Source organism: Polypterus senegalus, chromosome 6, assembly GCF_016835505.1.
Source record: "Polypterus senegalus isolate Bchr_013 chromosome 6, ASM1683550v1, whole genome shotgun sequence".
NCBI lineage: Eukaryota > Metazoa > Chordata > Cladistia > Polypteriformes > Polypteridae > Polypterus > Polypterus senegalus.
Window position 1 is genome coordinate 42173435 of NC_053159.1, and position 72089 is coordinate 42245523.

The following is a 72089-nucleotide window of genomic DNA, read 5'->3' on the forward strand; positions in this document are numbered from 1 at the left end:
CTCTTAACTGGTCCAACTTTCTGACACTCTGCACATGCTTTTATATAATTTGCTACATCTTTAGACCATCCCGGCCAATAGAAATGTTTTGTTAGCCTATCAGATGTCTTTACTTGCCCCAAATGGCCTGACCAGGAAATGCTATGGCTAATATGTAGCACTTTCTCTCTCAGACTATACTAACACTAGTCTCTGCTCATAGTCATATTGGTGATACAGGAGGTCATCTTTAAGGATAAACGTCTCTCCAGTCTTAGACTGCAAACACTTTGTGGTCTTGTCAAAGCAGCCAGGCAGACTAGGGTTGTCCTGCTGAGTGGAAGCCACATCGCTCAGTAAGTCACAAATGTTTCCTGTGAGATCCAAGGGCAAAGTGGGCTCGTCCTGTTCCTGGGGAATGCCCCAGAGTTTCTCACGCCATCTCTTACTATGGGTTTTGCAGACCGTGCCTCTTGTGTCAGCCTCCCCAAACTGCAATGCATCCCAGTCATCCTGGGTATTTTGCTTTTGTCTTGCTGCTTGGGCTCTTGTGACCATCAGAGTCTTTGCCTGCAGAGTACTCTATAAGAGTGTTACGATCCCCGGGTACATCCTACTAGAATTGGATGAGGCATGTTTTCTAATACACCCATGGCTCGTAACCCAAGCCTTGGATCTCCAGGTTCACATGGACCAGAGGATAGGTGACTTCTTCACCGTGGACATACCTCAATAATACCTGCTGACCTTTCCTCACTGAAGACTGGGTGCGTCTGTTGTCTATTAATGCAGGGTACAGTTTACCTGCCATAGAAGCCATTACAATCTTCTCCCTGTTCTTAACACTAGAATTACCAAAGCCTACGAAAAAACTTGTACTTGTGCAGTTTTATTCAAGACTATAAACGAAGAAAAAGAAATTGGGTTTGTGTACTTTGCTGTCACGACTGCTTTGGTAGTACTGCAGTAAGAACTGCTGACTCATAATCAAGAGGTCGTGGGTTAGAGTCTTTTATTGTTACTATTATACAACAAAAACATACATTTAATTTGAGTCCGTAACAGCCTGTGTAAATGTATTGTACTTGTAAAGGTTCGTGTTTTTCTTTTTTTTTAATTCAGTTTTATTCTCTCAGTCACGTTCATGCTCCCCGTGATCTGACACTGCTGTTTTCAAATAAAGATGTGCTATAACAGAGGTGAATTCAGATAAGGATGAGGGTTCTACAAAATATATGCAAGAAAAAATATTTACAGCAATCGAGGCACAAGCCGCAGTGCTTGGTACACTTACGAGAATGCTCTACCAAGTACTTCACTCAGCACGGTCTAGCTAGAAGACCTCCTCTAGAGACGGGAAATTCCCTTTTGTATTGACCAATTATGCTTTTGAACGTCATCCTTCTATGGGTACACGATGAGTCACATGAATGGGAGACAGACAATGCCACCCCGGCCAGACAATGGCAGAGCCGTCTTTCCACTCCTACACGAGACCAACGGCAACGCTCTCCAGATGCCATTCATATAGTCAGCAAAGACTTTCCCCTGCACTTTCTAAATGGATAAAAAGGCAACATCTATTTCTTTATACCCATTTGTCATTTTTTTTCCAAACTAATGCCTCTCTCTTAACGCTGCCAAGGACACAAAACTAACTTTATTGAATTGCTGGTAAAGCCAATAAGGCACATTACCACAATAACTTGGTTCTTTTTTTTCATTCATATTACTGCTGCTACTATCAAGGGGCTATTTACCAATCTATACATCATTACTATTATTATTAATTGCAATACTACATTACTTCTAATAAAATTTGATCTGGAGTAAATATGCACAAAAAGCACTAGATTAAAATGTAAATAGTTGTATACCTAGCATCCTTCAGGAATACCAGTCCTAATTAAAAAGAGTTTAAAAATTGCAGTTATGCAATATATTTCCAGAAATGTATGATTATAGCATTTATTTTGGGTTGGATATACTTGGAGAGACTATATGTATTTAAATTTTTCTTTCAAAGGAATTGAACAAGGCATAAAAAAATGTAATGTATGAAAATAAATTTTTTCTTTTTCCAAAACATAATGAAGAGTATGTTCCACCTCTCTCAGAACTTTCACATCTTACATGAAATGGGTTACATTTGTACTAGTCATGTAAGCAGTACTTACATATAATCTTGTCAGGTTTATTCATAAACTCATTCCCCAGCTCTTTTACTTTTAAACTTCTTAATTTTATGATCTATTTGCATAATCCTGTAAAACAAATATTTAGCAAAAAAAGCATACCTAGACATGAGTTTAATGTTTGGAAAACTAAATATATGACAATCTATATATATATATAATTCACTAAGGGCACAAAAGACAGTGATCGCAAGCAAGACAGACAGCCACACCCGCCAACTCACAGAGCCCTGCCCACCAATTAGGGAATCCATTCCCGGACGGGTTTATCCATTCCTGGGAATTCGGGAATCCCACATGTCATTCCTGGGAATCCCGGGCTTCCCGGAATGACACAGTGCACGGGCATCTCACATATGAACGGTTTTAGAATGACCGACACTTATTTTTAATAAAACTACTGCAGTATGTTGACACCAATAAAAGACTAACCTTATCTACAAGCAGTTCATGCTGTCATATAAGTAAATTTATCTAGTTCAGGGGTGCCCAATGTGTCGATCGCGATCGACCGATAGATCGCAAAGGTACTGCAGGTAGATCGCGTTGCATTCATATACCCTCCCTATGGCATTTGCCACTTGATTGACATACAAGGCAGCCAGTCTGAGATCTCCTTTCTTCTAAGACACTGGTCATTCCGCACACACAATCAAACGCGCAAGCTACTGCAAAACTCCGGCTGTGATCTAGTTAGCCTGCCAATTTATATCGACTAAAGAAGGGATTTTAAAAAAATTGTTTGGGGAGAGTATGGGCTTTATGTGTAATTAGAAGAGGAGTTTTTTTCTCTCACAATGTCACAATCGAAGTGCGTTTGTCTGATCTGTCAATCTATCATTGCTATTCCAAAGAAGGAAAATGTGGAAAGGCACTTTCGAGCTGTTCATAAAAACTACGAAACTGACTTCCTTCCGAAAAGCGATCTGACAAAGAGAAAAGAGAGGGAACTAAAATCGCAATTAATCGGCCAGCCGTCATTTTTCACTCAGCTGAATTCAAAAGCTCCTTGACTGCATTATTCGGCTCTACTTATATATGTGAATCAGCCTTTTCCTACACGAAGATTATTAGATCCAAATACTGTAGTGACCATAAATGTATTGAATTGTTATTGTGCCATAAAGGTTATTAAGTTATGCAAGTGTGTGTGTATATATATATATATATATATATATATATATATACAGTGGAGCATAATTCGTTCGGAAGCGTGCTCGCAATCCAAAGCACTCATTATATCAAAGCGAATTTCCCCATAAAAATAATGGAAACTCAGATGATTCGTTCCACAACCCAAAACTATTCATATAAAAATGATTAATGCAAAATATAAAGTAAAATACATAATACAAATTAACCTGCACTTTACCTTTAAAAAGAATCATGGCTGGTGTGAGTTTCTAAATTTATGTGGGATTCCACCCAACGGGATGACACGCGGAAGAGCGTCCCAAAGCAATCGCAGTCCCCCAGCACTGTAGCAGTTCGCTGTATAAGTGCATCCAAAAAGATCGCAGACATGCTATAAGCGCCTGACGTCAATGGGTCATACAAGGAACATTATAAAGATCCGCTACAATAAATAACAAGCTGTTGCTGTTTCAAGCTGAATAAAGCTGGTGTTAAAGTACTGAGACTCAGCTTCATGTTTTGGGGAGCAAGATGGGGACTCGCACTTCACAGCGCACACACACACAGTCACAATGCTGTAGTAAACAGTATACGCTCGTACGGCTGTTGACTATATGAGTGAGGCACACAGACTCAGACGGAGAATAGGAGACGATTGCTAGAGAGAGAGAGAGAGAGATGGGCAAGCGAGCGTGCGAGATAGAGAGAGAGAGAGAGAGATGCACTGGGCGAGACCGAGCGAGATAAGGAGAGAGAGAGAGAGAGATCGCTGGGCGGAGAGAAGGAGAGAGAGAGAGATGCGCTGGGCGAGCGAGATAAGAAGAGAGAGAGAAGAACCATCAGCTCAGTTGTGATCACATGATGCTCAGCAGACAAAGTGTATCCATACTACTCGTATTGCAAGACATCGCTCGTTTATCAAGTCAAAATTTCTTAAAAATTTTTGCTCATGTTGCAAAACATTCGTAAACCAAGTTACTCCTAAACCGAGGTTCTACTGTATATATATATATATATATATATATATATATATATATATATATATATATATATATATATATATATACTAACAAAATACCCGCGCCACTTGGAGAAGTAGTGTGTTAAAGAAGTTTTGAAAAGAAAAGGAAATATTTTAAAAATAACGTAACATGATTGTCAATGTAATTGTTTTGTCACTGTTATAGTGTTGCCGTCATATATATATATATATATAGACACACACACTTACAGATAAACATATATACATATAAACATATCTGTATATATATATATACATATACACATCTACATATATATACATAGATATAGACGTATCAACATATATATATATATACACATACATACATACAGATAAATATACATATATATACACTACTGTAGTGCTGTGTGGGTATCATGAACTATCGTATCTGTTCAAGTTCTATTTAAATTTTAAATAAAGGTAATTTTTATTTAGTCGACAGAAATATGTTTGGTTGGAATGTAAGTTAAATTTAGTCATCATTGCATTAATTTTTCTTCACCATAGAAATTTAAAGACTAAATTCAACTTACATTCCTACCAAAGATATTTCTGTTGACTAAATAGAACCTACTTATATCCAAATTCGAGCTATTGAGCTGTCGCCTGCCTGCCTGGATAAGTCACCCTCGCTTCATTCTGACTTTTTTACCGTTCATTTAATCATGGCTAGTCGCGAAAAAATTAGAACATGGAAGGAGGATTACACTGAGTATGGCTTTACCAAAACAATTATTGATGGCGAATAAAGTATCCATTATTCATAAAGCTTCAATTGGTGATCTGTTTTTCTGCGTTAACCTCATATTTTTTCATAGTTCTTCTCAAGCCAAGGGGGTGCGAGGGTAAAATGAATCGGGAAGCACTGATATATATATATATATTGAATATATTGAAATAGTTTTACTGTCAAATAATACAAACAGTACGCGGCACATGTTTCGCCCTAATTCTGGGCTCATCAGGCATACATACGCACTGCACCCCCTCTCGGGAATCGAACCTCGAATGTCAGCGCTAGAGGCGAAGCCTCTTGTGTTGCGCCACGGTGTGTGGTTCGTTTATTTGACAGTATGTAGATCGGGGTGTGTGTGTATATATATATATACTAGCAAAATACCCCGCTTCGCAGCGGAGAAGTAGTGTGTTAAAGAAGCAATGAAAAAGAAAAGGAAACATTTTGAAAATAACGTAACATGATTGTCAATGTAATTGTTTTGTCACTGTTGTGAGTGATGAGTGTTGTTGTCATATATATATATATATATATATATATATTGTCACAAAACGAGACAAAGACAGAAAAAGGTTTGGGGCAGCCACCCATGTAATTCGGTATCCTGGCTGCAACGTCGTTTTCTTTCAAATACCAGCACTGAAGTGCTTACAACAGAGTCCAAAACAAGACTGTCAGAGAAGGGAAAAGGGAAGGCTTTTAAAGGGGGAGGCAGGAAGTGAGGTCATAAGGATCGGGCACGTGTTCATCTTTCATTGGTTTAGTCCCGGATGTGACATCAGGGGGGCCGGAGCTGGCAAGGTCTGTCTCCATTGGCTCGGTCCCAGAAGTGACGTCCAGAGAGACAGGTGGAACCTCCCGGGTTAGGTCTACAGGGAAGTGAGAAAGAGAGTTAGTGCGCTCTGCCACATCCCGGCATGGCTCAGAACTGCCTTCACCCGAGCCCTTTAGCTGCCTCCCATGCGCGCGTGTGACAAATATATATATATATATATATATATATATGTGACAAGGCCCCCTCAGCCCAGACATATATACACACATATATATACACACAAATACATTTATATATATACGTACACGGGTACATATACATACATATCTACATATATACACACACAGCTATTTCCGAGCTGTCGTTGAACCCGAGCAAGAGCATCAGCGTTGGCATGGAGAGCACCCGGCGATGAGCGACCTTAAGCGAAAACATCAGCTGCAGGTCAAGAAACCACCGGGTGACCCGGATTCGACTCCTTGTGCAGGGCCATCCACTGTAGAGGTGCATGGTCCGTGACAAGGGTGAACTCACGGCCCAACAGGTAGTACCTCAGCTGAGTGATCGCCCATTTAATCGCCAGAGCCTCCCTCTCCACCGCCGCATACCTGGTCTCCCGGTCCAACAGTTTCCGGCTCAGGAACATGACGGGTGTTCGACACCGTCGACACTTTAGCTCAGCACGGCTCCCAGGCCTGTGTCCGGCGTCCGTCTGGAGGATGAAAGGCAAAGAAAAGTTAGGTGCCATCAAAATAGGTGCGGACGTAAGGGCCTTCTTCAAGTCACCAAATGCAGTGTCTGTTTTTGCAGTCCATACCACAATGTTCGGGGCCCTCTTCTTTGTTAAATCGGACAAGGGCGCCGCTTTCTCCGAAAACCGGGGTACAAACCGGCGGTAGTACCCGGCTAACCCGAGAAAGGCTTGGACCTGCCGCTTGTTGTGGACGGGCCATTTCAGAATGGCATCAATTTTGGAGCACTGTGGCCTTACGGTACCCCGACCCACCAGGTAGCCTAAATATTTGGCCTCGCTTAATCCAAAGAAACATTTCTTGGGATTAATCCGGAGCCCGGCCTCACCAAGTGTCCGTAATACCGCTTGGACATGCTGTAGGTGTTCCTTCCATGTGCTGGAATAGATGACCACGTCATCTAGGTAGGCAACACTGTATGAGTTATGAGGCCGAAGCACTTTGTCCACCAGACGCTGAAAGGTTGCTGGAGCCCCGTGTAACCCAAATGGAAGGACACGATACTGCCAGTGTCCGCTAGGGTACTAAACGCGGTTTTTCCTTCGGAGTCCGTTAAAGGAACCTGCCAGTACCCTTTGTCATGTCAAGTGTGGTCAGGTATTGAGCCTGTCCAAGCCTCTCGAGGAGGTCGCCACGCGTGGCATTGGATAGGCATCAAATTGGGAGACCTGGTTAAGCCGACGGAAGTCATTGCAGAACCTCCAACTCCCGTCAGGCTTACCGACGAGCACAATGGGGCTGGACCAGGGACTATAACTTTCCTCAATTACACCTAGTTCCTGCCGTTGCCTGGGTCTCAAGTCTGTGCCAAAGTTAAGGTCGTGTGTGTGAGCGAAGAGTGAGAGGGGCTGGCCGGAGGAGGGATCGGGGTCCCTGTCCTTCCACGGTTTCAGCAGGTTCACATGATAAACCCGCTCCTTTGGCCGACGATTGGGTTGACTCACCAAATAGTCGACCAGTCCCTTCCTCTCCTTAACTTCGTAGGGGCCCTGCCAGTGGGCAAGCAACTTAGAGTGGGAGGTAGGCACTAGGACCATGACCCGATCTCCCGGGTGGAACTCCCGAAGAGACGTGCCGCGGTTGTAGTAGCGAACCTGTGCTGCTTGAGCCTCCTCCATGTGACTTTTAAGGACAGGCCGAATCTTTCCAAATCTATCGCGTAACTGCGCGATATACTCCAGTATGTTAGTGGTGGGAAGAGCCTCTTCTTCCCAGCCTTCTTTCAAAATATCCAATATGCCCGAGGTTGTCGCCCATACAGTAGTTCAAAGGGGAGAACCCGTGGAGGCTTGTGGGACTTCCGATAGGCAAAAAGGACGAGGGGGAGGAGCTGATCCCAGTTCCTTCCATCCTCGCTGACCACCTTACGCAGCATTTGCTTGAGAGTTTGATTAAACCTCTCTACTAATCCGTCGGTTTGAGGATGATACACCGAGGTTTTTAAATGCTTTATTTTCAGTAACCTGGCAGTCTCCTTGAACGTCTCCGAGGTGAAGGGGGTCCCCTGGTCTGTCAAGACTTCTTTGGGGATCCCCACGCGCGAATACCCCTAGTAATTCCCGTGCGATGGCTTTAGAGGTAGCTGAGCGCAACGGAACAGCTTCGGGGTATCGTGTAGCATAATCCACGAGGACTAAAATGTACTTGTGTCCTCGGGCTGAGGGCTCTAGAGGTCCCACCAGGTCGACCCGATTCTGTGGAAGGGGCGTCAATCAATGGAATAGGAACAAGAGGAGCACGGTCCCTCCTAGGAATCTGTCGCAGTTGACACTCCGGGCAGGAAGCGCAAAGCGACGAACCTCCTCATTAATTCCTGGCCAGTAAAACCGGAGCTTGATCCGCTCCAGAGTTTTTTCGGTGCCCAGGTGGCCACCTAGGAGGTGGGCGTGTGCTAGCTCGCAGACCTGCCGCCGGAAGGTACGCGGCACTAGCAGCAGCCTCGTCTCCTGCCCGTCATGCATTGCTACGGTAAAGGAGGTCATTATCTAGCACAAAGTAGGGGCCCTGTGGCATCGACTGACTAGTGCGCTGGCCATTGACAAGGACCACTGCATTTTTTACAAACTTCAGGGAGTCGTCATTCCATTGCTCCCTTTGAAAGAAGCCGGCGTCTTTTAAATTGAAACCGCAACACGGAGAGAGGGTCAGCGCCGACCTCAATGGGCGTGGTTTCCTCCGCTCCGCCGGCGTTGGTGGATGACGTGTCAGCCTGCGACGGCCCGGGAGTTGCCACGTCACCCAGGACGGCTGCTTCACCTCTCTCTGCCGGCTGATTACACGGCGTGGAGGCAGCTTGAGACGGTTCATCTCCGTCCATAACGAGGCCCAACTTAACCCCGGGAGTGGTATGTGTCTCACCGCTTTTAATTTCAGACCAGTCCCGCCCCAGTATCACCGGGTGTGGAGGATCAGGAAGGATTGCCACGGTTACTTTCTGGACTGACCCTCCGTAGCTAATGACACAAGCGGCGGTCCTGTACCAGCGGGTTTCCCCGTGGACACAGGTTATACTGGTCTTGAATTTTAGCCATTGTCGCGGTAGCACAAAACGGCGGGCAACAATGGAAATGTTGCTGCGGAATCGAGCAGAGCGGAAGTTTTAAACCCGTTAACGATCACCACGTCTGTATGCGGGACCGCCAACGCGGGTTTGTCAGAGCACACCAAGCCCTCCTCCCCTCCACCTGCATTCCTCCTCGCCTCCAAGCGGTTTTGCGTGCCAGCGCCGGACGCCGATACAAGCTCCGGGCTGTACAGGGAGGGGCTAGGTCTTGGGACATACCCCGGCTGAGTTTGACAGAAGGACGGTTCTGCTCTCCCAGAGTGTGAGGCCGCCCTCTGTGTTTCCAGAAGCTCTATGAGCCCTGACATGTTAGTAAACTGCACGCCCCAGACCGGCTGGGTGAAGCCCTGGGGAAGTGCTTTCAGGAGCAGATAGCAAGCTACCTGCTCAATTACCTGGTAGGGCTTGTTTTCCAAGGGCCGTAGCCACTGCCATACCTTTGCCCATAAGGACCAGGCTTGTTTACTGGTCGGCCTCTCAGGGTCCAACCTCCACTTTGTTATTTTACTCACCTGCCAGTCTGGGGCACCCCTAGGTGGTAAATGGGGCTGTGGTTTCACTGGGGGGCAGGCACTCTCCCCCAAGAGAGCATACTGAGTCCCTCTCGTCTCCCCCCTCCAGGGCAGCCCAATTCGGTGAGCCCCACCCGCACACTCCCTGGCCTCTCTAGAGCCTAGTTCTGCGTGCTGGGAGCGGAGCCCGCACGGTCTCGCCAACCACGGGCACCCTCCCGCCTGAATACTCGGCCCGATGCGCTCCCACCTGGGTGTTTTGCAGGTCCTGTCCCCTTCTCTTCTGGGACTTCTCCATCCTGCCGACTACGCCACTGTCACAAAACGAGACAAAGACAGAAAAAGGTTTGGGGCAGCCACCCATGTAATTCGGTATCCTGGCTGCAACGTCGTTTTCTTTCAAATACCAGCACTGAAGTGCTTACAACAGAGTCCAAAACAAGACTGTCAGAGAAGGGAAAAGGGAAGGCTTTTAAAGGGGGAGGCAGGAAGTGAGGTCATAAGGATCGGGCACATGTTCATCTTTCATTGGTTTAGTCACGGATGTGACATCAGGGGGGCCGGAGCTGGCAAGGTCTGTCTCCATTGGCTCGGTCCCAGAAGTGACGTCCAGAGAGACAGGTGGAACCTCCGGGTTAGGTCTACAGGGAAGTGAGAAAGAGAGTTAGTGCGCTCTGCCACATCCCGGCATGGCTCAGAACTGCCTTCACTCGAGCCCTTTAGCTGCCTCCCATGCTGCGCGTGTGACAATATATATATATATATATATATATATATACACATATATATATATCTACATATATACACACATATATACACACAAATACATTTATATATATACATACATACATATACACACACATATATAAACATATATATACATATACATACATATCTACATATATACACACACAGCTATTTCGTATCAGTGCAATACGCTGTTTGTTAAAACGGTTGACTCCGCTCTTACGTGCAATAACAAATCAAATCATTCAGTTGTCTTTGCTCATATGTCATTTTAGAGCTGGACGCCTGGCATCTTTTTTTGGCCACAAGTTCGTTTCAGTTTGGTGTGAGGTTCTGTGTTGTGGAGATTCTCAGGATGGATTGCAGGTGCTCATCAGTGAGGCGACTCCTGTGTGCTGTTTTGTTAGTCTTTATCACTGAGAAGAGCTTCTCACACAGATATGTGCTACCAAACATGCACAAGGTTCGAGCCGCATGTAGACGGACTTTTTTTGTTCTTCAAAGTCACCAAAGCGCCGTGCAAACTCAGTGCGCAATAACTCTAGCTTCGCAATAACTTGCAGCATCATAAGGTAGACTTGATTAACGGTAAGTGTTACGGCAAGGCAGCTGAAGCGCTGCATTATGGGATCTGTAGTTTATTGTGTTACCAGCGCTTCATATACCGGGCCATTAATAACAATAATACAGTATATAAAATGATCTCGCGGGCGGATATAATTACGCCGGGCGGATGTGGCCGCGCCCTTGAGTTTGACACATATGGACTAAATAGAACTTGAAAAGATATATTTTTTCAAATGTGATCGCGCAATTCAGATAGAGTTGAGCGCACTACAGCCTGCATGCCTCAATGAGTCATCCCTCGCTCTTACTTTTTTACCGTTCATCTAATGAATACACTGAGTATGGCTTTACCAAAACAATCATTGATGGCGAATAAAGTATCCATTATTCGATTATGTATACATATATATATACCCGCGTATCGCAGCGGAGAAGTAGTGTGTTAAAAAAGCTAGAAAAAGAAAAGGGAACATTTTAAAAATAACGTAACATGACTGTCAATATACAGTATTTGTTTTGTGAGTGTTACTGAGTGTTGCTGTCATCAAGGATTTGATTATCATTATTTCTTTCAATCAGGTTCGTATTTGTAGGATGTGTTGTGTTCAAGTTACATTCCGTGTTTGTCAATCGTTGTAAAGATAACAGGTTTCATTCATCGATTCGTTTCTTACTGCATCAATAAACAGCTCGTCTTCTTCTTTATCTGAGACCTGACACACTGCATGCACGGGTTTTTTATACACTGTCTTCCTTTAGCGGGACATTGACTTTTTCCACCGTGTGCTTTGTTTCCGCAGTAGCTGGATTTATGAATATGCTTATCAGGCGCTTCATATTTTTGCTGCCTTTTCAATTGTGTAATTCGGTTTTTGTTCAGCGCTCTTTGGAACCGTTGCCTTTTATCTGTGCACTGCGTCAGTTCACGTGAGCCGCTCGGTGTACCAGCTGTGCTGGTGCCATCTCGTGCTATGTCCATAGCTGTATTTAATGTTACCTTAGTCCTGGCACTTAAAACTTTCTCTCGCAGTTTCGCTGAGTTTGTGTCAAACACCACCCTGACCATCTCATCTTCCTCTCCATAAGCACAGTCCTTCACCCGTGAATATTTACCCGTGGCAGCAGTTTGCTATTGGATTGCCGCTGACGGACGGACTTATATGGGCAGGCACTAAATTACAAGCGCCAGCGCAGCCTGTCTATGAACTTAATTTAAAGTGTAGGTTTACATCGTGCTTTGTTTCCGAAATTGCAGAACTCATGAATATGGTTGTATATGTCACTCGCTCGCTTCTTATTGTTTCGCTGCCTTCTCAATTATATAATGCATGTTTTCTTCAGCGCTTTTTGAGGTCTTCCTGGTTTTCTATGTACTGCGTGATTACGTGGGAGGCGTGATGATGTCACACGAAACTCCGCCCCACGGCGTTGAAGCTCATCTCCATTACAGTAAATGGAGAAAACTGCTTCCAGTTATGACCATTATGCGTAGAATTTCGATATAAAACCTGCCCAACTTTTGTAAGGAAGCTGTAAGGAATGAACCTGCCAAATTTCAGCCTTCCACCCACACGGGAAGTTGGAGAATTAGTGATGAGTCAGTGAGTGAGTGAGTGAGTGAGTGAGTGAGGGCTTTGCCTTTTATTAGTATATATATATATATATATATATATATATATATATATATATATATATATATATATATACACTCCTGTAGCCACAATAAATGCCTTTATTTTATAGACAAACCAGGGATGGGCAAGTTCCTTTCTACTGCAGCCACAGCCGCGACACACATAAAAAACATCAATAAAATCATAAACTTACAAAATTATTTAGGAAAATCGCAAGATTTTACTCACCAAAAATTTGGATTATTTATAAACAAAATCCATCGTCCTCTCTTTCCTCAAAAACAGTTCAATTACTCTGTCGTACGGATTATCCGTGTGCTTCAGTTCCATCAAAACCTCACTTTCTATTGCCATCGAAGCTAATGCTGAAAGGCGAACCCGCCCCATGGTATTTCTGGCATAAGTTTCATTTCGCTTTATGGCTGAAAATGTACGCTCGACAGAAGCAGTGTACCCAGGAATGCTCACCGCCAAATACAGCAATGTGAACAGCTGCCCCATGCTCTCATTCAGATTTTTCTGATAAAGGAAGTCAAGGAGATCAGTGGGAAATTCTCCTGCAAAATCATCACTGGCATACATTACAGTCAGTTCTGTTTTTAGCCGAGACAGATCAAAAAACGCTCCGTGGCTGTTGTGTTAAAGTTGAGAAGGCCGCATGCGTGAAATGTTTCTTGTATTCCCGAAACTTCTGGGGCTCGAGGAGCGTGACAAACATCAGGTTTTCATGGTCTTGAAATCTGGTTTGTGTCTGGCAAATAATATTGTCCAGAATCCTGCCATGGAGTTGGCCGTAGTGCATGCGACGATCTTTTGCTTGGAGCGTTTGCGGTGCGTTCAATGGCCTCGTAGAGTTCCTCATATCAGCTTCTATCCAATCAATGGGTCTGAATACGGTGACGTTGCCGTACGCCTACTAAAGGGCCCTACTAACACCAACTCAAAATCTGATTGGTTGAAGCAACCGGTTAATTGACATTTATTCTGTGTTAGAGTGCCTCCATAACAGATTGTGAAAGCCTCTCTGCCTGGCAACAAATGATGGCTGAAATGTGATTGGTTAAATGCTTTAATACGAAATTCCGCCTCCCACGGCTATCGAGCTGCATTCTATTACAGTATATATGGATGAAAATACGTTCCAGTTATGACCATTACACGTAGAATTTCGAAATGAAACCTACCCAACTTTTGTAAGTAAGCTGTAAGGAATGAGCCTGCCAAATTTCAGCCTTCTACCTACACGGGAAGTTGGAGAATTAGTGATGAGTGAGTCAGTGAGGACTTTGCCTTTTATTAGTATAGATATATATATATATTTATACTTTTTAATGTAGGTAGATCATTTCGACTTGGTTATTTTAAAAGTAGCTCGCAAGCCGAAAAACTGTGGGCACCCCGATTTAGTTAGTTGCGGTAATAAGAGCGTAGAAAGCATAACTTGTCCAGCGTGTGGTCTTCCAGGCGAGAGAGTACTTCGTGCAGAGTACGCCAGCTGCTGAGAAAGCACGCTTTGCCTCCAATGAAGTAGGCAGCACAGTCATCAGATACAGATACACTTGTTCTAAACAATGCCCGCGCTTGCCGTTGCTGTGAAACACCGCCATTTCAGCTGTTACTGATGCATCCAGTTTCTTGTCATCATTCTGTGATGGCAAGTTCCTTGGCACAGATAATACGGATGCAACAAACTGACGTATTGCAATTTCAAGTTGCTGTTCAAAGCTGTTGTCTGACAGATGTCAATGAAGTCTTCAGTTTTCTCTGTTAGTTATTGATCAATATTTACACTTTTACACAATATATATGCAAACTTGGCCGTTCCCGGTTTCCCGGAAATTACAGCAGTTTCATTCCCGGTAAACGGATTCCCTACATGGGATACGCTCGACAGAGCCCCGCCTACAAACTCTAACCCTCCTACCACATCATGGGATACGCACGACAGAGCCACGCATGCCAACTCTAACCCTCCTACTGCGTCATGGGATATGCACAATAGAGCCACGCACGCCAACTGTAACCGTCTTCCTGCGTCCAGCGTCGCTCTCGAGGCATGTGCACTGCCTGCTCATGTGCCCGCACGCAACAACTCACCAAACACAGCCTCAGTCGCTTTCGTCTGTGCAAAAGTCCACATGCACCTCTGAGCCACATTGACTTTTCACCGCATGCAAGATAGACAGCCACGAACGGCAACTCACAGAGCCCCGCCCGCAAACTCTAACAGAGCCCCGCCCATGGGTTAATGGCATTAGACTTTCTGTTACCAGCATTCTCCGCAATGTACTGGATTGTAAGACTATCACATCTGCTACATCACCAACTGTCCTTATTCCCCAGATTCCCCTGACCCCATCAGATTCTAATTGGCCCTTTAATTTTACACGCGGACAATTTAGTGTTAGATTGGCATTTGCAATGACTATTAATAAGGCACAAGGACAAACTTTCAAAAAATATGCCTGTATCTGCCAAAACCTGTTTTCACTCACAGACAATTGTATGTTGCTCTCTCCAGAGTTCCATCTTTTCATTCACTGACAGTTGTATCCTCAAACCCTCCCCATTTGGACAACTGTGTCTTTCAGGAAGTGTTCACTCATCAATAAATAATTTTATGTGGCGTATTCTACGCCGCGAGTTGGCTAGTTATAATAACACATTAAGAAGAACAGACCATCCACAACCCAGCACTCCAGTCAGTGTGATCCAACTTGTAAGATTGAAAAATATCACATCAAAATAAGAAAATATACAAAGAAAATATTAATGTATGATCATTGGAATAAAATAATGAAGCTGCTTATTTCACAAAGAGTGACACGGTATATTGCCATGATGAAGGCTCTGCCCAAGATGTTCCCATCATCTGTGGCCCAACCCAAGAAGCTGGGATATCCAAGTGAGGAGATGGTGCATGTTATTGAGGTAAGAAATGTATAGGGAATGCTTTAGTCCTCGTATGTTAAGTTCATCTGAACCATGCTTAATTTAAAGGCATGAAAGATATAGAGTGAGGGAATGAATTTTGGAAACTTGGAACTGCATTTTGCTCAAGGACAACTAATAATAGAGGAGTTCTTAACTGATTTGCAAATTTGATTGCAAAAGGTTTGATAAAGTTCGAAATCATGAAAAATTCAAAATGATTACATATCCAATTAAAATTCAGCCTTTTCTATTTAAATTATTTTCTGATGCCATGGTTCTACTCATACTCATTTTTCTCATTTGTTTTAGTTACAGCACACCAAAAACCAGACTCTTGCCTTCACAGAACAACAACAACTATATTTATTTATATAGCATATTTTCAAAGAACAATGTAGCTGAAAGTACTTTACAAGATGAAAAGACCAATCTTCAGTCCTGTTTTGATTTTTTGTGATAAAAAAAAAGATGTTAGCCTTTGGGTCTATGACAACTTTTCAAAAATAAAATATCGACATCTACCTTCTAGCAGGCTACGAAAATGCTTTGCAACACTCCTGTCAGGTATTTCAGACAGAAGTCCTTCAGGATAACGTTCATGCTTGGAATGTAACTTCATTCTACAAAAAAGTCTTATCAGAGTGGGAAAAGTTCTTTGGGCATTGGGGAGTAGTGAAAAACTTCCTATGGCCATAGAGCTGTTGCTTTCTGTGTTGTAACTAGAAATGCACCAATTGTATGGCCCACGATAAAGAAAGAAAGAAAATGCTATAATCGGCTATTGGCCGAGTGTTAGAAATAAGCTGATAATTACTGCCGATTATTCCTGTTGCAAAAACATTTCCCAAGATGCTTCAGCAATGAATGGGCTTACTGTAGCATTTGTGCAGATGACACTAGAAATGCCCTGCAGCACAAGATGGGAATAGTAGTAAAAACTACAATATAAGAAATAGGGGTGTGCGGCATGACCAAAATTCTATATCACGGTATTTTTCTAAATTATCCCGGTTTCACAGTATTTTTTTCCCATGCATGAGTGGATGTTAACCACATTTTCCACTGCAATTACTGCAGTAGACTGGCTAAGAATAACCTACTCTACTGTCATGAGCATTGTACAAAAAAAGCATTTTAATGTGCACACAAGTATTAATACAGGTTTGCATGGCCCCATAAAGTGATAGTTTTCAAGGGGGTGGCACTAATGAAGAGAAGGAATCACATTGAATGACAGATGCAGTCAAAGTATAGAACCCTTTTATTGAACAAATTTTGCAAAAACTTAATAATTTTGACAACATACTTTCAACCATCCAATGAGGCATTTAGACTTAGTAAAATATCTAGAGGTACTTGTCAAAAGTTGTATTGCACTGAACATGTCTTAGAAAATGAATAAATAGTAAATATTTTTTGTAAACCAACTACACTTTCTGTTAATGTTAACCATCTCTGTCCACTGACAAAAGTGACTTTTTAAACAACTTTATCATCATTATACTGCATAATATTTAAACTAATTAATAACAATAAAATAGATAATAGTATTATTACTTTTTTTATTTATTTTTTATTTATTTATTTATTTATTAATTTTATTACAATCAATACATAGCAATCAAGTTTTTACAAAAAAAAAGAATTATGCTAAGAGCAGATCGATCCCCACCCTTGAGAGAGAGAGCAAGCCAAACGGTGTAAAATTTAAGGCTTTTAAAAATACCTAAATCAACAAATTCTCTGTGCTTTATAAAATCATTTCAAAATATTACTGATTAGATCCTGCCATGTTTTGAAAAAGTCTGCACAGATCCTCTAACTGAGTATTTGATTTTTCCAATTTTAAATAATATAACACATCAGTTTCCCACTGACTTAAAGAAGGAGAGTTTGGGTTCTTCCAGTTTATCAGAATAAGTCTGCGTGCCAACAGTGTAGTGAATGCAATCACAATTTGTTTGTCTTTCTCCACTTTAAGACCCTCTGGAAGAACCCCAAACACAGCTGTTAATGGGTTAGGAGGGATTGTGAGTCCAAGACTGTCTGAGAGGTAATTAAAATTTTTGTCCAGAATAATGTTAATTTGGAGCAGGCCCAGAACATGTGACCTAGTGAGGCTGGGGCTTGGTTGCAACGTTCGCAGGTTGGATCATGCCCTGGAAACATTTTGGAGAGTTTTAGTCGAGACAGATGTGCTCGATATATAATTTTGAGTTGTATAATTGTATGCTTTGCGCATATGGAGCTTGAGTGGATTCTCTGCATTGCTACTTTCCACTCCTTTTCTGATATATTAATTGAGAGGTCATTTTCCCAGTGTCCTCTTGGATCTTTAAAAGGAAGGGATTGTAAAAGGATTTTATATATTGTAGAGATGGAGTCTAACTCCTTGAAATTGAGCAATAATTTTTCCAGCGTGGATGAGGGTGCAAGATGAGGAAAATCTGGAAGGTTCTGTTTAACAAAGTTCCTGATTTGAAGATAGTGAAAGAAATTTGTAGCTGGAATGTTAAATTTGGAATGTAATTGTTCATAGGATGCAAAGACGTTGTCTATATAAAGATCTCTAAGCAAGTTAATTCCAAATTTTTCCAGATATTAAAACTGCATATGTTTGTGAGGGTTGAAAGAGGTGGTTCTTTTGCAGGGGTGCCACAGAAAGAAGCTTCTCCGTCTTAAAATGCTTTCTACATTGGTTCCAGATTCTAAGTGAGTGGAGCACAATTGGGTTATTAGTGTATTGCCCGATAACGTGTGTTTATTGGAGCACAAAGCAAGGAATACAAAGAAGTACTGCAGGATTTTACTTCTATTGCGGTCCATGCCTGTGTATGTTCTTCTATTTGTGTCCAGGTTCTTATATTACATTAAACAGGCGTCGAAGATTTGAAGATAAGTGTCGGCCCCTAATAAATCCAGTTTGGTCTTGTGATATTACTGAGGGGAGCACTTTCTCCATCCTTCTAGCTATGATTTTAGAGAGTATTTTAACGTCGTTATTCAGAAGTGAAATTGGTCTGTATGATGCACATTGTAATAAGTCCTTATTTTGTTTTGGAAAGACAGTGATTAGTGCTTGGCGAAAGGTTTGTGGAAGAGATTGGTTATCTCTGGCTTCTGTAAATGTTGCTAATAGGAGGGAGCTAGCTGAGCGGAGAATTTCTTGTAAAACTCTGCAGGGTAGCCGTCAGGGCCTGCTGCTTTTCCACCTTGGAGTGACTTTATAGCATCCAGTAATTCTGATAATGACAGAGGTTTATCGAGCTCCTCCACACTAATAGCGTCAATTTGTGGTATCTGTAATTTATCCAGAAATGCATTAGATTGTATATTGTCTTCTTTAAACTCAGTAGTATATAGGGATTTATAGTAGTCTCTAAAAGTGTACATTATATTTTTGTGTTCGATGATTTTATCTCCGTTAGTGTTAGTAATTACGAGATTGCGTTGCATACATCTTGCTTGTGAATTTGTTGCGCTAAAAGCTTATTAGCTTTCTCTCCATGTTCATAATAATGATGTCTGGATTTGTAAATTAGTTGTTCGGTTTCTTTAGTTGTCAAGAGGTTTAATTCTGAATGTAGAGCCTGCCTCCTCTTATGTAGAGTCTCGCTTGGTAGTCTGGCATGTTCTTCATCTATTTTAGTAATTTCGCTTTTTATCTCTGCTACTTTCTTCGCTTCGGATTTATTTCTGTGGGAAAGATATGAGATAATCTGTCCTCTTAAGAAGGCCTTAAGAGTTTCCCAGAGTATTCCTGCAGAGATCTCAGGGGATGTATTTGTCTCTAGAAAGAATTCAATTTGTTTGGATATAAATTCAGTACAATTCTCGTCAGCTAATAGAAGCGGATTGAGGCGCCATCTGCGGGGTGAGTGTATGGGGCTTAGTAATTTCAGCTCCAAGATCATCGGAGCATGGTCTGAAATAACAATAGCATCGTATTTACAAGATTTAATCTTAGGCAAGAAGTTATTATCTATAAAGAAGTAATCAATCCTTGAGTAGCAATGATGTACTGGTGAGTAGAAAGAATATGTTCTTGAATTTGGGTTTAAAAACCTCCAGGGATCTGATAAGTTGTGATCAGTTATAAACTTTGTAATTATCTTTGCGGTGTTAGTTGCGTTCCCCTGTGGAGGAAGTCTTATCTAAAAGTGGATTTAGAACACAATTAAAGTCCCCAGCCATTATAAGTTTATGAGTGTTCAGATTGGGAATGGATGCAAATAAATTTTGTATAAATTCCTTATCATCAACATTAGGTGCATAAACATTTATCAAAATCATTTTACAGTTAGATAAGTCTCCCATGACCATCACATATCTCCCTTCAGGATCCAATACTACATCTGATGCTACAAATGGTACTGTTCTATGTATGAGAATTCCCACCCCTCTAGTTTTCTTTGTAAAACTAGAATGGAACATTTGGCCAGTCCAGTCTTTTGCAGCGGAACTGATCCTTACTTAGTAAGTGGGTTTCCTGTAAAAATACTATTTTAGCATTTAGACCTGTTAGGTGAGAAAGTACTTTCTTTCTCTTTAATTCGTGATTCAGGCCTTTAACATTCCAGCTTACGAAGTTAACTGTCCCATCATGGAGACACTGATTCTGAGTTTTTGGTGTCATATTATAGTCTTAACTGGAAGTGAAATAGTTTAGGTCTTAATTTCCTATTCCCCAAGAGTTGTTGCCATGCAGCTTATTATTACGTTGATAGTTATAATTATAAAGATTGAGATGATAGATTAGATATAGATCAAGCCTGCTCTCTTTCTCTTCCCCTTAACCCCCACCCTCCCTTTTTGCCTCCCCAGGTGAGGCTAAAACCCACTTCATGCAGTCCCAGTCCTCTGACATACCCAGAGACAGAGCACGTCCAAAGCACATCAAGCCCCCATGCAGTGGCGCTTTAAGGTTAAAAGATAGAGATATCTGTTACCAATATAGTCTTTAAAAGAGGAAAAGAAAAAAAAAAAAAAAGAAAAGAATTTTGCACTTATATATATATATATATATATATATATATATATATATATATATATATATATATATATATATATACATATACATATACATATATATATAATCTTCATCAATTTTAGTGCATTAAGATGATATCCCCAGATAATAAACCCAGGTGATGGTGTTAAAGATGTGTCCAAAACAAGCATAACAAGTCTTAATGCAGTAATAGCAATAACAGCAAACCAAGGGTATGATATTGAACAGTCTCATTTAGGGTACACATGAAATAATTAGAAAAGAAAAAAGAGGAGGAAAACGTAATTAAGCACAATAAAACATAAACATTTAGCGCCCTAGTAATACTAAGTAATGATAAGTAATAAGTAAGTAATAATAATATAAGAATATGAGAATATATGCTGATAAAAAACCCGTATTTTAAAAACTAATAGATCAGACAGTAGATTATTAATCCTAGCTTTATCATTTAATAGTAATAAATAATAATTACTGATAGTTGCACTATTACTTCAAAACTTCAAGCCCAGGTACATTGCACAGTATTCACCAAATTAAAATAAAATAAAACAAGTGAAACTTGGTGATGACATCTTTACCAACTGAACCATCATTTAGGAAAACTAAAAAACTACCATAAATAATAAAATTCAACTTGCATTTATAATGCTATTTGTGGTATAGCCCTATGGAATCGTATTAGGGCCACGGTGAAGAAAAAAAAATACAGACACAGGGAAGAAAAAAACAAACTATATGTTGAGAATAAAATCGACATGTTGACTTTATTCTCAAAATTTTCCACTATAATTTTTGCTTAACTCGAGATTAAAGTCGACATTTCCACTTTATTCTCACAGTTTATTTTATAATTAAAGTAGAATGTCATAAACTAAACATCCTAAAATCAATGTTTAATTTACTAGGTTTTCTCAAAACCCGTCATAAGTTAATGCAGCACATTAAATGCTTTGTGTTAAGTGTTCCCCGACCCAGTTGTTAATCACTACACTTCTTAAACTGACTTCCTCCACACTAAGAGGAGGCGCCGGCAGCAATCACTGCTCAGAATCCATTAACTTCAAGATATTCCTGCTCTCTGAAAATGTAGAATGTTAAGATTAATACCTGCTTTAATTCATTTCATCATGAAAATGATATCAAGTATTTAACATGCACGGTAGTGAGGCGATAATGCTGCTCCCTCATAGTAAGGGGTCCCCAGGCGTATGTTCAGTGTAGAGAACTTTATGGAAGGTGTGACGAGGCTCCAAAAAACTGGATGTATGAATGGGTAAAGCAAAGGTTTAACTTAAATATTGTGTAAATGTTGGGCTTGTGATCTGGGGGTTAGAGACACGAACATAGAATTCAATGAATGTTCGTCTGAGCGGGCTTTCTTTATTGCATGCGTCCTGTCTGTCTGACATACCAAAACCCCAGTTCCTATCCTTCCTTTTTCTTTCTCCAAATCACCACACGATAAACATCTTTGTGAAATTAAAACTTTTTATAAACTTAGCCCACAGAGTGTTCAGAACTTTAAAAAAATCTTCATTATACGTGTTTAATTATGTCATCCATTCAGGGTTGTGCCCATCCCAGCAAGCATTGTGTATCAGGCAGGAGCAGTTCCTGAATGAGTTGTCAGCAAATCGCAGGGTGAATACGAGCAAAACATACACTAGCAGGGTCAATATAGCATAACACAACCCCACATCCTACATGACTTTGAAAGGAAACTGAAGCATGCCAAGTAAACCCACCAGAAAAACATGCAAATTCAAGGCAGGGTACACCCAAGACACCCTTGCTGCAGTAAAGCATGTATTAATCATGTGGGGGCACGGTGGCATGGAGGTTGCACTGCTGCCCCCACATGATTAATACATGCCTTAATGCATTTCATCATGAAAATTATATCAAGTATTTATCTTAGCATTCTAAATATTCAGAGAGCAGGAATATCATGAAGTGAATGTATTCTGTGCGGCGATTGCTGCAGTACAAGAGGAAGTCAGTTTAAGAAGCACTTACCGATTTAACCTGTGCTGTATAACTTATGACGGGGTTTGAGAAAATCTAGTAAATTAAATATTCATTTTACGGTGAAGTTTAGTTTACAATGTTCTACTTTAATGACAAATTATGAGAATAAAGTCAACATGTCGACTTTAATCTTGACATAAACGGTGAGTATAAAGTCGAAATGTCGACTTTATTCTTGTCATAAGCGTCGAGATTAAGTGGAAATGTCGAGAATAAAGTCAACATGTCGTCACACTATTACACAGTACCCAGATACATTACACTGTATTGAAAACAAATAAAACAAGTACAACTTCGCTTGCAGTATTTTCCAGTAGCATAGAAACAGTATTTACACATTTGAACATAATGGTCCACATCCGACCTTTTAAAACCAAAGTATCTCCAGGCAACGGACGTGATTCCTTTTTTTTGGCAAAAGTTCTTCTGTGTCCTCATGTTCAACTTTATCCTCAGCTACAGCTTCAGTTTTGGAATGTTCTCTGTCCATTTTCACAGCGCAATACCTACACTACCTATTTAGCGGTGTAGCAGTGAAAAAGAGCCCCCGTGCAGCACCTCTGTGATTAGCGGTGTAGCCGTGTAAAAGGTCCCCACTTGAACAGTTTCCCGCTGTGCCACATTCCAAATGTCGTTTAGGCAATTTAAACCAGTGTTACGGTATAAGAAACATCCATATCACAACAAAAATATGAACCAGTATACTGCCCAGCACTAATAAGAAATTTGATTGCTTAAGACAAAGCATACTAGGGAATATGATAAGTTTCTCAAAAGCAAGTTCCAGTGAGGGCCAAGGATAGCGGAACTCCGTCAATAGTGCAAGCATTTGATAGCCAAGGACCATTCAATTCAGACAGTGCAAAGCTAAAAATATTACCCGGTATGTTATGGAATTAATCATACTTGGCAATCAGTTATGGCAGATTTTTGTTAATTTTAAATAAAATAGTTATTAGAAATGTGCAAAAGAGAGCAGTTGAGTTATAAAATATAACTCGGAGACCTTATATTTTGTTTTCTTAAGCTAATATTAATGTTGCCTACACTAAATTAAAGTGACAGACCAGGGACTTAAAATGAGAGAAGTTATAAAATTATAAAACTCATAGGCTGTTTTTGTTTATTTTTATGCCAACAGTTGGTGTCACTTTCATATCAGAAAATAAATGCACTTTGATTTTTCATGTTTTGCAAATGTCATTTATTACACTTTCAAAAATGTTCTTATCCAATGCCAGTGGATTCACCAAAAAATCAATATTGGCATCAATATCAGAAGGGTTTTATTTCAAATAATTGTCTTATCGGTATCAGCCAGAAATTTTCATATTGGTGCATCACTGGTTGTAACAAGCAGGGGTGTAACAACATACTCATAATTTGATTTGAATCTGAGATTATTATTCAATATTTTCACAATATTCTAAGCCAAGATTGAACTAATCAATATAGACTGTTTCTACATGTTTGCATAGTCTACAATTGAGACTAGAAAAGAAAGATGTGTGTGGTGCTTGTTATCACCATGGTGGAATGGGGTGTTGCTTTGTAATGGTTGTTTAGACTTAGATGTTTGAATACCTCAACTGCATTAGATATTATAACAAATAGAAGGTCCATTCTCCAAGATGCACTGTCACATTACTATGCACATTGCCCCATTTTCAAATTTTGATATCACAATATCTCAGTGCATTGCTACACTCCTAGCAATCAGAAAATAAACTTATATGTATTCTATTATATATGAGAGACATTTTACCACTTCAAGAAGGTTAAATACAACTAGCAGCTTCAGATATTTTAAATGTTAAAAATAAAGCAACATAACTATAGAAATGTGCTTTACATTTTCTTTATTTAAAGGCAAAGTTTTCAATATTGAGTGTAAAGTGTGTTCAAGTATTCTAATTTCAAAAAACTTTCTATCAAATGAGGTTTTTGAAAATGTTCAAAACAAGACTAATATGCTAGCTTTAGCGTGTTTGGATAATTAATATGACCTTTGATCAAGTGAGTGTTACTTAAATATTGTCATGTCTTAAATCAATTACATTTTTACTGATTTTTCAGATTATAAGATACTTAACAATATTAAGTTATATTTTCCTCACTGTATTGGCAGATAATTTTGTGCGATTCTAGTACCTTTTTTCTTGTTTGCTTTTATTTTTCTTATTTTTGGAGAGTACATAAAACCAGTGCAGTTTCTTTTTAACAATATTAAATAAAGCCATGGCAGAAAAAGTATGACATGTTAATTGAATATGAAGAAATACTGAAAATGAGCATGACAAACTGGATGGTCAAATTGTATAATATTCCTTACGTCTTAAACTATGAAGAACTTACAAGGTAAAAATGTATACTGTAGATTAAAATAATAAAACATAAAGTCACATCAGTACCTTATCATCCAATCTGAAAGGAATACACAAGACGTGTCAAGTGGGCCACCCTTTTTAGTGAAATAGTTAATTTCACCAAATAAATAGGTGCATGATGGTGCGAAACAGAACAAAAACTGGTTTCTGTCATTGGTTAAACTGATAAGGCTCTGAAGAGTGGTCAGAGCTTTTGGTTGGAGCTCCTTTCGGCAGGTTGCTCATACCCAAATGAGACGCCTCCTTCCAGGAATGTCCTGCTGTTATAATCCATAGAGTGGAAGGAGTTTAGTCAGCTACCCTCATTGCATGTCTTGGAAAATGAGATAAGACAGTCAGTGACAGTGCCCTGTCGTATCCTGGAGTGGTAGTACTTACCTCAGTCCTGCATGAGTGACAACCTATAATAAGAGATTACCATTTAAATAATTGAAGAACCAGATGCTAGGTCATAGTGTGTTTAAAGGGGCAAGCTTTCAAATTCCTCTTTGTAAATGGGTGTTCTTGTATTTTTATATTCAAACAACACACAATCTACTCAAAATCATATAGTAAATACAGATTTTCTGCCATTGGTCATTGTTGGCCAACTATTTTTTTGTGCAGCCATGTATTCCTTAGTCATTTCTTTTTACATTAAATAGGGTTGCCTAATTGGTGCACAAACAGTTTTTGGTGACTATTTGTGATCTGTCCTGTTAGTCAGTATATATATATATATATATATATATATATGCATAATGTGGCGTGGGAGCCAGAGCCTTTCCTGGAAACAGTGGGTACAAGACAGAAAACTCTGAACATGGCACCAGTTTATGACAGTATTTTTATTCTATATCTTTCATTTAATTAACTAAATATATTTTGTATAATACATGGCGTATTCATTACTTTGTCATTGCATCACTATTGCTAAAACCAGACTTATCTGGTCAGTTATGTGTTCTGTTCAGCAGTTAAACTTTGTTCAGTTGTGTTTTTAAGCTGCTATTCATTTTTATTGATTGGTGAATGTAAGAACTTTCTTGAAATGGAAGAATATGAAAATAGACCATCAGAGGTAAAGAACATTTTAAACATATTTAAAATATATAATTTTAATGGAATTAAGCAAGTTAGAAAATGACAATACATACTAATGACACATGTACTATTTTTTATACCATGAATTTTATTTAAACCAAAAATGAAACACTATTGTTTTTCTAAAGTAAAGATAATTAATCAATAAATAGAATAACATTTTACTATCACTTGCTTTCACAGTTTATGCTATCCAGACTGCATGAAGAAGTAAATTTATCAAATCTCCCTTTTCATATATAATTGTTGATCCTACCACGGCATATAGTTAATATTTTAAGCATTCAAAATTAAAGGCAAATGATACAAGTCTTAGAAATGGATGTGAGAAATACAGTAAGTGTAATAAGAAACATTAAGGACACTGGAAAAACATGTGCCTGCTTATGAAGTTATTTCATACTTACAGATTTTATAATTATTTTTTTTATCTGTTAGGTTCAGATTAAATTATTTTAGCTGGATGAGAATTAATTCCAGCTTGGCCAGTGCATGTTTTTCTCTGTGTAATTCAGTCTTCTTCGTGCATAAATCTGGTAAGAATTAAATTATAATTTACAAAATGAGGATTGTACATTGGGCTGCATCATCAGAAAAGCAAGTACATCTCTTTGTTTTAAAGGAATTACAGTTAACAATGAATTAAACACCAAATCTGTTTAAGCCCTCTTCACATAATTGTAATGTTCCAACACATCCTCTTAAGTATTACTAACTTCAAAAGTCAGGGTATCATGTTTGTATTTTCCAGACAGACGTCCTCATCTAAGTCTCTTATATAGTTTATGCACAAAGAAATTTCAATTGCTTGAAGTGGATTTATAAAACATCAGAACTCCTCAATCAGACGTTTTGAGTATTTTTTATTAGCGAATAGGATCATTATGTTGGATTAACCAGGGATATTGTTTCTTGAACTGTGTCTTCACTGAGAGTTTTAAGGGTGAGAATGTTCTTTTACCTTGTATACCTCTCTTTCAGCATTGTAATATACAAGAAATCTTTACAGTTGTGGGTAAAGTACTGTCTTACGCATGTCAGCTTAACAGACATATATATACCTTCGAGATTTTGTAGGTCAACATTGCTTTCTATTGTATTTGTTACCTCTACAATTCACAATAAAATTCTTTTATATGACTTTATGCTTCATGTAACTGCAGTAGAGAGAATTCCCCTGAATGAAACAATTAAATACTTTGCAACATAAGGAGACTTTGAAAAGCAAGAGCTCTTAACATTTTTCTTTGTAAATTGTATGCAGAATATCTCATTGCCTGGTAAACTTAAGGATCATGTAATTCTTATTGCACAAAATGAACTAATAATTAAATCAGAGTTCCTCAATAATTTTAAAAGGCAGCCAATTCCATATTCCCATTCCACACTTTTTTGGTCACATTTGGATACTGCACTGTTTCCTACCTATACTGGCAAGAAATGTCAACTGCAGAAAGTGTTTTGACAAGCTTTCAAATAGAAACAGAACTGAAGCCAGAGGAAGAAGCTGCATATTTTTATTTGTGTGATTTTATCAAGTCAATAGATCAGAAGGAATTGTTGAAATTTTTGCATTTTGTCACCGGTTCACCTTTACAGCCCAATGATATCAATGTTACATTCAATTGATTATGTGGTAGTTTAAAACAATGCATCCTTCAAGGATGGCAGTCCTATTTAGAAAGTTTCACAATATATAATTCCAAAAAGGCATGGAAGTATTATTTATTTGGGTATGGGAGGTACTTAGAAAAATACTTCACAGACTAATTGCATTTAAATTTGTCTTTCAAGGGACTAGAACAAGACAAAAAAGAAGAAATGTAATATAAGCTGGAGGGGTGATCACACCCCAAGAGGACACAGACGCCCCTGGGAATACCCCTGAAACACAGTCTACCTTCACGTTGCTCCTTACCCTTCTCACTTGCGCTATAACGCATAATAAAGCCATTGCACGGTACTCCGCTAACTTAAAAGCCTTGTGCAGCGCCTGTCGGTTTTTGGAATTGATTGTTTGCTTTTATCTATCTCTCTCTGACATTCTCTGCTCCTAGCGGAACTGTCATCTCTGACTTGTCATGGAGCACGTTTAAGCTTTTGAAAAAGAAACAAATGTTTGTTTGCAGTGTTTGAATAAAATTCCTGTTTTCTACAACCTCCTGTGTATCTGCAAATCTGTGACCCAAGCGTGACAATATAAACTTATTTTTTTCTTCTTTAGAAAGATAATGAAAAGTATGTTCCACCTCTGCCAGAACTTTCACATCTTACATGAACTGGGTTACATTTAAACTAGTCATTTAACTATTTTTTTACATGCAATCTAGTTGCTTTCAAATGCTGGTTTGTTTATACACTACTCATTCATCAACTCTATACTTCTTTCTTCTTAATTTTATTATCTAATTGCATAACCCTGTAAAACTGACCTTTACTAATATATATATATATATATATATATATATATATATATATACACACAATACGTAAAACCAGTGCAGTTTCTTTCTAACAATATTAAATATAGAGATGATAGAAAAAATCTGACGTGTTTTATCTGAATATGAAGAAATAATGAAAATAAGCACAAGAAACTGGATGGTCATATAGTATAATATTCCTTACTTTTTAAACTAAGATGTGTTTACAAAGTAAACTTGTATACATGCAAATAATAAAACATCAAATCAAATCAATACTTTACCATCGACTGAGAGGAATATATAAGTACAAATAAATTGTTGGGGTGCCAACAGGGTCACCTTGTTTAGTGAAATAATACTTTTAACCAAAATAAGAGATATTTGCATGATGCAAAACAGAACAAAAATGTATTTCTGCCACTAGGTAAAGCAATAAGGCTCTGAAGAGAGGTTAGGTTTCAGGTTGGTTGCTTGTATCCAAGAGAGACACCTCCTTGTAATCCATGGATTGGAAGAAGCGGAGTCAGCTTCCTCATTGGGCGTCTTCTCTTGCACATACATGCAGCAACACTTTGTAAAATCCAGCTGATTCAATAATTTAAAAGAGAATGTAAAACTATACTTAATTCTGAGTATGCATTTGGAAGAACCATATTATACAATTGAAAAATTAAAACCCATACTTGATACTCTATGTCCCTAAATGAAGTTCTGAAACTTTCAGATACATTTCTTTACTGAGTAAGCTGAACACGATCAGATACAGTGGCAAAGTTTGACGTTGGAACATACCTACCTTCCGCATGGCCAGAGATGGCACCTTGCCAACTTTTTACATTTTTCGTAAAGAGATCATAGCTACATTGTAGCTCCTATAGCAAAACCAAAAATATTGTATATCAAGAGGCCCTTGGATAGGAAAGCTATCAATATAAATTCTTCTCAGTACAATTATGCCAATTTCTTTTTATTTATTGATTTTTAAAGTTTGTCCTATTTCACTACCCGCGGGGGACAGCTAGTATTATATAAACAGATCCTCAATATTAAAAGAGAACCAATAATAGAATCAAATACAACAATGATTTAGGAAAAATGCAGTTTTCAATAGCATGCAAAAGGAGCCACATGAATGTTTTTCACTTTATATTGCTTTGAAAATCTTTATCTATTAAATGTGTTTAACAGTATCATTTAAAATAGTTACTGTTAATGATAATAAGCAAATGTATATTGTTTTCATTTGGACTTGATTTAAAATCAGTTGTAAATTACCAGTGACTCAAATATGGTTATTCCTGAATGCTTCTATATACTAGTGAAGCATTAATGTGGGACATGCTCATATAATAAACACTTTACAGAAAAATATTGTGCAGTGTGTCATTTGAAATTGTGAGTAATATCGTTCAGAATGTAATCCAGCTGTAGAGAAACTCATTAATGCTGTGTCTTTTGTTTTAGTCATGCAAAGGTACAGTTCATTATCCATTTTTAATCAGTGTAATTTTTGACTTTTTTTTATTTAAAACCAGTATTGTAATAAAAAAAAAATTACCACCCTTTTATAGAGTGTTAAATTCACCAATAATGTCTCCCTTTATTTTTGTATTATTACACCTTTTAAATCAAACCTAAAGCAAAACCTAACAACAATAAGTATTTTTATTTATATTTATTTTATTTTTCAAAAGTACCAGTATTGTTTTTGGTACTATTTTGCAGGTGATGTAGTTTATGTACACACACTGTATATCAATTTTATTCAACTTCATTAACACATCATAATTTCCTAATTTGCTGCTTCACAATAAGGAGACCAGGGTTCATGTCCAAGAAACTCCCTGTATGGAGCTTGCATGTTCTCCCAAAGTCTGCACAGGTTTCCCCCCACAGTCCAAAGACATGCAGAATAGGAGGATTGGTGATGCTAAATTGGCCCTTGCACATGTATGTGTATGTTCATTCTGTGATCATCTCACACCCTGTCCATGGATTGTTCTTGCCTTGTACCTAACACATGATGCAATATGCTCCAGCCTCTGTACAACCCTGCTCAGCATCAAGTAGGTGTAGAAACAAGGATGGATGGATTGAAAGGGGCATCATTGTGTCATAGCAATTGGTGCTGCTATAGAAGACTATGAAATTATGTAAAATACTACAAAAGTGAGAATATATTTCATAATTATGTTTGAAAGTTCACTGATTTCTTGTGAAAAAAGACATTTTTTCAGTTTCATATTCTGATACTCATAGTGCTTCAAATCCTTCTATGTCAAAAATGCAACAAATTACTTAAGACCAGTTGGTTATTCCCAATCCTGGCCGAATTGTCTTTTAGGGTTGAAACAGCCGTGGACAAGATGTCAATACATCATAGGGCCACTACTTAGGACGTGAAAAAAAGAGCCAAACATTCTTTGCTGTTTAGTACATCTGTTTATTTTAATTACAAGTATATACTGTAAACATGTAAACAAAAACTATTTCCCCAATATTTTTACCACTTCTACACAGACAGTAGCTTTTCTGTTTTATTTTTAATGAGTTGTGTAGAAATAAATAATGTTGTTTCACAATTTAAAAATGAATTATTTTATGCTCACTTGCTGTACCATTGTTTATATGAATTTTTCTTCCATATATTTAAGACTTACAGTTTAAGATATAAAGATACTTTAAAATGTATGAATGAGTGTGAGTTTTTATAGAAGGAGAATTTGGGAGAAGCTGTCCCCAATTATGGAGTAGATTCCTGCCTTGTAGACAATGCTACAAAGATATTCTCTGGCCCTAAATAATTCTAAATGGGAATAAGTGGGTCTGAAAGTGAATGGAGGGTCAAAAAATTGCAGTTCAGTAAGTGAATAAATTTACCCAAAAATCCCCATTAAGGAGATTGGTGAAAAATGGTTTCAATGAATGATAGAACAATTGGAAGTTATTTTTTTTGTAAAAAAATTCTGTTGCCCCTGTTTTCTATGGAAATCCAATTACAACTGTAAGCGTTACTTATAGCATTGCTAATGAAAATGTTAAAAAATAACACATTACTACTGTTCTATAGAAATATTAATTTTAAATTTTTTAATGTGAGAAGTATTGTTTTGTTTGGAAATCAATTCATTGTTTTAAGTTAATCTTTCACTTTTCATAAGTGGTAATGTTGATTTTAAAAATTCCACGTTTATAATATACTGTACTGAAGGTTCTATCTGATATATTTACCAAAAATTGTTTATTTTGGGTGCCAGTTTCCTCCTTCTGCAGACAGGAAGACTGACAGCACTTTTTGTTCAACATCACTTCAGGCATGCACCCACCTGGACCCATCTCTGCCTGTTTGCCACATAGCTGGAAGAACCACCATCTTGGGTAGTCCACATCACGAGACTTGCATCTGAAAATACTTATGCATTTTACATGTGTTTTTTTTTGGCATTTTTGCATTTTTTTAATTATACAGGGTTTGTCTGAGGGTGCTCCAACACTTCTCTTTTGTTCTTACAATATATATCAAATTGAGATAGAAATAGAAAGAATTTAATTTTACCCACCATAGGACCAGCAAATTAATGTGGTTTAGTGTGTATAATCACTCAGTTAATTAACTATCAGTTTAAACTTTGGCAATGCTTGTCATTAATTAAAACAATCAACAAGAAATTATAATAAGGACGGCAATTTAAATGTGAGTTCAGTGAGGGATCTATGTTTTACTTTCCGGCCAGGATGCCAAAAATATGAAGAGATCTGTACAATTTACGAATAAGGTGTACAAATCGGAGAAAGTCTATATTACTTTCACTTTCTATTTTGTGGCAGTAACACACAAAACAAAACATAAAATTAGGAAGGCTTAGTTTAACTTTTTCTCTTCTATGGAAAAAAATCATACGTTATGTGCCTTTATCTTTTGGGTTAAATAGGTCTTTTTCTTTCTTTTACAAAAGGCCACATAACTTATAAACTCTGATCTTCCAAGTCTTGTTTTCTAGATGGATACATTATTTAGCCAGTTATTTAGCTTCTCATGTTTTATACTGTGGTGTTCATTTGCTCACAGCGGCCTCTGTGTTAGGTTGCCACCAACTGCACACAGAGCTCTCTCTCTCCGTCTGTGTGTGTGTTTTATGTGTGTGTGTGTGTGTGTGCGTGTGCCTGCACTTTCTAACTAGATTTAGGGAAAACTTTTTAGCAGTGCTAGAACTTATCCTTCTTAAGATTATTACCTTACAGTGATACCAATACCATTATGAGTTATCTGGATTTATCCTATTAAATTACAATTAATAGCTCTCAGAATCAAAAGTTAATACATGTGGTTCAAGGGAAATGATGTGCTGTTCCTTTTTGGGTCAGCTTTCTCCAGGCATTGGAAGAATTTTCAGTGCACTTTCATTCTTTGTTCAGTAGGTTGTCTCCTTCTTTGCATTTTGTTGCACCTTCTGGTTGCAGGTGGTACTGCAGTTTCTTTTTGACGATTTTACACACACAGTGTCCTTAGTAGCAAGTAAAATCACACCTTCTGGGTTGGCTTTTAATCAGTAGTCTCTCTCTTGCTGTTGGACTTGTTCTGCACTGGCCATCACAGAGGTGTAGATGATGTAAAGGTTACCACCACCTACAATAAAAGAATACTGTGTACAGTCTCCTAAGAAAAAGAGCCTGCTCTGACATTTCTTTTTTGTTTCTCTGTGTTACAAGACTAGTCCAACCTGTCATTGATATGGACCCCCAGCACTTGCAGGAGTTTACCATCTCTACATCCACTAACTGAACAGTGAGCAGACATCCAGGCTCTTCAGTGCAGTGAAAGTGAATAACCAATTCCTTGGTTTTGCTGATGTTAAGTTGTAGACAATTCTCTTTGCACCAAGAAACAAAGTTATTCTCAATTGTAATATAAATCTTTCATTTTTCAACCTCTGATGGAATTTCACAATGGGTGTGAACTCTTCTGAATAGTGCCTTAATGCAGCTCCATTTATGTAAGTGATGGGTGATGGCGAACAAAGTGTAATACTTTGTGTGCATAACATTTCTTACAATAAACACCTGTAATCTGTAGATATAAATATAGCTTTGGTGGTGGTATTTATATATATGAATTGGGTTTATGGCGCACTTTTTCTCTTTTTGTATTTACACTGATTCTTCTTGTAAATATTTTTTGTGGGCTGATCTTCCTGTGTGCATTTTTATTTAGGAAGACTACCAAGTTTTTTGTGTATATACGTTTATTGTTTTTGTCATTTTTTCCATTTTGGGACTTGCAGTTCTCATTGTAAATATTGTACATAGTATATCTCCATTTGTAACATTGCTTCTTTGAGTTTTGTGCATCATTTGCAGTGAGGACTATGTAAAAAAATTCCATATGGTACTATTTTCTGTGCACCTGTAAATAAAAACCCTCTTTTGTTTTTGTAATATAGTCTTTGTGTGTCTATGCCTCCCTGTCCAATGCTTCTCAATTCTGATCCCAATCGGCCCCAAACTATAATGACTCTCAGTTTATAGTTTAATATCCACATTACCACTTGCACAGGGTGTCACAATCCCATACTGGGAAAGTGTTTCAGACTTTTGGTGCATAACAGCAAAACGTTACCTCACCATTTCTTTTAGACTTGGCTCTTGGAATAATAAGCAGACCACTATTAGAAGATATAAGGTTACAACTTGGAGTGTAGGCTGACAGGCACACCAAAACATAGGAAAAGTAAGATTATTTAAAGCTTTATATACTATATAACTAAAACATGGCATACGGACAAAAATGGAAATGTGCGTAAGCCAACTTCCACGCACTTCCACTCCATAAATCCCGGTCAGTGTGAAATGTAACACACATGCACATGCCTGCCACCCCACACGACTCCTCCCAGAATTTTGCATATTTGAATATGTAAATCAATATAAATAGTCCTTTCAGTTCAGTGTTTTGTTAAAAGACAATGGCAAAAGCATGTATAAAACAGAGGAATTTCACCAAATGTGAAGTGGAGGACCTACTCAATAAAATGAAGGCAAGGAAAAAATACTTTTTGGCGGCTTAGGCAGTGATATAGGAAACAAAAGGAATTTAATGGAATGACACTCAAAAGTTCAAGTTCAGAAAGTTGCACAGTGCCCAAAATAAAAAAGAAGTGGTCAGATGTCAAGGTCAAAATGAAAATGCGAGTCATAGACCACTGTCTGAGAGTCATACGGAAGTGTATTATGGCACAGAGAAAAAAATAAAAGTGACACTGTGAAGAATAAAAAGGTCAAAAAGTTGACTTTAATCTCAGAATTTCCAGTTTAATCTCGTAGTTTATTTTGTCTTTAAAGAAGAATATCATAAACTTCATCTTGAAATCAATGTTTAATTTACTAGAGTATCTCAAATCCCATCGTAACTAAAGTAGTACATTAAATGCTTTGCATTCTATGTTTTCTATGTGTGTGAATGCAAATTAATTTTCAATGTATTTTACAAACCCTGCGTCATTAATGTGAATCTGAAAAAAGACCACACAGAAATAGTAGCGCTGCTTTGACATTGGGTGCCACTAGCTTGCAAAACCAAGCAAAATCTCGCATATGCAAGGGGCTTGGGCGGTTGCAATGATAATGTGCATGGCTTTATGCCAAGGTTAGCTTTTATACATCTCAAGGTGTGCATGGCATATGCAACAATTTTCAGCGTACGCACTGTTTATACACGAGGCTCCTAGACATTGACATAAATCAATGAATATACACATGCCTGTTTTGCAACAGAATTAAAATCTTTCAGTACTTCTTTATATTTCCTGTTCTCTGCCACAGAAAGCACAAATTATTGTCAATAAAGTAATAAATTAAATTGTCCTTCATTCACTCATGATATGGAACTAATGTAGGGAGCACTTTAAGACAGAGAAGCTTTTATCTGTTGCACCTCTACATGATCAACCTTTTCTACCCTCTCAAACCTACACAGTATTTAATGTATGAAAAAAAAGTGAATTAAAACACTTAGAGATATGTACATAGATAATATCTTTGCATCCTACGGAATATTAAGCTTCAAATTTAATTTCCCATTAACACAATTTTTCAACTATTTTCAAATTAGAAACTTCACTAAATGGAACCTGCCCAATTTTCTTCACATCCATTTCTATTTCAGAATAAATATTGATCAGACTTAGAATCTGTACAATATATAGAAAGATTTCAGGGTATGGTGGGGAATAGACCTTTCACTTAGTATTTAGACACTTAGTATTTAGAAAAAGGGTGGAAGACACCCATGCATAAAATATACATAGTCTAGCACCATATGCCTGAAGCACTCAATCATTCAACTTAAAATCTTTTATCAAGAGCATTTATCTTATTTAACATTGTCCAAAAAATATCCAGGGCAGGATACCTGGTCAACCTGTGAATGTTGCAATCTACCTCCAGCCTCACTGGGCCAGATGTTTTAGGCATGCACAAAATGAACATAATTTTGGACAAAAATCTTTGCCTATCAGACAGCCTTGATGTCACAAACCCTCCTTACCCATTAACAGCTGTGTTTGGTGTACTCCCAGATGGGTTTAAAGTGGAGAAGGACAAAGTGTAATTGCCTTCACCTCACTACTAGCATGTAGAATTATCTTGCTCAACTGGAAGAATCCCACCCCACCTATTTTAAGTCAATGTGTAACTGATGTTCTATGCTATTTGAAATTGGCTAATTCCCATTTAAAGGATCTGTTCAATTTTTTTTAAACCATGGGAAGATCTAATGAATAACATTTTAAATAAGCTTCTGTATAGGGGAAAAGGATACACTTCCTGCCTTGCTGATTTTGAAGATTTCCTCTGATTGTTGGCTCTCCTCTCTTCCTCTTGGGTGGGGGATTTATTTTTGTTTGTTAAGATTGATGTGATTGTATGGAATATTATTTGCTCCAAATTAAAACAAATAAAAATATATAAAAAAGATCTGTACAGTACCATATCATCTGCATACAGTGATATTTTCATTTCAAGTCCATCTCTGGTGATCCCCTTATTTTGCTTTATTGGGCTTTAGAGGTTAGACTGCTTCTATATTAAATCAAACTGTTGTTGAAAACTGAAATATAATCTCAACCAATAATCTATTAAAGCATGATTTCAAAACAGAGACAAATGCAACCTCAAAGTCTCAAATGTGTCACAGCCTCAAACAGTATTGCTTTTGCTTACCCATGCCAGAAGGATCTATCCTTGCACTTAGAAATATCAGATATCTGAAACTGTTCTTAACAAGTCTACAAGGCACTTTCTTTCATATAAAATGATGCTTCTGACATTGCTGCTTTTATGATTTGGACCAGTTTCACTTTAGATTTGGTGATATAATAATTATACATTTTTGTCATTATTTTTATTCATTTTCACCATTTTGTTTTCTGCAGACACTGCCATTTTGGCATTTTTTTCTGGCAGCATCTATATTATTGCTTCATAATGTGACATCATACAGCATTAAGTGTGTCCTGTTCCTGGTACTCACATTTTTGGATTAATATTCAAATATCTTTTGGGTACCATAGCTAGAAACAAATCACATTTTTTTCTGGTATTTTCACTGTAATTCTTGGTTTATGTTTTGAGCTTTGGCCAAACACTTTATAATTGACCTTCTGATTTGATCTCTGTATTCCTTACATGTTTACACATTCTGTCATTCTTCTTTTTCCATTACTAGCCTTTTGTCTTACATTTACCTTGGCAGAATACTTCCATGGCACAGACACCCATTATCCATGTGTGAAAAGAACTTGAGACAACATGCTCATAAAGGTTTAGGGTGTGAGCCCTGTATACTGTTAGGTCCAGAATAGCCTTTCCTGGCTTATGCATTCAGTGAAATAATGAATCATACAGTGGACATGACATGAAATAGTGAGGCCGGAAGTGCCATCGTTGGGTAAGGTCAAAAGTGGTGGGTTTAACGGGTGGATGGAATCGTCTGCCAGTCTTCTCATGGTATGTTTTATTCTTCCCCTTTTCTTTTGAATGAGAGAGAGAGATGTTAGTGCCTTGTACAAAACCCACTTTCTTTGTGCTATCCCATGTTGTTGAGCCCGGTAGCTGCTCCCCAAGTGCACGTGTGTGAGACATGGCAAATGCGAAGTTTTTGAAACATGATGGCAAACACAAAAAAAAAATGAGAAAGGCAGATTGAGAAAGCAGCTAAAAAACAAACGTTCAAATGAGATAAAAACAATCAAGTGAATGACATCGAGTTGGTTTAAATGCTGAAAAGAGTCAATACCAATTATTTTGTTTACAATTAATAGAATTAATTAAAATATTAACATTTGCTTTTTTCAGTATACCTTTCAGAGAACCTTAAATTTTGATTCCCATGCTCTATCATTAATCTTATTTCTTGAAAGTTAAATCTGATATTAAACTAAGTTACCTAATAGTGTGACATGCTGGGGGATCTTGCTTGGTAAAACTTAATAAAATATTTTACTACACAACAAAACCGGTGTACAACTGTGCCTGGGGAGTAATTTGTTTGCCTGGAGCAGACAGCATTTAAAATTGAAATCACAGTGTCGTACAAACCTTTACACACTGTACCTAGGAAATAACGCTTTAAATGTTGAAGTAAATGACATGCAAAAAATGCTGAGGTAAAAGTGGAAGTTGTTTACAGTATTTTATTGATCATATTGTGATCTTAAAAAAAGAGGACGGAATAATGAGAGTAACATATGCCTCTAAAACAATGAATACTTATGACTTTAGTTAAAAATTTGATCAAATTAAACTTCCTAGTTTTTATTAAACTTCTTAATAAACTTTTTAAACATTTGCAAGGTTTCTATTTTTTTCCATAATTTTTTTAGAACATTAGAAACATTTAGTTGAGAGCAGGCCATTCATTTCCACAAAGCTCATCAGTCCTATCCACTTAATTCCTCCAAGATCACATCAAGTTTACTTTCGAAGATCCCTAAAGTCCTACTGTCTGCCACACTATTTGGTAACTTATTCCTTTTTGTCTGTGGTTCTCTGTGTGAAGAATAACTTCCTAATGTCTGTGCAAAACCTATCCTTAACAAGTTTCCATCTGTGTCCCTGTGTTCTTGTTGAACTCATTTTAAAGTAATAGTTTGATCCACCTTACTAATTGTTCTTGTAATTTTAAACACTTCAGTCATGTCACCTGTTAATCCCTTTTTGCTTAAACTGAAAAGGTTCAGTTCTTTTAATCATTCCTCACCCCCTGCAGACCTGGAATCATCCTAGTTGCTCTTCTCTGGGCTTTTCCTAGCACGGCTATATGTTTGTTTTTTTTTGTAGCCTGTAGACCAAAACTCCACATATTTCTCCAGGTGAGGCTTCACCGGTGCATTTTAAAGCTTAAGCATAACTTACTTTCACTTGTACTCCATACATCGTGCTATATAACTTACCTTTCTGTTATCCTTCTTAATGGCTTCTGAACACTATCTGGAACTTGATAATGACGTGTGAACTATGACTCCTAAATCCTTCTCATAAGCAGTACCTACAAGCTTCAGACTTCCTATTGTGTATTTAAATCTAACATTTTTACATCCTACATATAACACCTTACATTTCCTTATACTAAATTTCATCTGCCAGAAATCTGCTCAAGCCTGTATGCTTTCTAAATACTTTTACAATAATTTAACACATTCTACACTTTCTGCCAATACACCTAGCTTGGTATTATCTACAAACATAGACAGTTCATTATTTAGATAACTATCTAAATTATTTATATTTACTAAAAATAGCATGGGCCCTAACAGTGACTTGTGAAAGCCACCACTTGTTACCCAGTTCTGTTAAGGACCTTAAATCATATGTCTCTGCTTCCTGTGTTTTAGTTAATTCTGCACCAATGTACACACTACTTTAAGTTTGATGGCCGACCTCTCTTGCACTTCCTTATAAAATGGTTTCTGAATTTCAAGATAAATAATTTCATATGAACCCCTTTGCTCATATAACTTTTGTAGCTCCCTTAGAAAATTGCATTATGTTAGTGTGTGAACTCATGCTGACTGTTAAGTAAAACTCCTGTTCTTGCAATGTGTTTCTCAAATTTTCCTTAATAATTATTTCCATTCATTTATCTGTGATGTACATTAAGCTTACTGGCCTATAGTTATTTGGATCTGCCCGATCATCCTTTTTATATAATGAGATAATGGTTGCCATTTTCCTTCGGAATTTCACCAGTGCACAGTGATACAGTATGTGTCAAGGGTTTATATATGTACTCACTATCCTACTTATGCACTTGAGGGTAAATATTGTCTGGTTCAGGTGATTTATTTGATTTCAGCCTATTCACCCTAAGCAGTACTTCTCCCTCTACAATTTCCAAGTCACTAGGTACGCCTTAGTAGTCCCTTTTACTCCTCCAACATATCTGAAGACTCCAGATAAGTTTAGAGCATCTCCTATTTCGCTGCCTGTATATTTTACTTTCCCTTTACTTTTCCTGATGCACTTCACCTCTTCCTTGACTGTTCTTTTACTGAAAGAATTAATTTGGATCATATTTCACCTTATCTTCAATTTTCCTCTATAACTTCCTTTTTAAATACCTTTTTATGCCATTTTCTTGTCTATACACAGTACATTCAACTTTTCATTTATGGTGCTCAGATCAGAAACAGAAGTATTTTTTTAATTCACCTTTAAATTTACACTTTCCTTTGGGCATCTTTTATATTTCTAAGGTGGTGTTTAGTCATAGGACATTTTTTTTACCATTATCTACTGTAACTGTCAACTAAGTTTAAAATGCCCAGCAACCTTTTCTTTAAACAAACTTCTCCATTTTGACTATCTGCTACACAGCATATACAGAACCAAACTTTTCTGTGTGCAAATTATAAACATTTACCTGTAGTAAACAAATGAATTTTATGTACATCTATGTTTGTTTACACAGCTGGAGTAGTGGGTAATGAGTAAAACAAAATCCTAGCCAATTTTAAGATTTTTAAAAATTCCAGCTGAACCAATATTCTAGACCTGAAACAATGACATTTGATCGATCAATTAAATTACAGCTACTAAATCAAACAGAGACCAAACATTGTAATCATAAAGGGCCCAACAAGTTCCAATTTGTTGCTACTCAAGCCTAACTGATTCCTCATCCAGACAACCCCTTAAATCAATGGAACAGTGCTTCAAGCTTAGGAATACAAAGTTAAATTTGGTGCCTGTAAAGCAAAACACAATGTCAGAAGTATTTTTATTATCATCATCTACCTAATCTCATTCATGTAAATGCAATACAACAATTAACATAATAGCATGTACAACAAAAAAGTCTTTGGTTGTTATTTTAGAAGAAATACGGAGTGTATGGTGGAAGTCCAAAAGCAATTTCTTTTTTTTTTACACAAAACTCGTTTTAACACATACAGTATGTTTTATCACAGAAGCTCTGAACTATGGACTTGACTACAAGATTCATTTTTATGAGAAAAAAATCAATAACAATAGTTTGTAACCTCTGTTTCTGTTTATACACCTGCTTGCCTTTCAATACATTTTTGTTTCAAATAGTATTACCAGGTGGACATTACACTTGACTCAACAGGATGAATTTCTGTTTTACATTAATTACACAGTAAAATGAAAGACAGATAATGAAAACTACATGTTAAAAATACAACAGTTTGATTATTTCCTTTTCACAGGTATTATAAAAACAAAACTGTTAAATGTTGCAAGTAGGTTAAAGGTGAATGGAACAAAAATACAGTATGCACTTGTTTTATGGTAAATTGTTATTTAAATTGGATACTACGTTCATAAGAAAGAAAGATAACAAATAAACATGCACTATGCAGAGCAAATCAGAAGAAAATGACAGAGGCAGCAGTTCTGAATGTAAAAGATATGCTCCAAAATGAAAAAAGCTCAGGCAAACCACAAAAACTATTTAAAATCAAAGTATGTCTTGATTAAAAACAACTACAAAAAAAGACCACAGCAAAGTTTGTTGGCTGCGTTTACTTTTGCCATAATTTTTTCCTTTTCATGCAATCAGATGGTTGGTATTACATACATTCTTTCTTTCTTTTTTTTCTTTCAAACTAGTTATACCAATAAAATTTAACTGCATTGTGTTGTGGAAAATTATATAGTTTTCTCTATCACAAACAAAGGCAGTTGTGGAGTCCAGATGAGAATACAGAACAATTCTTTATTTGCACAGTTATGCCCAGTTATCTCAGCCTATGCAGTGAGTCACCAATTAAGCTATTTATCTCCTTTTAAACTTTTGTCTTAGTCCCATCACTCTATCTAATACAAGGGATGTTCAAAAAGTTTCAGCACTTTTTTTTAACTCTATTAAGAATTTCAAAAACAAATTACATCACTTTTCTACATTCCAGCTATTATTCCTCTCTCATAAATGATGCTAAGTCTATGTCTAGAACTCTTTTTAGGACTCTTAATAAACTCCTCTATCAGTTTCCCCTCCACACCTTAATCACTCACTCATTCTGCCATCTCCATCATCAAGACTCGCTTGTTTCTCACCTGTTTACTCTCTTGCCATCTCTGAACTTAATTCCTCCACCTGTCTGCTTGATCCTGCCCCCACTTCTCTGCTTACGACATGCTCATGCATAATTAGTATTCCTGTTGCCTCATTGGTAAATGCATGTTTCATTTCAGGTTCTGTCCCTACTGCCCTCAAAACTTTTGCAGTTACCCCAGTCCTTAAAAAACCTGACCTGGATCCTTTTTCTCTCCCCAGTTAGAGGCCTATCTTTAATTTCCCTTTTTTGGCTAAGGTGATGGAATGTGCGGTTGCTACACAACTCCATAAGCCTTTTCAGTCTAGCTTTCGCACACAGCACAGCACTGAGACTGCTCTTCTCTGTGTAGTTAATGATCTTCTGCAGATTGCGGTTCAATTAATTTTCTCCTCCTTGACTTACGTGCAGCATTTGCCACTGTTAATCATGAAATCCTTATGTCACGTTTCTTTGCTGTAGGGATCTCTGGCTTAGCCCTTCAATGGCTCACATCATATCTTTCTAATAGGCAACAGTTCGTCACACTCGGCTGATATAAATCCTTCACCTCACCTGTGTTGTGTGGTGTCCCTCAGGGTTCAGTCCTTGGGCCATTAAGTTTTCTACTTTATATCCTTCCTTTGGATCAGATTATTTGCAGACATGGCCTTAACTTCCACTGTTATGCAGATGATGTACAGTTATACATAGTTAATACGCACTCCTCTACAGATTCACCTCCCAGCACACTCACTGACTGCATCACTGATCTTAAGCTATGGATGAAACATAACTTTCTCAAACTTAATGCGTATAAAAATGAAGTGTTACTGTTAGGTCCAAATTCCCAACTTTCTAAGGCATCCAACTTATCTGTTTCTGTTGATGGTACACTTGTCAAACCTGCTCCTGTTGTCAGATATCTTGGTGTTTTGTTTGATTCATCATTTAACTTTGAGTTACACATTAGGTCTATTTCCAAAATTTCATTCCATCATCTCCGTAACATTGACTGCCTCCATCCATTTCTGTCCTTTAATGATGCTCAAACTCTGGTTTATTGTTTCATAATGTCTCGTATTGATTACTGTAATTCCCTCTTTATCGGCCTCCCCGCAAAATCTATACAGAAACTACAGTACATTCAGAACACCGCAGCCAGAGATAATTTGACACTCAGGAATCAAGGCGATATATAGCAAATGAGGAAGCAGGGATAGGTGGGTGTAAGAAGGGTGAAGTAGTAAGACTGGGTTCAGAAGGTGTTAATCTTATTATTTGGATGTTCTTATTTTTAAGCCTACATATGCTGGATTCATGTCCAATTGTCTTTTAATGGCGTTTTTATTTGATAGTCACAATTCAGCCAGTTTTCTGACCCTTTTAGTATTTACCCTGAATCTTAGGTGCACTGTGTCCAAGTTAAACGTGTGCTCGGTTGAGTTGGTATGTGCAGATATCAGAGACTGTGGGTCCTTCCTTCTGATAGCATTGCAGTATTCTTGTATATGTGTTACAAATGTTTTGGATATGTATACAGCATTGCATTTATTCTGTATGCTGTGATTCATGTCTCTGCTTCAGATTTCTTGCTCTTGGCATTATTAAAAGACTGTCCAGGGAGTGTTTCCCAGTTTACGCGTTACTTTAATGCCTGACCTGAGGAGGATGCAAGCTGTGGTTTCTGATACAACACGGTAATAAGGAAGACTGTATCAGGTAGAAAGAGAAATCTGGTTGATGCCAATTGCTAGCAGAGTTCTGGGACATCTCCTGTGTAAGCATGATGATACCTGACAGGTGTTGAAAGCTCACAAATAAAACACTATTTTAAGCTATGAAATTCACTTTGTCTCTTTGTGGAATCTATAAATATGCAAACTGTATCACAGACTTTCAAACCAATAGGTTATTAATTTATTTAGTTTTGTCTGTAATACTCTTCCAACCGCAGCATGAAATACTACTTGAATTTTTTGTCTCGTCTGCAGAGTGAATGTATTTGCTTTGCTTGACTTAGGAATACTTTGGCTCCTACGTATAATGAAAGTTGTGACTGTGCAGGTCAAATATATTTGCTAGAAAAACATGGCCTGGAATTAATTGTTGTGAAATGGAGTCCCAAACAGGCCTCCAAATGGCTTTGCTGACTTTACTGGCCATGCCTCCTTGCCTGCCAGGAAAGACCTCACCCCACTAGGGCTTAATCCCAGCTCCACTGGCCTGCCTCAGGCCTTGCTGAAAGTTCCTCAAAAAGATATTTATTTAAAGACAAATTAATTACCACAATATAGAAAAATGAAAAGTAGGGTCCCATAGAACAAAAGAGGCAAAAATGGAGATACCCAAAAGACAATCCTAACTAATCAAACATACACTACGTTAGAAAATCCAATACAAAAACAATACTTACAATCCACAGAGTAAAATGCTTGGCTGCTTTTGGCTCAGATATGAAGATTAGCAAAAATAAGGATAAAATACAAAAATATACACAAATACCCAACATTACTATGCAAAACAGCTACTTTAATTCTATAAACTTTGAATTCATCATTAGGAGCCTGCATCTGCTGTAAATGTGGCATTTGATGGTTGATGAATTATGTCCAGTGTACTAATGATTCACCAATTAAAATACAGCACTTGCTAGAGCTCGCCCTCTCAGCTTTGACGAGTGAAAATTACACTTTTAAATTTGCAGTTCTTCATGTTGTGTTTGGCAGAATATTATGGACAAAATGAAATAAAAATACAACAAAAAACATATTCAGCACCACATTTATTTACACTGTATTTACTCTAATATTTCATGCCTTTTATTGTCACATTTCACAATGGTTTTATTTAGTTACATTATTTATATATTTCTACTTATCCCAAGAGTAAACTTATCCCAAGAGTAAATATTTCTCTATATTGCATAATTCTCCATTTTTTTTACTTTTTTACAACAAACTAAAAAAACAGACAATGTCTTAAATCAGTTTTTCATTATCTCTATTACAAATAATGACAATTTTATTTTATATAGGCCTTTTCACAAAAAAAAACAAATAAATAATGTCTTTGGAAATGAATATTCATAAAATGGGAACTAAAGACAGAACTGAGTTACCATTTATACAGGCAAATGTAACTTTACGAAGCATTAACATAACAACCTTCACCCCTAACCTGTCAAACAAATTTTGGAAAAGTAAGAAAGGGGAAATACAGAGTGATGCATGCTATTTTTAAAAGATTATTTGACTATTCAGAAGTCAAAAAATATAAATCTTTCTGCACATGTATATAAATAATACAGTTTTACTGGCTTCATATTTTATAAAACCCTGAGTAGTCCAAAACAGGAAGATTGTTTCTACATAACAAACTCATTAGTTAATACAATAGATTAAAAGATTGACTGTAAAAAGTTGTTTAACTAAGCAGACTAAGCAATTTTGTGACGCACCGAAAGGAATTAGCTAAATAGCATCAAACAGAAGAAATCTATATATATAATTCACTAAGGCAAGACACCCATGGAAAGCATATAGGAAGGGGCGTGGATTCACTAAGCCGCCAACAAGAAAGACACCTATGGCGCAGAGAGGAGCCACGGCCACCAACTCCAAGACCATTGGATATGGCGACAACTCGCAGAGCCACGCCCACCAACTCGGACGCATCGACACAGAAAGAACGGCGTCATTTATATTCGTCTGTCGTAGAGGCCTCATGTACCTCTGAGCCACCTTAACTGTTCATAGAGGCATGTTTCTCGCGGAGGTGAGTCGCCATATGTAGCGTGTAAAACAATTTGCGAGGGGTATCCCATGGGATCCTTAAAACAATCCTTTACAACTGAGTTTAAAACACAATGAAGTAAGCAGTCTTTAAAAACTGAGTTTTCGGTTATGACGCACGGCGGCGTGCACCATCGCAAACTGTTTTACATGCTACATACAGCAATTCGCATCCGCTACAAACATGCGTCTTCTTCACTCACGGACAATTATACAGTATGTTGCTCTCTCCAGAGTTCCCTCTTTTCATTCACTTTCTGTTGTATCCTCACAACAACTGTGTCTTTCCAGAAGTGTTTAACCATCAATAAATAATTATGCGACGTTTGTTATGCCGCGGGTTCACTATTGTGTTGCATTTTGCTCTCTCCAGAGTTCCATCTTTTCATTCACTTACTGTTGTATTCTCACACCAACCCGTTTTAGACAACCGTGTCTTTCCAGAAGTGTTTGGCATTTAATAAATAATTATTCATGAGATTGAGAATGTGTCTACCTGGCGCAGAGAGGCGTGGGTAGGCCGTTGAACCCACATGAGCGGTCAGTGCATACTGAACGAGAAATCAGCAGACTAGCATGACAGAGGGAGCTGAATGGACGTCCTTCTCCTTTCCTCCCGTTCCACATTCCGCGTCTGAGCGCACCCCTATCCCTCCGTCTGGCAGGAGAAGGCGCGATTGCGGTCTGCCAGTTTTCAGTCACGGACGATTGAGTGTTGGTTCGTTCCGTGCATTTTTACAATGTTGCTTTTCTTGCCAATTTATTACATTACCGATTTTTCAAATGTTCATTTTCTCCCTGTGCTTAAAAATCATTAAAAAACCGGCCTATGTGGGTTTGCTAGTTACAAATAAAACAAGTAAAAAATGTGAGAAAACAGTTGTTTTATTATGTCTCCAGTTTGATGCAGCTTCTGTGTGGAGATCGAATGTTTAACTTTTGTTTGCCTGTTTCTTCCACATATCTACACATATATAAAAATTCCTCTTACTTTTACATCTACTCATTCTCATGAAGTACTTTGTATACCATGATCTTATCCATTACAAATGCAGCAGCTATGTTCCAATTTCTGGCTCCACTTCTGTGCATATAGTGCATATGTGAGAATGTGATGTCAAAGACTGAATAAGGTCTATATAAAGTGGGCCTAACACTTTTTTATATTTATTAAAATAGTCTGCATATTTTGGCAGTGGATTATCCATAAAACAATTAATTATTAAAGCAGCAATTTCAAATCTTTGGTTTTCCCTATTAACTTTGGGCTCATTCTGAGTGCTCCAGTATGCATTTAGGTATATATAATGAGCAGGCTAATTGATCAAAAAGAAATTTTGAACCAAAAGTATAAGAAGTGCCATGTAATTATCAATAAATTCTTTATCACTTTGTTCTTCATTTATAGCTGAAAGTGCAAGCTTTCAAGGTCAAGATAATGTTGAGGTTCATCAGAGTAACCTGTTTAGTAATTGTAACTGTGAGTCAATAAACACTTTTTCAAAAACTGACTTAATGTGTACACTTAAATATGCTACCAAAACGTGACAAAAAATTAATACACACACACACACATATACATACTTACATACATACAATGTTGAGACCCAATTTCTCCATAAATTAAGAATCAGAGCATTTAGAGTAACCTACTTAGAGAATGTTTTTATAATTGTAAAGTTGAGAGTCATCAGTTAAAGGAGAGGACCATCGTCACTTAATTTTGAAGTTAGATTAGTTAACAGTATTTTTTTTTCTTGGAGGCATCCAACACAGCAAGGAATTTACAAAAAAAAACTACATAATTTGTGTTTGGATTATTTTTTTAACATGACCAATACCCAGTTAAAAGAGTTACCCACTAGTATCAACAGAAAAAATAAATGTACTATAGGTCAAAAATTAGGTTAACACATGGTTAATAAATCTTACACCAAGCAGAAAATCGAATGCAAAATTGTGGATAGGTAATCTTCAGTTTTGGAGATGCAGCAACTGATAAAGGAAAAGAAGCAGGAGATGCAACCACTAGATCACACAGGCTGAATCAAATTATTCATTTGAGATGAGATTCGAATGTGATCTAATTTCTTAAAACACACTGTCCTGAAAAGAACATGCAAAAGCACACACATACCACAGTGAGGAAAAAGTGAATTAAGAAGAAAAATTACGGTGCCAGACATTGATTCATGACGCAACTGCACCCCAACATTACTTAGATTTTTTTACTTTATAACTTTTGGATGTTTCACACTTTAGTACTTTTTTTGCTACAATGCATACTTCATAATGTGAAAACTGAGAAGAGGAACGACTCAATTGGGATACTAAAACAGCACAATCAGAGGCTTATTTCAAGACATAAGGCTTGATGAGCCCAACTCCACAGTAGCAAAAGAAGTACTGTATATACATCACATCCAGCTAACATGTGAAGCCATACTTCATCAAGGGTGCAGTTTAACATCAACAATTTGCTTATTATTTTAATCCTTACAATCCTTACAAACAATAAACTACCAGACACAGTAAACTTAAAAGGGCACAGTTTTCCAAAAACAGTCAATCTTAGTGTAAACGAACAAGATGGTAAATGATGTAGGTAAAGAACGAGTGAGGTTTGTTTCCCCAACGCCTTTCATTGTCTAACATTTAACGAACAAGTTTAAAGTAATTCTTTGTTGGCTCCTCCCGAATGGCTGTGTCAGAAAAGCACAGATGTGAGTAACAGTGACATCAATCTCACATATGTCAGCTGTCAAATACGAGGTGTGGCAGAAAAGTAATGAGACTGGCAACACTGCAAGCGATCTGGCAAGGCTGCGCTGTTGTCCTTGATAGAGCATGTGTATCAGTACCCTCCCGTAGCTTACTGCGAGTTTCAACTCCTTCCGTTAACTACGTGATTTTTGTGACTGCTATTAGCGAAGTTGTGTTTTTGGTTGTGCATCATGCAAAATGGAACAGCGGAATTTGGAGCAACGTTGTGCCATTAAATGGCAAGTGTGACGTTTGAAAAGTTAAAACAGGCCTATGGGGAACATTCTTTATCCCGAGCTCAAGTTTTTCGCTGGCACAAATCATTTTTGGAAGGCAGAAAACACATTGAAGATGAACACCGTTCAGGAGGACTTCAACGAAAACCAATAAAACATCGAACGTGTGAACACTCTTGTGAGATCAGACCGTCGTTTAACATTAAGAATGTTGAGTGAACAATTAAATTTGAACAGATTTACCGTTCATCAAATTTTGACTGAACATTTGCACAAGCGAAAGGTCTGTGCCAAAAGGGTGCCGAAAAACTGCCCTCTCCATAACAGAATTTTTGACCTCAAAAGGCATTCCTGTGGTTACCCAGCCCCCTTATTCACCTGACCTCAGTCCGTGTGACTTTTTCCTTTTTCCTAAACTGAAAAATGTCCTCAAAGGACGTCATTTCGGGACTTTAGAAAACATCCAAAAGAGTGTAACGGACATGCTGAAGACTATACCGGTTGAAGACTTCCAGCGCTGCTACCAACAGTGGGAACAACGTCTCCATCGGTGTGTAGCTGCCCAAGGGAACTACTTTGAAGGGGATAACATTGATGTTTGAAAAAAACAAAAACTTTGGTAAATAAAAAATCAGTCTCATTACTTTTCTGCCACACCTTGGTATATGTTATATTGCCACACCAGGCATGCAAATATATAAAAAATAACAAAAAAAAGCACATTAAAAAAGGTTGTCTTAAGGGTCCATGCTTTGGTTGAGTCCAGTTTTAAAGGCCATTACTACAAAATCTTCAACACATGTTCAACGTTTTATACTACAGAAGCTATAGTGCTTCAAGAAATCGTACTGTCTTCAAAAAAGCCTTTGACAGAGCAGAATTGAGTTATGTATTTACAAGATAATGTAAATTTGAATTTAAACCCAATATATCTGCTTGGAGTAGACGATTATATTACAGAACTTCTGATTGCTTTATTTTAGAATGTTGAACCATATAGAGGTGATATCAGATTTTATTTATCATTATCGCAGAAATACTCTTGTGCAACTGCATAAACAATAGGAGACTGAAGAAAACATAAAAAATTGAAAAAAATGAAGAGGCTTATGTAGTACATATTCTGAAATGTAGTCTCTGTAGTGTGGGAAACACTGAAAGAAATTGTTATGCCTAAATAAAGAATTGCCCTTTAAAGGACAGATGTAAAATGTATTGCCTTTAAAAGGTACAGTTAAAAAATAAACTGGAAGAAGAGAAATTAGGCAAAGGAAATGTTAAAAAACACACCCCAAAGTCATTATCAAAAAATCCAAATGAACAACAGACTAAAAAACTATTGAAAAAGGCAGGTAAAAGTCAATAATACTAGGAGTCAAAGTAGCAAAATCGGGACAAACTAATTGTTAAATCTTTTAGAAACTTTCCAGTACCAGAATAACATGAGTGTTTGCCACCAGCAATCACATCATGTGTCAAAAGATCAAAGACAAGTGAAGCAAATTATCTGATCAAGCCGTAACCGTTATGGCTACCAAAAAGTAACTACCTTCCTCAAATCATAAAAAAACTGAAGAATTTAACAGTTAAAAAAGCAAAATAATTTGCAGAATTCAGACCAGGAATCTGGTATGAAGAACATCCATATTACATGGTCTGAGGATCAGGAGACATATGTTTAAATAACAGAGAAGGCTCAAACAAATATGTTCAAATGTATCTGCCTGACTTTATTCATACTGTAACTAATCCCTATTTGAGAGTTTTGAGTTTCCCTTCTTACATGTACATTGTTTTAAAACAATGTCATATACGGTATTTCTCCTGATGAAGAATTATACTTTCTAGCTGTCGAGATGGCTGCATCATCCAACAGGCTGGTATGAGTTAATACCATCCATATGTCATTTTAAATACTATTGCTACTTCTACCAGCAGCATGTTTAATAATAATTCAGTCTTTTTTTTTTGTTTTTAATTTAGTGAATTAAAATGTGCCATATATGAAGTCCAAGGAAATGAATACTGATTTGGAAAATGATAAAAATTGAAAAAGTGAATTATGAATTGACTGGAACAGAACATCAAACAACAGCAGTGTCAGGTGTTGATTAAAATCTGATGCTTTCAAATCAATTTAATTATCTGGAAAAGATCTCTCTTTATGTCATGCTACTTATAGCATCTTCAGTTAATTGGACCATCAAAGAAAATTACATTAAAATAAAATAAATATGTTGAAATACTAAAGTTGTATTAAAAAAATGTCATATATCCTATTGTAACTTAGAAAATGTAAATATTCAGATATTTGTTTGGGGTAAATGGTGACTTTTTTCCATTGCTTATAGGATATTGAAGACAATTTTTAAGATATTTGATCTTATGTGGTTATATGATAATTACTGTCATAAGGTTCACTTTACACTAAAATGTATATACAGGGTCTATAAAAAGTGTTTACCCCCATTGGAATTTTTCAGATTTTATTGTTATGAAGTCAAGTCATAGTGAATTTAATTTGACTTTTATGCATGGATCAACATAAAAAAAACTCTTTAACACTAGAAACCCTGAAGCCTCCAAAAAAAACTTGTAATCCCGGTCCTTAAACCTTAAATCCCTTCACACCCCTCCATCAGCACCTTTTGTTTTGTAAATGTCTCGGTCAGCACAAGCAGCAAGCAGCCCGCATAACCACCCGATCCTCGCTGCCTTACAACTCAAAAGTACAAGGTTCGAGCCTCGGCACTTCGTATTTTGAATAGTGAGCTGCCATTATTATTATTATTATTATAAAAACATATGTTTGATTCGAGTCTGTAACACCTGGGGCCTCATGTATAAACGGTGCCACAAAAAAATTGAGTACACCTATTTCCATGCTCACATTGCAATGTATAAAAACTAAACTTGGCATAAAGTCACACACATTTTCACGCCAGCTCAACCCCTTGTGTAGGCAAGTTCTCCTCTCGGATTTCCAAACCCAGTGTCAAAGCAGTGCTACTGTTCCTGTGTGGTTTCCCATTATTTTTTAGATTCCCATCCCTGACGTGGCTTTATCAAATACACTAAAATTAACCGCATATCGTTTATTAATTTAAGGCATCTGATTGTAATCAACCCGTAACCATATAATGGTGCACAGAATGGGCAAACTATTCCAAATACTATAGCTGCTTTAGCATTGTTATTCTCAGTGCACCATTGAGAATTTAACCCACTGTATCTAAATGTGTGGAATCACAGCTCTACAGCAGCTGATCGGAAAGAGGATTATTTGGATATAGCATCTACCACATGCTGCCTCAGCTATGAGCACAGTCTATTTAAACTCTCCCATACAATACAGCAAACGTTTCAGAGCCTTTCCTGTAGGGACCTCGTGCTTCAGAAACAGTTTTATCCCAAGAGCTCTAAATGAACACAATCAGTCCATCAAGTGTTCCTGGTAGAACTGTTTGTACTTATAAGTACAATCACCTCACTGTAAACTTGCACTACAGGTATAATATTGCATAACCTGAGCCACTTTATAAAGTGATTATTTACATATGATGACGACTGGTTTCTAAGTCAATTTAGATTTCCAAGCGCTATCTTCTTGGAGCTCTCAATATAATTTTTAAGTTGAAATGCAGTAAAGCATGTTTATTACATTATACAGATAATTTTTAAATGAAGTATATTGTTAATAATTAAACATGTGAGGACACGATGGACAGCAGTAGCAATGTGCTGGCGGCCCTGTTCAGGGATTGTTCCTGCCTCATGCTGTATGCTTGCTGGGATTGACGCAACCCTGGATGGAATGATTAAACATGTACTACGAAGATATTTCAATGTTCCATAAAGGTTTTGAAGAATCAGCATTCTAAGCTTAGAGATGGCTTGGCATCTATTACAGAGTTGATTGTGTGTGATGATTGGTTACTTAGACAAAGAAACAGAAAGACAGGAATTGGGGGTTAGTAAGCTTGAAAGAGACAGTACTGCTGCAATAAATAATTTCATCGAAGGTCACAGCTGATGCAGCAAGTATATTGGGGGAGACAGAAACAATCGCTGGACAGAGCGCCAGCTTATGGCTAATACTACGCCACTGTGTCCCCACGTTTAATAAATGCTTTAATTCCTATAATTATGAAAATGATATCAAGTATACATCTAAATATTGTTCACAGAGTTAAAATATCATAAATGTATTCTGTGTCCTGTCAGTGGAAGAGAAAGCCCCTTTACTTTAGTTACGAAGGGATCTGAGAAACTAGTAAATTAAACAATTTTAAGATGAAGTTTATGACATTCTAAATTAATGACGAAATAAACTACGTGATTAAAATGTAAATTTTGAGATTAAAGTTGACATTTAGACATTTATTTTTCAACTGTATCCCTATTTTGTTTTTCTTTTCTCTGTACCCTATATGACACTCCATAAGACACTCAGGCGGTCAAAGTCAAAGTCAAAATGAACTTTATTGTCATCTCAACCATATACAAGTATACAGACAGACGAAATTGCGAAGGTAGCAAAAATTTACAAACAAACAGTATAAAACTGCTCTACTACAAGTAGGCAAAATTTACATTGGGGGGGTTACAGACTCAATTCAAATGCATGTTTTTATTATATTATAGTAATAATAATAATAATAATAATGGCAGCTCACTACTCAAAATGCAAAACGCCCGGTCTCGAACCCGGTACCTTTGAGTTATAAGGGAGCAGTTTTTATCTCTACACCATTAAAGTATACGTATGAACTTCCTGCCAAGTGACATTTGAGCTTGGCTTTTTAAATCATTGACAGCAACAGGTAAATCAGTTTGTTTTTTTTTTTTACTTCGGTTACATTCTTGAATAAAAGCAGATGTGTTTATTTGATATTTGGACTAAAGTCTTCACACATTATACACTTCATGTCATTATTAGTAAAACATGGAAATGTTTCTGCTTTAGGTATGTGCATTTTAGGCATTTCCTTTCATCCTACACTTACGCAGATTTTTGTAGACATGGAACACACATGAAATGCAAAAAAATTCCAAATAATGATATACTGTATTATTTACCCTGTACAACTCCACACACCTCACAAGTAGGTAAGGAGCTTTGGCTTATGCTGGGAGAACTTTTTGCCTGAGTTAAGATCCATCAAGGGAGGAATGGGATAGCAGGCTGCTTGTGCTGATCGGTGCAAAGGGATTTCAGGTGGGCTTCAGGGATTCTGGTGTTAATGTCTAAATAAAAACAGATCTCTGTAAAGTGGTCTAAATGAATTACAAATATAAAACACAAAATAACTGATCACATAACTGTTCACATGGAAGAGTCTAAAGTTGGCTGGAAGATGGTTTTGTGTTCTAATGAGACAACAAATTACCTTTCTGACCATCAGACTCAATGCCAAACACTACAAATTCTCAAAAAGACATCATCCCCACTGTGACACACAGTGGTGGCAGCATTCTGAGAATGCTTCTCTGCATCAGGCCTTGAATGGCTTCTGAGGGTAAAATAAATGCAGTAAAATACCAGAAAACCTGATGCAAAAATAAATATGCTCTTTAAGTGAAGATTTGTTTTACAGCAATTAATTAATACAGTAATCCCTCGCTATATCGCGCTTCGACTTTCGCGGCTTCACTCTATCGCGGATTTTATATGAAAGTATAACTAAATATATAACACGGATTTTTCGCTGCTTCGTGGGTTCTGCGGACAATGTGTCTTTTTTAATTCCTGTACATGCTTCCTCAGTTGGTTTGCCCAGTTGATTTCATACAAGGGACGCTATTGGCGGATGACTGAGAAGCTAACCAATCAGAGCACGCAGTTAAGTTCTCCTGACTGAGAAGCTAACCAATCAGAGCACGCAGTTAAGTTCCTGCCTGCTGAATGCAGTGTTAACCAGGAAGTCTTGTCTCGCTCATTCAGCATCAATGTGTTTCTCTGTGTAAAGAGTTGTGCTCTTTTGTGTTTATCTTTGTGCATAGTCAAGCCCTTCATTATGGCTCCAAAACGATCTGCTACTGCTTCAGGGGCCGTGCCCAAGCGCAAATGGAAGATGTTAACGTTTGCCGAAAAGGTAAACGTTTTGGATTTGTTGAAGGCTACGATTCTTTTTATTTAAAAAGTAGGAAAGGAATATAAGATCTACGGCTGCAGTGTCCTTTTAACCAGGGTGCAAAACGAGTTGTAAGTGGATGTAATAAGGCAGTAGTCTGGATTGAATCTGCTTTAGGGTTTGCATTGAAGACTGCCAGAAGAAGAACAACGGCAGTGCTACACAATCGCCTGAAGTGGCTACTTTGGAAGAACTGTAACGCTCTCCTTTGTTGTGCAGTAAAATTAAACTCATTGTTATCGGACAAGTCATAGTGTCATTGTTGGTGAGTAACCATAATTAATTTTCTACTTACAGTACTTAGTACATGTACGTGCATTTAGTGTCACTGTACACACATTTACTGTATACTATTTTTCTTGCATTGTACGTATTTATTGCTGGTGGCCTGTCTATCGTAATGGCTGTAACATATGTGATATCGGAGGCACTCAATATCTTTAAAATAATATTTAGGTTTTACTGTATATAAACAGTGTGTTTATATACATAATTTCAATGAATCTTACCTAATATCTAAGAGAATACAAAGGGATTATGCTGTATAAATCTGCGGGGAATATTTATAAACAGTGTGGGAGAGTTTACAAGGGCTTAAAATATATAAAAATAACCATACAAACATATGGTTTGTACTTCGCGGATTTTCACCTATCGCGGGGTCTGGAACGCAACCCCCGCGATCGAGGAGGGATTACTGTAATGACAATAATACATTCAAAGTGGTCTATAAAAATTTCAATACAATTTACAAGCATAAAGCCAAACCTGCACAAAAATGGTTTAAAATCAGTAATTTTAGTGTGCAGAAGTGGCTAAGTCAGAGTCGAGATCTTAGTCTAATTGAGAATTTCTGGCTTGACTTGAAAATACTGTTCACTTATGATCCCCATGTAACCTGAGAGAACTTGACCAGCTAAGCAAAAAAATGTAGACACATTTCAATATGCAAATTGGATGGAGAACTTTGCATAAAAACTTAAAGCTGTCATGGCTGTCAAAGGTGCATCTACTAACTACTGACTGAAAGGGTTTATTAATTGTGTGATCTGTTCTTTTGTGTTTTTTATTTTTAATTAATTTAGACCACTTTACAGAGGTCTACTTTCACTTTGACTCTAAAAACCTGGAGGGGCCCTGTACCAGGCCAACAAGGGTTGAAAAAATCTTTTATAACACCTTTCACCGCCTCATGCAGACAGACTACTCCACACAGAGACACAAGCAATACTTTGTTTTAAAGCCATGGGTATCTACTATACACTCATAGTGATCACATTGTTACAGTGTATACAATTGCATTTTAATTTAACATGAAATCACACATGTGCAGTGTCATACAACGAAATAAAAATATTTTTTATTATTTAGTCTATTAATTATAACAAAGAATACCCAAGTGTCATACATCAATCAAAAGATCTCAACCAGTAGATCTCAAACAATGGCTTTAACAGTCAATTCGACTGAACGCACACCCGCCATGGGCCAAAAACCAGAACCAACCTTCACACCATTCGCCAGATTTTCTTCTGTCTGCGTATATAAATTCACAAAACAGCACCAAAAGTAAATAAATCAGATATCAGTACTTACAGCAGGTTCCGCTGAATAAAACGAGGCCTTATATGTGTCTCTGCATGAAAGCAGCACTGAGTATTCTGACACAATGTAACAACATGGCTGAGTTGGTTGGCACCTACCATCTGGCGTTTCCGGCAAGTGTGGTTCCCTCTGAGTGGAACATTATGTCTCAAACTTCATGCCATTGGATATCTGAGACTATTGAAATTTCCAATGACATCAAATATGGCCATGTTTGAACAAAAACTGCTGCCCTGACATGCAAATCAACCTCTGATGCCCATTGGGAAAAAAATTATTTTCAGCTGTTGTTACAAAAAATAAAACAAGCTGAATAAAATAAGCCTAAGCACATTACCGTTTGAAAAACTAAATGTGCTAAAGGTGAACAAAATAAATGAAAATGCCATTAACTTTTTATTTTTTTGGAGTGTGTGTGTGTGTGCACACCATATACAAAAAATATACGTGTGTATATTTATGAAAAATTATTAAAATTTTATCCATCCATCCATCCATTCTCTTCCGCTTATCCGGGGTTGGGTCGCAGGGGCAGCAGCTTGAGTAGAGAGGCCCAGACTTCCCTCTCCCAGGCCACTTCTTCCAGCTCTTCTAGGAGAATCCCAAGGCGTTCCCAGGCCAGCCAGGAGACATAGTCCCTCCAGCGTGTCCTGGGTCTTCCCCGGGGCCTCCTCCCAGTTGGACGTGCCCGGAACACCTCACCAGGGAGGCATCCTGATCAGATGCCCGAGCCACTCGATGTGGAGGAGTAGCGGCTCTACTCTGAGCCCCTCCCAGATGACTGAGCTTCTCACCCTATCTTTAAGGGAAAGCCCAGACACCCTGCGGAGGAAACTCATTTCAGCTGCTTGTATTCGCGATCTCGTTCTTTCGGACACTACCCATAGCTCATGACCATAGGTGAGGGTAGGAACGTAGATCGACTGGTAAATTGAGAGCTTTGCCTTACGGCTCAGCTCTTTTTTCACCAGTACAGACCGATGCAGAGCCCGCATCACTGCGAATGCTGCACCGATCCGCCTGTCAATCTCACAGTCCATTCTTCCCTCACTCGTGAACAAGACCCCGAGATACTTGAACTCCTCCACTTGGGGCAGGATCTCTCCTCCAACCCTGAGAGGGCACTCCACCCTTTTCCGGCTGAGGACCATGGTCTCGGATTTGGAGGTGCTGATTCTCAATCCAGCCGCTTCACACTCAGCTGCGAATCGATCCAGAGAGAGCTGAAGATCACGGCCTGATGAAGCAAACAGGACAACATCATCTGCAAAAAGCAGTGACCCAATCCTGAGTCCACCAAACCGGACCCCTTCAACACCCTGGCTGTGCCTAGAAATTCTGTCCATAAAAGTTATGAACGGAATCGGTGACAAAGGGCAGCCCTGGCAGAGTCCAACTCTCACTGGAAACGGGCTCTGACACCGGTTGTACAGGGACCAAACAGCTCTTATCAGGGAGTCCGGTACCCCGTACCCCATACTCCCGGAGCACCCCCCACAGGATTCCCTGAGGAATCCTCGCTCGAACGCCTTTTCCAAGTCCACAAAACACATGTAGACTGGTTGGGCAAACTCCCATGCACCCTCCAGGACTCTGCTAAGGGTGTAGAGCTGGTCCACTGTTCCGCGACCAGGACGAAAACCACACTGTTCCTCCTGAACCGATCCTATCCGGACTGTCCTCTCCAGAACCCCCAAATAGACTTTTCCAGGGAGGCTGAGGAGTGTGATCCCTTTGTAGTTGGAACACACCCTTCGGTCCCCCTTTTTAAAGAGGGGGACCACCACCCCGGTGTGCCAATCCAGAGGCACTGTCCCTGATGTCCATGTGATGTTGCAGAGACGTGTCAACCAAGACAGTCCTACAACATCCAGAGCCTTGAGGAACTCCGGGAGTATCTCATCCACCCACCGGGTTTTTTGACCACCTCGGTGACCTCAGTCCCAGAGATGGGAGAGCCCACCTCAGAGTCCCCAGGCTCTGCTTCCTCATTGGAAGGTATGTTAGTGGGATTGAGGAGGTCTTCGAAGTACTCCCCCCACCGACCCATTAACGCCCGAAGTCGAGGTCAGCAGCGCACCATCCCCACCCTATATGGTGTTGACACTGCACTGCTTCCCCCTCCTGAGACGCCGGATGGTGGACCAGAATCTCCTCAAAGGCATTCGAAAGTCGTTCTCCATGGCCTCCCCAAACTCCTTCCATGCCCGAGTTTTTGCCTCAGCAGCCACCACAGCCGAATTCCGCTTGGCCTGCCGGTACCTATCAGCTGCCTCCAGAGACCCACAGGACAAAAAGGTCCTATAGTACTTCTTCTTCAGCTTGACTGCATCCCGCACCGCCGGTGTCCACCAACGGGTTCGGGTTATATATTATATAAACATTTTATTCTATATAAATTTTATATTATTTATATTTATATTATGGCCATCTCTACCTGTAAAAGTTCTGGAGGTGGGCAGGGTGGCCATGGTGCCAAATGCTGTAACTATTTCTTTATATTTTCAACATGAAACTTTTCACAGCAACAGATGAACTGTCTGGAAACACCTCAAAGGTAAAAAAAAGGCTCAAATGGCATTGCTTGAAACTGAAATATATTGTATTTTATGGCAAAAAGTTGGAAAAATCAGAATGTCCGCCTTTGTTTTTTTGCTATTTTGGCATCAGTTTTTGAGTTAAGGAATGTTTAAATTTGACATAAAAACTGTGTCTATCAAATTTGAGAAGATATATGTCGAGTTTTTTTGAAAAAAAAAAACAGTGTTCTTCCTATATTTATTACATTATATGACTTTATTGAGGTGTTCACCCCTTAGCTGGAAATTGCTGAATAATGCTCTCAGGGAATCAAAAGTAAAGTAGATTGTACATTAGGTATATTACATATAATAAATAACATCTCTTAAACATGATTAAGTTTTTTTTTAGAGAATCTAGAATTTTCTTTTGCATTATTCAGTAATTTCACTCAGTACTTCTGGTGACGTTTCCATAATCAGGTAGCGTACTTTTTCCAGTCAGATTTTAGAAAGATGCTGTGAATGAATAAATGAAACAAATTACAGTCATTTTATCTTGAACTTTCTCAATTTCCTAATAAAATGCAAAATAAACTACTTTGTTTTAAAAGATTAAATGGTCATCACATTTGAGTAATATCAGTTGGAAATGTTAATGTATTCAAAACATTTTATGAGCACATGGCAATAAAAATAATGGGGTCAATTGGAGCTATTGCAGTATATGTAAAATAGTTACATTATTCTTCAAGTTTGCAGGTGCAATGAAGTAGCAGCATGAACTGGAGAATAATGATTTTCTTTTCAATTTAAATTCAGCACTATTGCCTTCATACTATAATTACAGAGAATACTTCTGCATAATGGAGTTTCATCATAGAAAAGCCCCACATCTGTGGCATACACTATCTATTTGTCAATAGGACAGCTGTTTTTGGCCTTTCACTTATTAACTACAAATTTCCGTTTTTTTCCATCCATTTATTCATCAGTTAAGAATCCTTGGCAGGTAAGATTACATACTTTTTAAGTGGGTTATTCGTTAAAGGGTGATTCTGCTCCAAAATGTAATATCATCTTTGATCTATAAGACCAAAGAACACATTATACATATATATAAGTATGTGAATCTATATATGCATATGCAGTGTGTACACATATAAATATATAATTTTGTTCTTAAAGAAAATAATAAATGATATTATATCTGATTCAAAACATTTGATTTCAGTACAGCAAATAACTTTGGTTTTGTTTTAGTTGTCTGCCAATATTCCTACAATAATGCTCAGAGGTGCACATTGTTTTCGAATTTGTATTATTATATAAGTATTTTTTATTATAAAACTAGCAAAATACCCGCGCTTCGCAGCGGAGTAGTGTGTTAAAGAAGCAATGAAAAAGAAAAGGAAACATTTTGAAAATAACGGAACATGATTGTCAATGTACTGTAATTGTTTTGTCACTGTTGTGAGTGATGAGTGTTGCTGTCATATATATATATATATATATATATATATATATATATATATATATATATATATATATACACACACATATAAACATATATATATATACATATCCATACATATACACATATATATATACACACACACATATATACATACATACATATATATATATACATACATATATACACATACATCCACATATATATACATACATATATACACATACATCCACATATATCTACATATACACACAAATACATATATATTGTGAACGCTGGCCCGGACACACACAGACGGACAACATAGTTCCATCCAACACACGTTTATTGTACACAATATTTACAGTTCAGTGCACTCACAAACTCCAGTGCCTCCAGCACCGATTCCCCCAATGTCCAGGCCACACAGTCCTGTACCTCTCTTTCTCCTGGCCGTCTCCAGTCCTCACTCCAGCTCCGTCCTCTTCCACCCAACTTCCGCGAATGACTGGAGGGAGGCGGCCCCTTTTATAGGAACCCGGATGGGCTCCAGCTGCTTCCCGGCAATCTCCCGCGGACACACCCCCGTGTGGCAGAAGTGCCGGCTGCGCACCCGGAAGCCGTCAGAAAGTGCCGGGCTCCCGGGATAATCAGGCACTGGGGAGCCGCCTGGCGGTGGCCACAGGTCCCTACAGGGCTGGGCTTTCAAACCCTTTACCCGAGGCCCCCAGCATAACCAGAACGGACGCCCCCTCGCAGTCTGGAGGAGGCACAAGCCCTCCTTTGGTCCTCCTGGGCGTCCCGGCCGGGCTGGGGACCACAATATATATACATACACACACATATATATATAAACATATAAATACATACATATATACATATACACACACACACATATACATATATATATATATATATATATATATATATATATATATATATATATATATATATATACATACATATATACAGTCTTTGGGGTGCTAGCAACTGTTGCTGGGGGTGCCAGAATCCATGAAGGAAGTAAAATGAAAAACATTATTTGTACAAAATCTTAATTTATTTATCCATTCCTAAATAATTAAATGGGCAGGCTATTTCGTATCAGTGCAATACGCTGCTTGTTAAAACGGATGACTCCCGCTCTTACATGCAAGTCTGCCTGGATATTATGAACTATCGTATCTGTTCAAGTTCTATTTAAATTTTAAATAGAAGGAATTTTTATTTAGTCGACAGAATATTATTCCAGAATAAATCAACTCAAACCTTAAATAACTTATAATATTTTGCTCTCCATAAAAATATATCCTGTCTAAATTATACAAGTTAGAAATAAAGTAAACATTAAAAGAACAAACATTCAAATTTCTTTACTCTTATGTAATTTTATATAAAAATAAACTTAAATTTTAAATATCCCAAAAGATTTTGCTCTCCATAAAAATATATCCTGTCAAAATTATACAAATTCAAATATGAACATGGTGCATAACAAAACCTGGAAATATAAATAAAATTTGTTCTTTTCAGCAATAACAAATCAAATCATTCAGTTGTCTTTGCTCATATGTCATTTTATCAGAGCTGGACGCCTGGCATCTTTTTTTGGCAACAAGTTCGTTTATGTTTGGTGTGAGGTTCTGTGTTGTGGAGATTCTCAGGATGGACTGCAGGTGCTCATCAGTGAGGCGACTCCTGTGTGCTGTTTTGTTAGTCTTCATGACTGAGAAGAGCTTCTCACACATATATGTGGTACCAAACATGCACAAGGTTCGAGCCGCATGTAGACGGAGCTGGAGCATTTTGGGAATGGAGTGAATAAACTGTGCGGGCCCTGCAGTATCGTACTTTGCCTTCAGTGTGCCATTACACTGCAGCTCAATCACCTCCATCTGAATCTGCACAGGTGCAGTTTCCACATCGACGGCAAATGGGTTTCTAAACAACTCAAAATTCTTTTTTTGTTCTTCAAAGTCACCAAAGCGCCGTGCAAACTCAGTGTGCAGTGCGCTCAGTTTATCAGTAAAGTGCGTATTTGGGAACACCGTCGTGCCGACTTGGTTCAACATTACTTGGCAACAGGGAAAATGGGGCAAGTTGCACTGGTGCATTTGTGTCTCCCATAAAAGTAGCTTCACTTGAAATCACTTTGTGATTTTGCACGGGTAAAAACGTCTGCTGAAGTGTCAGATTCTTCTTTAACTCTTCTGCTTTCTGTATATTGTGCATTGCATTCAGGTCTTTCAGGTTATCTTGATGTTTTGTCTCATAGTGCCATCTTAGATTAAATTCTGTAATTACAGCCACATTAGCTCCACAAATGAGACACACGGGTTTAACGGCAATGTCAGTAAACATATACTCAGCCTCCCATCGGTTTTAAGGGCTCTAAGTTCAGAATCACCTTTTCTCTTCGGCATCGTGTGGGCTAGCTTCGCAATAACTTGTAGCATCATAAGCTAGACTTGATTAACGCGGTAAGTGTTCGGCAAGGCAGCTGAAGCGCTGCATTATGGGATCTGTAGTTTATTGTGTTACCAGCGCTTCATATCCCCGGGCCATTAATAACAATAATATATAAAATGATCTCGGGCCAGATATAATTACACACCGGGCCGGATGTGGCCTGCGGGCCTTGAGTTTGACACATATGGACTAAATAGAACTTGAAAAGATATATTTTTTCAAATGTGATCGCGCAATTCAGATCGAGTTGACGCGCACTACAGTACATCGAGCCTGCGTGCTATTGTGGTTTTGCCTGCATGCCTCAATAAGTTACCCTCCCCTCGCTCTTACTTTTTTACCGTTCATCTAATGAATACACTGAGTATGGCTTTACCAAAACAATCATTGATTGCGAATAAAGTATCCATTATTCATAAAGCTTCAACTGGTGATCTGTCTTTCTGCGTTAACCTCATATTTTTTCATACGTCTCAAACCAAGGGGATGCGAGGCTAAAATCAATCGGGAAGCGCGTACATACTCAGTGCATCCCTCTCGAATCGAACCTCGGACGCGGTGCTAGAGGCGAAGCCGCTACTATTGCGCCACGGCGTGTGGTTTGTCTATTTGAGCATAGCAGTGTAATTCAGCTTTTGTTCAGTACTCTTTGGAACTGTTGCTTTTTGTCTGCGCACTGCATCAGTTCACGTGAGCCGCTGAATATGGTTTTATATGTCACTCGCTTCTAATTGTTTCGCTGCCTTCTTAATTATATAATGTATGTTTTCTTCAGCGGTTTTTGGAGCTCTTCCTGGTTTTCTACATACTGCGTGATTACGTGGGAGGCGTGATGATGTCACACGAAACTCCACCCCCCACAGCTTTCGAGCTCAACTCCATTACAGTAAATGGAGAAAAATAGCTTCTAGTTATGACCATTATGCGTAGAATTTCGAAATGAAACCTGCCCAACTTTTGTAAGGAAGCTGTAAGGAATGAACCTGACAAATTTCAGCCTTCTACCTACACGGCAAGTGGGAGAATTACTGATGAGTCAGTGAGTCAGTCAGTCAGTCAGTCAGTCAGTCAGTGAGTGAGTGAGTGAGTGAGGGCTTTGCCTTTTATTAGTATAGATATATATATATATATATACACATACATCCACATATATATACATATATATATATACATATCTACATATACACACATACATACATACACACAATATATATATATATATACATACACACACACACATATATATATATACATACACACACACACACATATATATATATATATATATATATATATATATATATATATATATATATATATATACACACTCTTTGGGGTGCGAGCAACTGTTGCTGGGGGTGCCAGAATCCATCAAGGAAGAAAAATGAAAAACATTATTTGTACAAAATCTTAATTTATTTATCCATTCCTAAATAATTAAATGGGCAGGCTATTTTGTATCAGTGCAAAACGTTGTTTGTTAAAACGGATGACTCCCGCTCTTTACGTGCAAGTCTGCGTGGATATTATGAACTAGTAAATTCGCCTTACATTCCAACCAAAGATATTTGTGTCGACTAAATAAAACTTGAAAAGATATATTTTTTCGAATGTGATTGCGCAATTCAGATCGAGTTGACGCGCACCGACGCATCGAGCCCGCGTGCTATTGTGGTTTCGCCTGCGTGCCTCAATAAGTCACCCTCCCCTCGCTCTTACTTTTTTACCGTTCATCTAATGAATACACTGAGTATGGCTTTACCAAAACAATCATTGATGGCAAATAAAGTATTCATTATTCATAAAGCTTCAATTGGTGATCTGTCTTTCAGCGTTAACCGCATATTTTTTCATACGTCTCAAACCAAGGGGATGTGAGTTTAAAATAAATCAGGAAGCACGTGTACATACTCAGTGCACCCCCTCTCGGGAATCGAACCTCGGATGTCGGCGCTAGAGGCGAAGCCTCTACCATTGCGCCACAGCGTGTGGTTTGTCTATTTAAGAGTATGTAGATCGGGGTATATATATACATATACATATATATATATATATATATATATATATATATATATATATATATATATATATATACCCGCGCTTCGCAGTGGAGAAGTAGTGTGTTAAAGAAGTTATGAAAAAGAAAAGGGAAAATTTTAAAAATAACGTAACATGATTGTCAATATACAGTAATTGTTTTGTGAGTGTTATGAGTGTTGCTGTCTAAAGGATTTGATTATCATTATTTCTTTCAGTCAGGTTCGTATTTGTAGGATGTGTTGTGTTCAAGTTACATTTCGTGTTTGTCAATCGTTGTAAAGATAACAGGTTTCATTCATCGATTTGTTTCTTACTGCATCAATAAACAGCTCGTCTTCCTTTTTATCTGAGACATGACACACTGCATGCACGGGTTTTTTTTGTACACTGTCTTCCTTTAGTGGGACATTGACTTTTTCCACCCCACGGCTGTATTTAATGTTAGCTACGACCTGGCACTTAAAAATTTCTCTCGCAGTTTCGCTGAGTTTGTGCCACCCTGACCATCTCATCTTCCTCTGCATAAGCACAGTCCTTCACCCGTGAATATTTAGCGGCAGTGTTTCTATTGGATTGCCGCTGACGGACGGCCTTATATGGGCAGGCACTAAATTACGTGGGAGGCGTAATTCCGCCTCCCACGGGCATCGAGCAGAAGTCTATTATAGTATATGGACGAAAAAATAGGTTTCAGTTATGACCATTACACGTAGGATTTCGAAATGAAACCTGCCCAACTTTTGTAAGTAAGCTGTAAGGAATGAGCCTGCCAAATTTCAGCCTTCTACCTACACGGGAAGTTGGAGAATTAGTGATGAGTCAGTGAGTCAGTCAGTGAGTGAGTCAGTGAGGGCTTTGCCTTTTATTAGTATAGATTATATTTTGTATGACTGCTTTTTTATTTTAGGATGGTGATTAAAAAATGAACCAGTACCCTGTACATAAAGTTATAAGGTGGTTTTAATGTTCATTTCAGTAGATGGATCATTGAGGACCAGTCCTATAGTGTCAGAAATAAACAGTATTACACTTTGGAATTTTAAACATAAGCCTGTCCACAGGCACTTTAGTTTTCCCTCCTAATGCCTTGATACCACCAACTGCAGGACCTACTGTAAATACAATAAATATGCAGGGCTATTCCTTACCCTAATCTCACGGAGTGCTCATGTTCTCATACTTTTAATTTTGAATCACCAAACAGCCCTCATCTGTGGACTTTTACTCTACTAGAAGCAGTAGGTTAAAGTGACTGCTGATGCAGTTCTTGGGAAACTTGTCAAGGTGGCACTTCTTTTATTTGTATCCTATGCTTTCAAAACATCCTTCCAAATCTCTACTAATTAAGCCATTGAATTACCTTATAGTGAGAAGATAAAGAATTTTCCTGCCACAACAGCTAGACTTAAATAAGCAAAAGCAAACAACACTCCTGCAAAAAGGAAGGACAAACACACAAAATATTCTGAAACGCATGACAAAAAAGCACAACCATAATAACCTCTTTGTATAGAGGAACCTTCTATACCCAAATACTAATTATCATATGAAAAGAACATAGTAGATGTGCTTTAAACTTTAGATGGTGTAGTCACTGGTGTAAGAATTGATAATTAATAATAAATATGACCCCAATCAGGGGATGCCAATAAATATTGGAAATGGAAAGATGAATTTGAACTTGGTTAATTAATTATCAGTTTTTCCTTTGGCAATACTGCTGATTAATCAAATAATTTGGCTTCAATTTTATTTACCTTACTTTTTTCTCTGTTGTAGTGGCAGTTCTCGCACTTTTAGAGTTATGTCAAGGTAACTGAAGTACATTTGTTTAACAAACAGAATAATACAATTTCTTGATGAACACAAGGATTACAGACATAAGATAACTGTACATATATGTTGACATGTAAGACAGGACTGAGACAAACATATAATATATAGAGACTGGCTGTTTACTTGCTATTTACAGTTCCAATTTATCTTGGCACAAATAAATAGTTTTATGATATATTTATGTTTGGTGATGTTCAATGTTATGTGGAGCCCATTGCTGTGCCATCTGCAACTTCATAGGAAAAACATTATTCTTTCTTGCATAAAAGTTTAGATGCTAAAGTTCCTTCCTTGAAATAATCGCTGTTTCCCAGCCTTTTCAGCTCACTGGGCGATTCTTTCCAAAAAATCATATCACAATCCACAATATGAATTGCAGTCTATCTTTTCAATGTGGCATACACTTGAGAGAATATCGGGACTCAAACTCATTAAGACCCAACACAAACCAGACTTAGCTTGTTATCATATATGTGTCGCACAGGACTGTAGTATTTAACAGGTACTCTAAAGGTTTAAAGGGGATAAATAGCATCACATTATATCACAGAGTTGCACGAAAGATAGGAAGATGAGACCAGGTTTATAAGGAAAAATAATTTTATTGCTGATCATGCATAAACAGTCTAATGGCTTTATTCAAAACAGGAGTTTTTCTTCAGCACAGAAGCACACAGGTTATAAGCAGCGACATGGGCAATCATCATGCTTAAGTACCCATCTTTAATTTAAAATAACATAAAGCCTTCTTCATCAAACAAGTTCAGTGGCTCTGAAGACCCTGGAGGTGAGTGGACAGGACAGTGAGAAAATGATCAGGTCAACTCTTGGTTTTAAGTGTTGTAAACATTGTGCAACATGCATATTACATGGTAAGCCTGCAAACCTGTAGCTGATCCTGCAGAGGGACAGTTAAGGCCGTGCTCGTTTCTGATTGCATTGAATTTGCATTTTTATCACGGCTCTGCAATCAGTACGAACCCCTACTTTCTGTGCTGTTCTTTTTCCGGTTTTCACCTGATCAGCACACCATGCAGTCCCTACATTGACCATCATCATCTAATTCTGCCATGAGAAACCTGAAACCATTCACTGATTTAGATTATTTATGTTAGTTAGAATGCCCTGTTAGGACTGGGGTTTCTCGTGGACTCAAAACCCCTGTAGATTTTTTTTTTCTCCAGCCCTCTGGAGTTTTTTTGTTTGTTTGTTTTTTTCAGACTTCCCAACCATCAGACCTTACTTTATTCTTTGTTCTTAAGTGTTGTGTTTTTATTTTTTATAAACTTTTCTTTCTCTATCCTGTAAAGGACTTTGAGCTACAGCATTTGTATGAAAATACAAACTACTAAGACTAAGGGATGGAAACAGAGAGGACGCAGGCGTTGTTTGTTCGCCGCTTCTCTGCCTCTGATTTAGTGGTGTTTGTTGGTATTGCTGAGTTAGTGTTTGTCTTAAAATTGCTTTAAATCCGCGGCTGTGTTTCGGCGTTCGACAGGCTGGTTAACCTTACTACCTTGCCACACAAACGGTTTGGGCCAAGACGGCAAATATCAGCTGGATAGCCATTGCTGGAGCTCCGCCTTGTCTTTGAACCATTGAAAAAGCTCGGACTTCTACGTCGGCCTCGCTACATCCATAGAAGTTCCCGCAGAAAGTTTTTCTACCGCCAGCGTGATGCCGCTTCGATTCCCTCCGTCTGGTCGTCGGCTGTACATCGCGCACCAGCGGGACGTCATCTGAGCACTGGCGCATCTGGACTATGTAGCAGCTACCCGCCCCTCCTTCCTCTGAGAGCCTCTAGTGCTGGGCGAAATGGAAATCACGGAGTGGATCACAGTGTCTTGAGGAGTTTAAAGAGACTCGCATCTAAAGAACTGCCCTCCGCTACAATGGAACTATTTAATACTCAATCTCTCACTAATAAATCCCTCCTTATTTGTGATCATATTCTGGACAAAAAGCTGGATTTTATGTGCCTGGTTGAAACTTGGCACAAACCTGATGATTATTCAGTGCTTAATGAAGCCTGTCCCCAGGGATATTGTTACCTGGAGAAAGCCCGTGGCTCTGGGCGGGGAGGAGGTTTGGCTGTTATCCATCGGGCTGATCTGCAACTTTCTCCTCTTCCACTACCTGATTTTTCCTCCATGGAATGCTTAGCCTTTAAATGCAAACCCCCCCTTTCAATGACAGTGCTGCTTATATATCGCCCTCCCAAATCACACTCCTCATTTCTTCCGGAAATTCAAGATTTACTTACATCACTCTGTTCATTGTCAGCTAACATTGTCATTGTTGGTGATGTTAATATTCATGTGGACAATCCTTCTTGCCATCTTTCAACAGAATTTCTGAATGTGCTCGATTGTCTAGGTCTCCAGCAGCATGTAAAGGCCCCAACACACACCAGGGGGCACACGCTAGATCTTGTCATCACTGACTCAGCTCTTTTGAAAAGCTTAGAAGTCTATGATCTGGGTGTGTCTGACCACAAGGTGGTCTCTATGGCCTTCACATTTCTACTGCCTGTCACAAGACCTAAACGCGAAATATCTTTCCGGAATTGGAAACAAATTGACTTAACCTCTATGGCTGCAGACCTCAAACAAATTCCCTGTCCAGCGGTTACAACGGTGGATGAGCTAGTTGATCATTATAATACATCATTGAGCAGTGTGTTTGACCTCCATGCCCCTATCAGGACACGTGAAGTTATGTTTGTACGCTCTGCTCCCTGGTATACACCAGAGCTACGCCAAATCAAGAGGGCAGGACGTGCTTTGGAGCGCAACTATAGGAAGACTGGACTCACTGTCCATAAGCTTGCATTTCATGACCATCAAAAGGCCTATTCCAAGTCCCTTAAGATGCGCAAGGCCAATTTTATTCAAATCAGATAAATAAAAATATAGGAAACTCAAAGCAGTTGTTTGCTACTATAAATCAACTTATGGAACCACAGCAGCCATCTTTCTCAACGCCACTTACTAAGGAGCATTGTAACAGCTTTATTGACTTCTTTAGATCAAAAATCTATAACATTCGCTCCTTAATGCCTGGACCACATGTTCCGCCTATGCCTGCTTCAAATCCATCAGCTGGGAATGTGTCATCTTTCACACATTTCACGGAGGTTTCCAGCAGCTACATTGGTGGAATTGTGCAAGGAATGAAACCATCAACCTGCACATTGGATCCTATTCCGACAGTTCTGCTTAAGTCATTTATCCCCATTGTCAGTCCAACTATTACAAAGTTAGTCAATCTCTCGCTACAAACAGGCCATATGCCACCATCTCTCAAAGCAGCTGTCATTCGCCCACTGCTGAAGAAGTCCTCATTAGATCCTGAGGTTCTTGCAAACTACAGGCCCATCTCAAACCTGACGTTTTGTCAAAGATTATAGAAAAGACAGTTGCCCTTCAACTCCAGAGTCATCTTACATGTAATAACCTGTTTGAAAAGTTCCAGTCAGGCTTTCGTTCAACCCACAGCACGGAAACTGCACTGCTCAGGGTGACAAATGATTTACTGATGGCAGCTGATGCAGGCTCACCATCCCTGCTTATTCTTCTGGACTTGTCAGCGGCCTTCGATACAGTTGATCATTCCATCCTCCTGGATCGTCTTCATCCCACAGCTGGACTCTCGGGAACTGCATTACGGTGGTTCCAGTCTTACCTGTCTGGCAGGACTGAACAGGTCTCGTTGGGAGATTTCTCCTCCAGATTGTCAACTGTTTTATGTGGGGTCCCGCAGGGTCAGTTCTTGGTCCTATTCTTTTCACTATTTATATGTTACCTCTTGGGCATGTCATTGCCAAACACGGACTGTCTTTTCATTGTTATGCGACGACACGCAGCTTTACATTAAAACTGCCCCAAACCCTTCAGAGGCCACATTACGCCTTACTACATGCCTGGAGGAGATAAAGGCTTGGATGAACAGCAATTTTCTACAGCTGAATAGCAATAAAACTGAGGGACTCCTTGTTGGCACCCCCCACCAGATTCGTTCTTTTCCAATACTCCAGTTCACTTTTGACAGCCAGGTCATTACTCTTTCTTCTGCAGTCACTAATCTGGAGGTTCGGTTTGATCCACAGTTGACCTTCAGTGACCACATAAAACATGTGTGTAAGGCATCATTTTACCATCTACGAAAAATTTCCAAACTTCGCCCCCTATTAACCATCCCAGATGCAGAGAAACTTGTCCATGCCTTTATCTCCTCAAGGCTGGACTACTGCAATGGACTTTTTGCGGAATTCATACCAAGGACATACAAAAGCTTCAATATATCCAAAATAGTGCTGCAAGAATCCTACTAAGAGTAAGGAAATTCGAACATATTACTCCCATCCTCAAATCACTTCATTGGCTCCCTGTTTCCTTCCGGATTGAATACAAAATTCTTCTACTGACCCACAGATGTATCTACGGCCAGGCACCTTCTTACCTTCAGGATTTGATTCACTTAAAAACTTCCAATTGGATCCTCAGATCATCTGGCAGCATGCAGCTTCATACTCCCCTTACTAAGCTCTGTACTATGGGGGGTCGAGCTTTTTGCTCTGCCTCCCCACAGCTCTGGAATCAGCTCCCTGTTGAACTGAGAAATACACAAAACCTGGACATTTTTAAAGCAAATTTGAAGACTTTTTTATTTAGGAAAGCATATAATTGCTGAGATTGTTGATTTAATCTAGTCTTTTAAACTTTTAAATTTTGTGGTTATTGCTTTTGTTGTAGCACTTTGAGATCTTATCAATGAAAAGTGCGTTATAAATAAAATCTATTATTATTATTATTATTAAAATCAAGTCAAGTTGGGGAGAATGCACTGGTACAGTGCATTGCTTCACCCACTACGCAACGAAACAACTCAGGATCCCTGTTGGCAACCCCCCATATCGGGAGAGCCACACACCCCTTTCCAGTGACCTCATGACCCGTTATGCCCTTGCAATCCGTCTACTGACTTTATAGGAAGAGTCATCAGAGACATGAATGTCACTGCCAAGGTAAGTAAACCTCTCAACAAGGTCGACACTCTCTCTGCAAACAGACACACTGCTGATGGCTTTGCCCAAGAGGTCATTAAAGGCCTGGATCTTGTTTTTTATCCAGGACACTCGAAAGCCCAGACACTCAGACTCCTTGCTCAGTCTCTCGAGCGCCCCGATCAGAGCCTC